General features: G+C 45.6%; 2 protein-coding genes across 7 annotated transcripts; both read right to left on the minus strand.

The window, feature by feature from the left end:
- Positions 1 to 14,811: 14,811 nt before the first annotated feature.
- ZAP70 (zeta chain of T cell receptor associated protein kinase 70) lies at positions 14,812 to 35,098 on the minus strand. Of its 6 annotated transcripts, XM_017651009.3 has the most exons (15): positions 34,951 to 35,081; positions 34,634 to 34,714; positions 26,460 to 26,521; positions 25,698 to 26,148; positions 24,993 to 25,153; positions 21,400 to 21,538; positions 21,212 to 21,299; positions 21,088 to 21,134; positions 20,828 to 20,879; positions 19,715 to 19,907; positions 18,948 to 19,154; positions 16,932 to 17,124; positions 16,699 to 16,839; positions 16,482 to 16,594; positions 14,812 to 15,290 (listed from the first exon to the last, which is right to left on the minus strand). In XM_017651009.3, exons 4-15 carry the CDS (start codon positions 26,097 to 26,099, stop codon positions 15,167 to 15,169), a joined length of 1,860 nt encoding a protein of 619 aa, XP_017506498.1. In that variant the 5' UTR covers positions 26,100 to 26,148; positions 26,460 to 26,521; positions 34,634 to 34,714; positions 34,951 to 35,081; the 3' UTR covers positions 14,812 to 15,166. The 6 variants fall into 6 exon arrangements, with proteins under 6 accessions (XP_017506498.1, XP_017506497.1, XP_017506499.1 ...); XM_017651008.3 differs by lacking the exon at positions 26,460 to 26,521; XM_017651010.3 differs by lacking the exon at positions 34,634 to 34,714 and having other exon boundaries at positions 34,951 to 35,075.
- A 7,597-nt stretch (positions 35,099 to 42,695) lies between these two features.
- C1H2orf92 (chromosome 1 C2orf92 homolog) lies at positions 42,696 to 50,457 on the minus strand. Its single transcript, XM_036994650.1, has 4 exons — positions 50,454 to 50,457; positions 45,191 to 45,301; positions 43,663 to 43,813; positions 42,696 to 42,768 (listed from the first exon to the last, which is right to left on the minus strand). The coding sequence occupies exons 1-4, from the start codon at positions 50,455 to 50,457 to the stop codon at positions 42,696 to 42,698; spliced, it is 339 nt and encodes a 112-aa protein (XP_036850545.1).
- Positions 50,458 to 72,089: the final 21,632 nt, after the last annotated feature.

A 72,089-nucleotide genomic window follows, 5' to 3' on the forward strand; every position in this document is an offset into this window, starting at 1 on the left:
TACAATTCAGTGCCCTTAATTGCATTTACAATGTTGTGCAACTATCACCATTATCTATTTTGAAAAGTTTTTCATTACCCCAAACAGAAACTCTGTGCACATTAACCAAAAATTGCTCATTCCCCACTCCCCTTAGCCCCTGGTAACCTCTAATCTACTTTCTAGCTCTATGAATTTACCCATTCTAGATATTTCATATAAATGGAGTCATACAATATTTTTTCTATTTTGTCTGGCTTATTTCACTTAGCATAATATTTTCAAGGTTCATCCATGTTGTAGCATGTATCAGGGCTACATTGTTTTTATGGTTGAGAAATACTCCATTATATGTGTATACCACATATTGTTTATCCATTCATCTGTTGATAAACATTTTGGTTGTTTCACCTTTTGGCTATTGTGAATACTGCAATGAACATTGGTATACAAATATCTGTTTGAATTCCTGCTTTCAATTATTTTGGATATATATCCAGAAGTAGAATTGCTGGGTCATATGATAATTCTCTGTTCAACTTTGTAAGTACCCACCAAATTGTTTTGGTACAGTACTGCACCGTTTTACATTCCCACCAGCATTATGTGAGGGTTCCAACTTTCCCACATCTTCACCAACTGTTGTTATTTTCTGTTTTGTTTTATTTTTTTTTATTTTAGCCATCTCAGTGGGTATGAAGTAATATCTCATTGTGGTTTTGATCTGCATTTCCCTACAGACTATGTTGAGGATCTTTTCATGTGCTTGCTGGCCATTTTTATATCTTTTCTGGAGAAATGTCTATTCAAGTCCTATGCCCAGTTTTTAACTGGGTTGATGGTCTTTTTGTTGTCAACTTGTAGGTGTTCTTTATATATTCTGCTCAATGTGAAATCTTTGTCAGATATATGGTTTACAAATAATTGTTCCCATTCTGTGAGTTGTCTTTTCACTTTCATGACAATGTCTTTTGATGCATAAAAGTTTTTAATTCTGATGAAGGCCAATTTATCTACTTTTCTTTTGTTGCTCATGGTTTTAGTGTTATATCTAAGACTTCATTACCAAATCTAAGGTCATGAAAACTTACCTCTATGTTTTCTAAGAATCGTTTGGTTTTAGCTCTTATATTTAGCTCTCTGACCCATTTTCAGTTAATTTTTGCATATGGTATGAGGCAAGGGTCTGACTTCATTCTCTTGCATGTGGATACCTGGTTCTCCCAGCACTACTTATTGTAGAGTATTCCTTCCCCAGGAAATGGACTGAGCACCCTTGTCAAAAATCAATTGACCAGATACTAGAAAAAAGATGGCGGCGTGAGAGGAGAAACAGGCTTCCTCCTAAAACTGGATACAATTAGAAAATTTAATTGGCGCAACTAATCCTGAGAGAGCACAGGAAAGAGTACGGCGTCAGACTGCACACACCTGGAGAAAAGAGCAGACCTTACCAAACAGGGTAACGTACCAGAGCTGTGGCTCTGCGGGACCCGAGCCCCTCCCCCACCCCAGCTCACCGCAGGAGGAAGAGAAACAGAGCAGAGAGGGAGTGGAAGACTTGGGACTGCTGAATACCTAGCTCCAGAGATCTGTGCTGGGAGCACAAACCTACATTTCATGGTGCTTTCATGAGACTCGCATGACTACCGGGTTGGAAAGTCAATACAGGCAGAGTTCCTGGGGAGACTGGGATTCCGGCTGCTTGTGGAAAGCAGGAATCCATATCTGGCTGCTCTGGGACAAAAACATACCTGTGTGACTGGCTCAGGCAGTGGAGACAGGCACAGCAGCCAGGAGGCAGGGAACAGCTCTTTCCTCCCCCAAGGCACCAGTACCGCTCCCCTGCAACCACCGACATTGCTTCAGGGCCTGAGCAGCTCCAGAGATTACAGTTTCTGGACACTAGAGGACGCCATATACAAACATGAAACACAGAATGAACCTTGTCCACAGTAAAATTGTTACTACAACTCCCGAGAAAGATTTAAATGATATGGACCTCGTGACTCTTTCTGAAGGGGAGCTCAAAATAAAAATCATCAACATCCTAATGGAGGTACGGAAAGACATCCAAGCACTCAGGAATGAATTCAGGTCGGAGATCCAATTGTTGAAGAGCACGATGGAGGGTATTAAAAGCAGGTTGGATACAGTGGAGGAGACAATAAATGAAATAGAAACTAGAGAAGAGGAATACAAAGAAGCTGAGGCACAGAGAGAAAAAAGGATCACTAAGAATGAAAGAATATTGAGAGAACTGTGTGACCAATCCAAGCGGAACAATAATCGCATCATAGGGATACCAGAAGAAGAAGAGAGAGAGAAAGGGATAGAAAGTGTCTTTGAGGAGGTAGTTGCTGAAAACTTCCCCAATCTGGGGAAGGACATAGTCTCTCAGGCCATGGAGATGCACAGATCTCCCAACACAAGGGACCCAAGGAAGACAACACCAAGACACATAGTAATTAAAATGGGAAAGATCAAGGATAAGGACAGACTGTTAAAAGCAGCCAGAGGCAGAAATAAGATCACATACAAAGGAAAGCCCATCAGGCTAACATCAGACTTCTCAGCAGAAACCTTACAGGCCAGAAGGGAGTGGCATGATATATTTAATGCCATGAAGCAGAAGGGCCTGGAACCAAGTTGACTTTATCTGGCAAGATTATCATTTAAATTTGAAGGAGGGATTAAACAATTTCCAGATAAGCAAAAGCTGAGAGACTTTACCTCCCACAAACCATCTCTGCAGTCTATTTTAGAGGGACTGCTATAGATGGAAGTGTTCCTAGGGTTGGATAGCTGTCACCAGAGGTAGTAAAATCACAGTAGGGAGGGTGGAGCAGCTGATTGTGGGGCAAATGCAAAATTAAATTGACTATCCCCAAAGTCAATCAAGGAATAGACAAAAAGCACATAATTTGATACCTAATATATAAAGAATGAAGAAGGAAGAAAAAGGAGAAGAAATAGAAAAGAACCTTTAGATTGTGTTTATAACAGCATACTAAGTGAGTTAAGTTAGACTCTTAGAGAGAGTAAGGAAAGTAACCTGGAACCTTTGGAAACCATAAATCTAAAGCCTGAAATGGCAATAAGTACATACCTATCAATAATCACCCTAAATGTAAATGGACTGAATGCACCAATCAAAAGACATAGAGTCACTGAATGGATAAAAAAACAAGACCCATCTATATGCTGCTTACAAGAGACTCACCTCAAACCCAAAGACATGCACAGACTAAAAATTAAGGGATGGAAAAAGATATTTCATGCAAACAATAGGGAGAAAAAAGCAGGAGTTGCAGTACTAGTATCAGACAAAATAGACTTCAAAACAAAGAAAGTAACAAGAGATAAAGAAGGACATTACATAATGATAAAGGGCTCAGTCCAACAAGAGGATATAACCATTCTAAATATATATGCACCCAACACAGGAGCACCAGCATATGTGAAACAAATACTAACAGAACTAAAGGAGGAAATAGACTGCAATGCATTCATTTTAGGAGACTTCAACACACCATTCACTCCAAAGGACAGATCCACCAGACAGAAAATAAGTAAGGACACAGAGGCACTGAACAACACACTAGAAGAGATGGACCTAATAGACATCTATAGAACTCTACACCCAAAAGCAACAGGATACACATTCTTCTCAAGTGCACATGGAACATTCTCCAGAATAGACCACATACTAGGCCACAAAAAGAGCCTCAGTAAATTCAAAAAGATTGAAATCCTACCAACCAACTTTTCAGACCACAAAGGTATAAAACCAGAAATAAATTGTACCAAGAAAGCAAAAAGGCTCACAAACACATGGAGGCTTAACAACATGCTTTTAAATAGTCAATGGATCAACAACCAAATTAAAATGGAGATCCAGCAATATATGGAAATAAATGACAGCAACAACACAAAGCCCCAATTTCTGTGGGACTAAGTGAAAGCAGTCTTAAGAGGAAAGTATATAGCAATTCAGGCATATTTAAAGAAGGAAGAACAAACCCAAATGAATAGTCTAACGTCACAATTATCAAAATTGGAAAAAGAAGAACAAATGAGGCCTAAAGTCACAGAAGGAGGGACATAATAAAGATCAGAGAAGAAATAAAATTGAGAAGAATAAAACAATAGAAAAAATCAATGAAACCAAGAGCTGATTCTTCGAGAAAATAAACAAAATAGATAAGCCTCTAGCCAGACTTACTAAGAGAAAAAGAGAATCAATACACATCAACATAATCAGAAATGAGAAAGGAAACATCACGACGGACCCAACAGAAATACAAAGAATTATTAGAGAATACTATGAAAACCTATATGCTAAGAAGCTGGAAAACCTAGAAGAAATGGACAACTTCCTTGAAAAATACAACCTTCTAAGACTGACCAAGGAAGAAACACAAAATCTAAACAAACCAACTACCAGCAAAGAAATTGAATAGGCAATCAAAAAACTACCCAAGAACAAAACCCCTGGGCCAGATGGATTTACCTTGGAATTTTATCAGACATACAGAGAAGATATAATACCCATTCTTCTTAAAGTTTTCCAAAAAATAGAAGAGGAGGGAATACTCCCAAACTCATTCTATGAAGCCAACATCGCCCTGATACCAAAACCAGGCAAAGACCCCATCAAAAAAGAAAATTACAGACCAATATCCCTGATGAACGTAGATGCAAAAATACTCAATAAAATATTAGCTAACTGAATTCAAAAATATATCAAAAGGATCATACACCACGACCAAGTGGGATTCATCCCAGGGATGCAAGGATGGTACATCATTTGAAAATTCATCAACATCATCCACCACATCAACAAAAAGAAGGACAAAAACCACCTGATCATCTCCATAGATGCTGAAAAAGCATTCGACAAAATTCAACATCCATTCATGATTAAAACTCTCAGCAAAATGGGTATAGAGGGCAAGTACCTCAACATAATAAAGGCCATATATGATAAACCCACAGCCAACATTATACTGAACAGTGAGAGGCTGAAAGCTTTTCTTCTGAGATCAGGAACAAGACAGGGATGCCCACTCTCCCCACTGTTATTTCACATAGTACTGGAAGTCCTAGCCATGGCAATCAGACAAAACAAAGAAATACAAGGAATCCAGATTGGTAAAGAAGAAGTTAAACTGTCACTATTTGCAGATGACATGATATTGTACATAAAAAACCCTAAAGACTCCACTCCAAAACTACTAGAACTGATATCGGAATACCGCAAAGTTGCAGGATACAAAATTAACACACAGAAATCTGTAGCTTTCCTATACAGTAACAATGAACCAATAGAAAGAGAAATCAGGAAAACAATTCCATTCACAATTGCATCAAAAAGAATAAAATACCTAGGAATAAACCTAACCAAAGAAGTGAAAGACCTATGCCCTGAAAACTATAAGACACTCTTAAGAAAAATTAAAGAGGTCACTAACAAATGGAAACTCATCCCATGCTCTTGGCTAGGAAGAATTAATATCGTCAAAATGGCCATCCTGCCCAAAGCAATATACAGATTTGATGCAATCCCTATCAAATTACCAGCAACATTCTTCAATGAATTGGAACAAATAGTTCAAAAATTCATATGGAAACACAAAAGACCCCAAATAGCCAAAGCAATCCTGAGAAGGAAGAATAAAGTGAGGGGGATCTCGCTCCCCAACTTCAAGTTCTACTACAAAGCCATAGTAATCAAGACAATTTGGTACTGGCACAAGAACAGAGCCACAGACCAGTGGGACAGATTAGAGATTCCAGACATTAACCCAAACATATATGGTCAATTAATATTCGATAAAGGAGCCATGGACATACAATAGGGAAATGACAGTCTCTCCAACAGATAGTGCTGGCAAAACTGGACAGCTACATGTAAGAGAATGAAACTGGATCACTGTCTAACCCCATACACAAAAGTAAATTCAAAATGGATCAAAGACCTGAATGTAAGTCATGAAAACACAAAACTCTTAAAAAAAAAACATAGGCAAAAATCTCATGGACATAAACATTAGTGACTTCTTCATGAACATATCTCCCCAGGCAAGAAAAATAAAAGCAAAAAGGAACAAGTGGGACTATATCAAGCTGAAAAGCTTCTGTACAGCAAAGGACACCATCAGTAGAACAAAAAGGAACCCTACAGTATGGGAGAATATATTTGTAAATGACAGATCCGATAAAGGCTTGACATCCAAAATATATAAAGAGCTCATGCACCTCAACAAACAAAAAGCAAAGAATCCAATTAAAAAATGGGCAGAGGAGCTGAACAGACAGTTCTCTAAAGAAGAAATTCAGATTGTCAACAGGCACATGAAAAGATGCTCCACATAGCTAGTCATCAGACAAATGCAAATTAAAACCACAATGAGATATCACCTCACACCACTAAGGATGGCTACCACCCAAAAGACAAACAACAACAAATGTTGGCGAGGTTGTGGAGAAAGAGAAACCCTCCTACACTGCTGGTGGGAATGTAAATTAGTTGAACTATTGTGGAAAGCAATATGGAGGTACCTCAAAATGCTCAAAATAGACTTACCATTTGACCCAGGAATTCCACTCCTAGGAATTTACCCTAAGGATGCAGCACTCCAGTTTGAAAAAGACAGATGCACCCCTATGTTTATCACAGCACTATTTACAATAGCCAAGAAATGGAAGCAACCTAAGTGTCCATCAGTAGATGAATGGATACAGAAGATGTGGTACATATACACAATGGAATATTATTCAGCCATAAGAAGAAAACAAATCCTACCATTTGCAACAACATGGATGGAGCTGGAGGGTATTATGCTCAGTGAAATAAGCCAAGTGGAGAAAGACAAATACCAAATGATTTCACTCATCTGTGGAGTATAAGAACAAAAGAAAAACTGAAGGAACAAAACAGCAGCAGAATCACAGAACCCAAGAATGGACTAACAATTACCAAAGGGAAAGAGGTTGGGGAGAATGGGAAGGTAGGGAGGGATAAGGGAGGGGAAGAAGAAAGGGGGTATTATGATTAGCATGTATAATGTCGGGGATGGGGGAAAGGGGAGGGCTGTGCAACACAGAGAAGACAAGTAGTGATTCTACAACATCTTACTATGCTGATGGACAGTGACTGTAATGGGGTTTGTTGGGGGGACTTGGGGTAGGGGAGAGCCTAGTAAACATAATGTTCTTCATGTAATTGTAGATTAATGATAACAAAAAAATTTAAACAAACAAACAAATAAATAAATTGACCATAGATGTATGAGTTTATTTCTAAATTCTGTTTAATCCCCTTGTGTGACAGAGAACTCACTCCTTCTTAAGTCAACTCCTTCCAGATTGGATAAGCTTACATAGCTTTCCTAAAATGGAACTGAAATCTGCCTTCCCTGGATCCTTCCCTATTATTTTCTGTTCTCTCTGTGGTTCCATGGAGAACCTCTCCTCCCTCTGGCTCCCAAAACTCTGAGGGATTTGGTGGATCAGATGTCACATTCCTCTACTCCCAAACAACCCCAGTCTGCTTTCCCCCATGGAAAGAAGTAATATTTATTAAGCACCTGCTATGTGCCAAGCTCACTCATTTTCTCATTTCACACTCATCAGCACCCACAGAAGTAAGTACAAATATTATCCCTGTTTTACATATGAGAAAACTGAGGCTCCAAGAGGCTAAGTGACCTGACTGAGGTCAGACGCCAGACTCCAGAGCCCACACCTTTCTAATACACCAGATTAAACCTTGCCAGCTTTTCTCACTTCTTCTACCAAGAACAGTTTTGAGTTTGTTTAGCATGTCTGAAGGTTAGAGTTCTCTGTAGCTCACAGAGGAAAAACCTGTCCAGAGAACACATGGCTGGCAATGAGGCAGAGCTGAGATCAGCACCCCAGTTGCCAGATGCAAAGAAGGAGAGCAGTTTAGCCAGATTATAATGCCCCTTGCTAGCTGTCTCTGCTTGTGCAAGGCAGGCTGCTTCTCTGAGCTTATGTTTCCTCATAACTGATATGTTTACAGATGATAAAATTGGACTTTCATTCAAGATGGCAAACCAGGTACACACTTGAACCAACCACCCCACTCCAAACACTTAGAAATGACAAGAAAACACTAACACAAGCAAAAGACCAGGGAAGAGGTACCCAGTGGCAAGGGCTGAAGCCCCCACACCTTCATAGGAGGCTAGGGCACCCTAAATGCATGAGATCAAGAGCACTCGCTTTCATAAAGCCCTGACCAGGTGCACATGCAAGAAATACCCTCAAGTGATGATTGATTCACAACCTCTTCATGCAGTTCCCCAAAACTTCCCAGTTGAAAGAACTCACATCTGAGGAAAGAGAGAATAGGAGCAATCTAAAAAGGGTTTCACAACATATATGTTAAATGAACCAAAGAGATAATGGAAGGAATAACTACCATAAGCAAGAATAGGAGACTATGAAACAAAAACAGGCCAGTATGAAAGAACTCAGAGCTCAGATATAAATGTATAGTTGCTAGAATAAAAACATGAGAGATACAGAAATGAAGACCCAGAGCTGGGAAGGAATTTAACAAGGTCATATCAGATTTTAGTGGCAGACATGGAACTAGAATCAAGGCTGAACTCACTAATTAGGCTCTCCAAGGAGAGTGGATGTTCAGGTTGTCTTTCCCTCTTTCTTCTCTTTTCTCTCCCTGAAGTGTAAAACCGGCTCTGAAATGAATTGCACAGCCCCTTCCTGGATGAGAGACAGGGTTTCTATTCCTTGTGAGGAAAGGATGAGAGTAAGTTTCTTTTCGAAATGGAGAGCTGGCAAGCCCTCTCCTCTGGAACTTGAATCAAATTTAACAGAATCTTAATATCCAAAGAGAGGTTGGTTAAGTGAAGCCCAGAAAAGCAGCCAATAGAATTGCCTCTTACATATTGGTCATTGGATGTTGGTTTTTGTCTTAACTTCTCTGAGCCTCAGTTTCCTCATCTGTGAAATCAGTTTAAGAGTCCCCATCATGGGCAGATATTTTGAGAACTAAGTGGAAATTGTGTGTATAAGACATTCAGCACATGATAAATGTAGGACACATGAAATATTTGGTGAAAGAGGTTACTGGGACCATGGACAGAGGCACAGAGGTCCAGGTCGGGGTCAGGATTTGAAAGAACACTCTAAAAATTCTAGCTCACTCACCATCAGCAGAACAAAAAGGCATCCTACAGTATGGGAGAATATATTCATAAATGATTTATCCAATAAGGGGTTAACATCCAAAATAAATAAAGAACTCACATGTCTCAACACCCAAAATACAAATAGCCCAATTAAAAAATGGGCAGAGAATATGAACAGACACTTCTCCAAAGAAGAAATTCAGATAGCCAACAGGCACATTAAAAGATGCTCCACATCGCTAATCATCAGGGAAATGCAAATTAAAACCACAATGACCTATCACCTCACACCAGTTAAGATGGCCAATATTGAAAAGACAAGGAACAACAAATGCTGGCAAGGATGTGGAGAAAGGGGAACCCTCCTACACTGCTGGTGGTAATATAAATTAGTTCAACCAAGTGGAGAGCAATTTGGAGGTTCCTCAAAACACTAAAAATAGAAATACCATTTGACCCAGGAATTCCACTCCTAGGAATTTACCAAAAGAAAACAAGATCTCTGATTCAAAAAGACATATGCACCCCTATGTTTATTGCAGCACTACTTACAATAGCCAAGAAATGGAAGCAAGCTATGTGTCCATCAGTAGATGAATGGATAAAGAAGATGTGGTACATATACACAATGGAATATTATTCAGCCACAAAAAGAAAATAAATCCTACCATTTCCAACAACATGGTTGGAGCTGGAGGTGAAATAAGCCAGGTGGAGAAAGACAAGTACCAAATGACTTTCTTCATGTGCGGAGTATAACAACGAAGCAAAACTGAAGGAACAAAACAGCAGCAGACTCACAGAACCCAAGAAGGGACTAGCGGTTACCAAAGGAGAGGGGTGGGGGAGGACAGGTGGGGAGGTAGGGAGAAGGGGATTGAGGGGCATTATAATTAGCACTAACAATGTAGGTAGGTTCTGCGGCAGTACAGCACAGAGAAGACAAGTCATGACTACGGCATCTCACTACACTGATGAACAGTGACTGCAATGTGGGGGGAGGACCTGGTAATATGGGTGGATGTCGAAAAACCACACTGTTGTTCATGTGAAACCTTCATAAGATTGTATATCAATGATACTTTAATAAAAAAATTAATTTAGGTTTGAAAAACAAAGAATTCTAGCTCACCCACCATCCTGGACTGCCTTGGTGGGTAATGAGCTCAGGCAAGCCTTCCCTCCAGGCATTCGTCCAGTGCCCTCTGCCCCAAGCTGCGCACGTGCCTTGTGCCCCTCTTCTCTCTCAGAAGGCTGCCTGGGGGGATCTGGGGTAGGGGAGATCACAGGGGCTGTTTCCACAGCTTTGGGCAGCCCAGCCCACTCCTCAGAAGGCCTCAGGGCCCTGGCTCTCGCTCTGCTGGCACATGAAAGCCTCAGAATGGGTCCCACCTGGGCTCAGCCAACATTCTATGACAGCAGGTACCACGCTGGGGCCATGTGTGCAGCGTGAACTAGTACGTGCCCAGCCCTGTGGTTCCCATCGTCCTTAGAGTAAAAACCCAAACCCTGAGCCCTGGGCTGCACCTCTCCCACCTGTCCCCACCACTCTGTTCTGCCTCACTCCCCTCCCTCCTCACTGGATCTCAACACCCTGGGCACATTCCTGCCCCAGGGCCTTTGCATGAGCTTTCCCTCTGCCTGGAACACTCTCCCCCAGCTATCATCAAGGATAGTCCCTCTCCTGGTGCCCACAACCCAGTCTCTCTCCCTGAGGAGAGTCCCTGCACTCACCCAGGGTCTACAGCCAGCACCCAAGTCAATGGCCCTGGAGCCGCACACCAGCCAGGGCCTCCCTGGTCTCCCCCGTCTTCCTGGCACTGTCTTCCTGGGCCTCAAGCACCACCCAGCCTACCGGTCACACCCCATGCTCTCCTCCCCACCAAGGGGTGATGAAGGACTGATGGTAACGGAGCATTTCTGGGGGTGTGTGCAGCCTAGGACCCTTTCAGTTAGCTTTGAGCAGCCGTGGCTGGAGGACAGGCAGTGGGGTGACAGCCGCAGAAACAGCAAGGAGACAGAAAGGAGGTCAGAGCCGGTGATGAGAAAGGGCGAGGAGAGAGGGAAGAGGTGGCCGCAGGAGCAGGATGACCTTGGGGCCAGGTGACCCCGGTGGGCAGGGGAGGCCTTTCTCTCTTTACATCTCAGAACACTCCTTTGCTCAAACACCCTCTGTGACTCCCCATTGCCTTCCAGATTTTCTAACTCCTTGTCCTGCATTCCACCTTCTCTTTCTAGTCAATCCATCCAAAGAAACTGAGGCACACCAGGAATAAGTAATTTTCCTCCAGGGGAAATTAGGGCTAAATCTTTAAGTGAAGTATGAGCTTTTCTTGTGGACATGAGTAAAATGGGGATAAAAATAATTCCAGGCAAAACACCCAATTGGAGAAGGATAGTCTCTGCAACAAATGGTGCTGGGAAAACTGGAGAAACACGGAGAACAATAAAACTGGACCCCCTACCTTATACCACTCACAAAAATTAAATGTAAGACCTGATACCCTAAAACTTCTAGAAGAAAAAAACATAGGTCAACTCAAGATTGGTCTCAGCAAGATTTTTTTTACAGAATGCCAAAAGCACAAACAACAAAAGCAAAAATTGACAAATGGGACATCAAACCCAGAAGCTTCTGCACATCACAAGAAACAGTCAACAAAATGAAACGGCAGCTGATACAATAGGAGAAAATGTTTGCAAACTATATGTTGGATAAGGGATTAATATTCCAAATATGGAAAATACACAATGTAGTAACAAAAATAACCAATCTGATTTAAAAATGGGAAGAATAGACATTTTTCCAAAGAGAACATCAAAATAGCCAACAGGCACACGAAAAGATTCTCAACAACAGGGAAATGCAAATCTAAACCACAAGGAGAAACCACCTGACACCTGTTAGAATGGCCATTATCAAGAACGCAAGAGACAAGTGCTGGTGAGGACATGGTGAAAAGGGAACCTTCATACACTGTTGGTGGGAACGTAAATTAGTCCAACCACTATGGAAAGCAATAGAGAGGTTCCTCAAAAAATTGAAAATAGATCTACGATATGGTCTAGTAATTCCACTTCTAGGTATGTACCTGAAAGAAATGAAAACAGGATTTCAATGAGGTATCTACACTCACATTTATCACAGCATTATTCACAATAGCCAAGATACATAAACAGCCCAAATGCCCATCAAGGGATGAATGGATAAAAAAAATGTACATACACACAGTAGAATAATATTACACAGCCATGAGATAGGATGATATCCTTTCATCTGTGACAACATAGATGGACCTAGAGGGCATTATGCTAAGTGAGACAAGTCAGAGAAAGACAAGTATTATACAATGTCACTCATATGTGGAATTTTTTTTTAAGTCAAACCTGTTAAAAAAAATAAGTAAAATGGTGGATACCAGGGGAGGGGAGTGGAAAACTGATATTTAAGGGTACAAACAATTAGCAGAAAAGCCATAGAGATCTCAATCTTGAGTGTATTGAATATAGTTGATAATATTGCACTATCATGTTGTAATTGGTCAATATTGCTTCAGTGGCAATCGTATTACAACATAAATATATCAAAGTAACACTGTACTGTACACCTTAAACTTACAAATTGTAACATGTCAAATTTGGCAAATAAGCAACAAATATTGAAAAACAAAATTGCAGGCAGAGGGAACAGTAAAAGCAAAAGTCCAGAGGAAAGAGTCAGCATGAATATTTGCAGAACCCTGGAAGAGGGTAGAGAGACTTGCTCAGGAGTGCTGGTAGGAAAGATTCTGAAAGTGGTTCTGGGGTGAACACATTGCAGGGTAGAGAAATGGGGATCTGGAGACTAGGAAAGAGCCTAGATTATTAAGGAAGGAAGGTGGCCAGAACCAGTTTTGAGAACCAGAGTGACTTTAGCCTGGGGAACAGCGGCACCTCGTGGTGTATGTGTATGGAACTGCACCCTTTGTTATTGTTTCATTTAACATTTACTGGGAGCACATTTAGCGTTCCTAAGGATTCGACAGGAAAAGGGGATCATTTTTAACCCCTCCTTCCTATAAAGTTAATTGCTTTCTGCAATAATCATACAATTAAGCAAATATGATGACCAGAAAAGACATGCGGACAGTAAAAATGTATTCCCTTCTGTAATATAATAATGTAACTAATTGTCCAGTAACAAGTGAATTTCAATAAAACTGAAATATCTGCAAACAGTGCAATCTGGAAAGCCACGGAATCATATCGTTGCAGTTTTTTTGACTCATTTGTTTGAAAACAATTAAAAAACAAAGCTCGCATTTAATGGTGTTACTCCAATTCAGTAATATAAGTTCATGTATGAGCTAATACGTGCATTTACTGACTATATTTCATGGTTTGCAAAGCTTCACTGTCTTAATTTTAAATGCAAAATCTCCAAGTGGTCACACAGAATAACAAAATGGAAATAATTCAAGTTTCTGTCTTTATCTTTATAATCACTGTGCTCTCCTTGTCTATTTTGAATATCTGTCTGGCAGAGCTTGGAGACCCTCAGACAATCCCAAGCCATTACAAATTTACTCTTTAAAACCACTCTCCAAAGCTGAGTCTTGGTGTGTCAGAGTTGACTGTATAACTGAGGGTCCTCTGAATTAACTTCCATGCGGAATACAAAGTTCATTAAATATTATGATAATAAGAAGCTTACAAATAGACTACCATAATTCAACAGTAAATGGTGACATCAGAGTTAAGATCCTTACCTTAACACCAGTGCCAACTTGCAGTTTCAGCAATACACTCTCGGGTCCCCAAGGCGCGGTCTCCTCCTGCGTCCCCAGGCACCACCCACCCGGGACTCACGCTCCTACACAACGCTCAGCTCAAGCCCCAGCGCCGCCCCCACAGTTCCCCAAGTCACCACAGGTACCCTACAACCCCACACACGAAAAGGAAGAAAATTGGCTTTCCTGGAAACCGCAGAAGACCTGCCTTTCCCTGGCTCTCAGTGGGTTTTATGGCCGCTCCTGATGTCGCCCTTGAGCCACTCCCCACGCCCACAAGACAGTGAGGCATAGGCTGCTAGCCAGGCAGGGGATCGTGGAGAGCAAGGGGAATTGAGTTCAGGAAAGAAATGCAGGGCCTGGCTCCATTTCACCCGACCTGTTGGGTTCTGCGCTCCAACACCCAATTTTCTATGTAGGGAAACTGAGGCAACAAGAGCTTGGGGTCAGGTCTGTTGAGCGGGACTGGGCCAGCACTTGGGGCACCAGCTGCTGAAGATCCCAGCTGGGCCCAGGGAGAAAGATGGGGCAGTTGAGGGGGTGCTGCTGATAGGCTCACCTAAAGAGACAAAAATGCATCAGTTTGGGGCACAGAGTGGGGGAGGGATCGGCATCTGTTAAAAATCTCTCCAGGTGGCTACACGAGCATGTAGCCAGCAGAGAGCGCCCATCGCGTGCAATGCTCACAGGGAGGCCTCTGTGTGCACAGCCCACCCTCTATGAAGATCCTCCCTGAGTACCCCACCCCGCTCCCCGTACCCTGGGAGTTACATGCAGGCCTGTGAAGGGGAAGTTTAGAGGGACTTCCTACCGACCCCTTCCAACAGCACAGACCCTTTCCTGGTGCCACCCTCACCCCACAAAACATAAGGAGTTTCAGACAAGAGAAGCTGAGTTTATTACAATGACCGCGGCCTTCCACCTAGGACCCCCCCAAGTCTTCCCCTTCAGGGCCCAGAGGAAGGAGCGTCCTTGCTGTAAGGCCTCCTTGGTTCAGGCCCCCCCACCCCCAGCAGGCACCACAGCCCGGACCACGCTCCCACCCTCCGGGGGCCTTCCCTCCACTCCCAGACGGAGGACAGGTAACCAGGCGGGGAATGTAGACCAGCAGGAACCTGAGGCCTCGCTGCCCACCGGACGGCAGCCCCACCAGTAGGGGAGAGGATCTGAGCCCCGGCAGGCTAGGGCTGGGGCCAAGGGCACATGGGGGCCTGCAAGCCCTGAGCAGACTGGCACTCAGGCACAGGCAGCATCAGCCCCCTTTCCGCCCGCTGAGGCGCCCTCGGCCTTGCCCGCCAAGCTGTAGTGGTAGGCCCGCATGCGCTGCTCCACCGCCAGGAAGTCTGGGCGATCCTCCCACCTGTGGGGACAGGCTAGATCTAGGCCACTGACCACACCCCAGAACCCAACTTCCTCTGGAGGGCGGACCTGCACCGGGCTCCAAAAATCAGTGGGGCTGGCAGCGAGGTGGAGCACTAGGGGTCAGGTGTTGCCGGAGCGTGTTACAGACAAGCTGCTGACATACATGATGATGAGGCCCATCTATGAAGGCTAGCCGATGAAGACTGAGGGTCGGGGAACAACTACAAACCCAGGAGACAGGATGTTGAATGCTAAGTACTGAGCATGTGCTGAGAGCGAGGGGCGAGGATGCTGCCTGTAATGGAGCAGAACGTTGCGTACTGAGGGTAGGGCCCCCTAGTGGAAAGTTAGGGTATTAACGGTGCTGTGTGGGGAATATCCACGGCTGGGTTTTAGGGGCTGGCTGGCCTCTTTGGGTACTAGGGTGGTGGTGTCCTGAGTGTTCCCTCATGGAAGTCAGGTTAATACATGTTGGAGGAGGGATGGATGACCATTAATTATTTGTCATAAACAGGGTGTCTATTTATTGAATTGTTCAGTTGTTTGGATGTCAGGGTCCTAAGTGTTGGCCAGTGGAATAATGGACGTTGGGGACAGAGATGTATCAAATGTTGGAATGTTTACGCGTTGCATGATCAGTGTAGGATAATCGCTTGTTTGGGTGTATTTTGCCTATTGCCTGATGGGAAGTTCAGATACTGATGGTGTTAGGAGTGGGGTGTTCACGTTCAATCAGATAAGAGGTGGGGGGTTGAGTACATTGAGTATTTGGACGCTTCAGTGTTGACCTGTCTGGATAATTAGGTGTTGGATGGCGGGGGCTAAGGATTAGGCACTAGAGTATTACCCTAAGCCCTGAGTATTGGCATCGTATTTTGGGTAACAGTACTGACTTGTTCTGAGTTGCATGGATCTGAGTTGCAGGATCAACGTGTTGCATGTTGGCTGGTGGGGAGCTGAGGGTTCAGGTGCTGGGGCACTGGGTATCCACAGGTAGTGTGTAGGGCTCAGCACACTGGAGCCCAAGGGGTCAGAGTGTTGAAGGGTTGAGCACAGACGCAGAGACCAAAGGTACTGAGTGTTGGAAAGGCCACGGGGGATGAGTTAGCTTGGGCTACTGGGAACCACCCCTGCCTGCCCCAGGCCCAGGTGCCGGTTCAGGGACACCCTCCCACCCGCGGGCACTCACTTGTAGGTCCAGCAGTCGCTCATGAGGGTATACATTTCAGCCGGACACTCTGGCGGGCACTCCATCCGCTTACCCTGCTCGATGAAGCTTATGACCTCGGGGCCCTTCATCTTCTGCTCAAGCCAGAAGCACGTGGCCGCGTGAGTAAGCGGAGGCCCTCACCCCGCCCCCTTCCATGGCAGCTCCCTCGCCCACCCCCGCCTCTGCCCACGCCTGCCTTGTAGGGCTTCTGGCCATAGGAGAAGGCCTCCCACATGGTGACCCCATAGCTCCAAACATCACTGCGGCTGGAGAACTTGCGGAAGTTGATGCACTCAGGCGCGTACCACTTAAGCGGCCACTTCCCAGCAGAGCGGGCCTGGGGAGGAAGAGATGCTGCCGGAGCAGGGCTCGGGGGACCCTCCACCCACCCACTTCGTCCACCTGGGCACCGCAGGGCAGGGAGCTCACGGTGTAGTAGCTGTCGTCGGCTCCCAGGGCCTTGGAGAGGCCAAAGTCACTGATCTTGGCATAGTGCCGGTTGACCAGCAGCACGTTGCGTGCCGCCAGGTCGCGGTGCACGAAGTTCTTCTCCTCCAGGTACTTCATCCCCATGGACACCTGGTGCAGCAGCTCTGCCACATTGCTGACGGGGATCTCCTCCCTGGGGTGCAGGGGAAGGCAGGGTCAGCTGAGAGGGGACAGCCCGGCTTCCCAAGCCCACTTCTGAGCCCACAGGAGCATGTGTTCAACAGAAGTTACCGAGCACCTGCTGTGCGCCAGGCACTGGACTGAGGATGCAGGGGTGAATGGAGCAGCCAAAAACCTCGGCCCTCATCCAGGTTCCAGACTTTAAACTTCACCCTTACACTCCCGGAACTTACACATTTGCCTGCATCCTCCAAGTGCCCTCTGGCCATCTCAAAAATAAAGTATAAGCCGAGCTCCTGATCGCCCCTCCCCTCCTCTCCCCCTCCCTCTCCCCGTCCCCCTCTCTCCCTCCCCTCGCGCACGCGCACACACAGACGACCGCCCCACTTTTTTCCTCCAGCATTCCCTTTTCCTCCGCTCCTCTTTCTCACACTCAGCACCCAATCTTTCACCAAGTACTGGGAGCTCTTCCCCCAGAATCCCTCCAGAATCCTCCTACTTCTTTCCACCTCTGCTTCTGCCCCCGAGTCCAGCCCCATCACCGCCAGCCTGGACCGGAACAGTCAGCCCCACCCGTGCTCCCCCCAGTCTGTCGGCCCTACACCGGAGTGAGGTCCTGCCCCTCTCTGCGCTCAGCCACCCAGGCCGCCCACCTCACTCTGGGTGAAAGTCCGAAGCTCCCCCACAGCGCACAGTCCCTGCACCCTGTGCCCCGTCACCGACCTCTCCACCGCAGCTCCCCTCCCTCTCCGCCCAGTCTGCCGCAGCCCAGGGCGCTCGCCTGTCCTCCACCCACCAGGCACTGCCTTTGCCCTGGCCCCGGGCCCTCTGCCTGGGCACCTTTCCCCCCAAGCTGCACCTGGCTGCCTCCCTCAGTTTGCACAGCCTCACCTCACCTCCGACCCGGACACTTTCATCCCCTTTTTCCAACATATGCTATACTTTATCATATTATAATTATTACTTAAAACCTCTCTTCCCCAACCAGAATACTGGGCAGAGATCTTTGTTCCCTGTTCGCTGATGAATCCCAGGTGCTGGTAACAGTTCCTGTCCCAGAGAAGCTGCTCAGCAACCACGTGTGGAATGATGGAATGCATGAGCCAGGGCACCAGCAAGTGTGGGTTGCCATCACATGCCTCAGTGTGAGTAAAAGGTGTCTGTGAGGGTAAGGGTTTGAGGTACAAGGGAATACAATTTTGATCAGAGGTCAGAGCACTTTTTCTGTGAAAAGTCTGATAGTAAATATCTCAGCCTTTGTACACATGGTCTCTGCCATGCAATCTTCTTTGATTTTTCTTCTTTTATAGTCTTTTAAAAATGCAAAGCCACGCAGTACAAAAACAAGCCATGGGCTGCAGTTTGCTGAACCCTGCTTCGGGTCAATGACAATCAACTATCGGCAACTTCACTCAGGTTGTAATTTTGCCCAAGAGTTGGGGTAGCAACCATGTTAGAGCTTTACTTTCAAAGCTCTTAAAAACAGTGCCAGACTGTTCTGAGACCTGAGCAGTAGCCACTCACTTGATCCTCATTTATCCTCATTTGATCCTGCCCCTTGAGGTAAACACTATAACCACCACTGTGGTACAAAGAAACTGGCCCAGATGAATTCAGAGACCTGCCTGGGTCACACTATGTAGTGGCAGAGCTGAAATTCACACCTGGATGTCAGGCTTTGTCACCAGAACCGTTAACAGTTCTGCCTTGTGGGCGTGGGTGTCAGGGTGTGCAAGGGGGCAGGTGTGAGGGTCTGTGAATGTGTGAAAATGAACATCCCTTGAATGGAGGGGGTGAGGCCCCCAGCCCCCAAAGCCCAGCCCATCCGGGACTCACTTCTTGCCAAGCAGGAACTTGTGCAGGGGCCCACCGCCCGCCATCTCCATGACGAGCATGAGGGCCTCGGCCTGGCAGACGCCGATGAGCCGCACAATGTAGGGGTTGTCCAGCTGGTGCATGATCTGTGCCTCACGCATCATTTCATCCTTGTCTGCCTTCTCTGTGCTGTGTTTCAACACCTTGATGGCCACATCGATCTGCTTCCTGCCACAATGCATGCCCACAGAGGTGAACACGTGAGCTGGCACATGTCCCACTTGGCCCCATATTCCCATTACAACTTGTGTAGTGGCTGCTGCTGGCCACCCAGAACACCCTTCAGGGCCAAGGCACACACTCCCTCAGCTGCCAGGAGAGTAGGCTGGGGACAGCTCACAGCCAAGTCCCTCACCGGGAACTGCCCCTCAATGAAAAGAACCTCCTCAAAGTTACACTCTCCCTGAGAAGGGGGGACTGGGGTGGGGGGCGCCTATATCTGAAGACCACCAATGCATGGGTAAAGGGGTGCCCTTTGCAGCTCCCCTGGGATTGGATGAAGCCTGTTACAAGGGCAGCTCAGCCCCACCTCTCCCCTTCCAGGCCTGCCTCTCTCACTGCCACAGGGGCTGCCCCCGATTCTCCCAGGTAATCGCCTAGCACATCCCAGGCTCTGCTTCCCAGTCAAGCTGACGACACACCCTGGCTCCAGCCCCTGAGGCCTGGTGAAGCCTCTCCCCTGCGCCCCACACACCGCAATACCCCAAACCACAGCAGGGCAGCCATACTTGCGCATGCGGTAGACACCCTGGCGCACTGAGCCGAAGTTCCCGCAGCCAAGTTCTATGTCAGCTATGAGGAGGTTCTCACGCTTCAGGAAGAGCTTCCTGTCCTTGAGCTCCTCGGGGTCACTGTAGGGGCTCTCATACACGCTTGTGTCCATGGGCATCGGCCGCAGTTTCTCTGGGGATGCTAGACGTGCTGGGCACACACACACAGGTATACGCTCCCAAGTCAGGAGAGGGGAGAGGGACAGGGGATGAAGACAGCAGGGCAGCCTTGGTGCCCACAAGGCACATGCCCCAGATTGGGGCGCTCCACCCAGAGCACGCACAGGCACGTGGACTCGAAAGGTGTGTGCATCGATGTATCGATGTGCACATGTACACTCTCACTCATATCTCTGTGATGAGGATCCAAAGTGCATCTGCGCACATCACCACTATTGTACCAGCTAGAGCACGCACACCGGCACTGTGTACAAGCCATGTGCACCCATGCCCGTGCCTGGCCACGTCTGTGTGTGCAGCACACAGCCATATTTACAAGAGCTCCCTGCATGAGCCTCTGTGGGCACATGCACCCATGTGGACAGGCTTGCATCCACACATCAAACACGTGAGCATCAGCTGCAGGGAATTTTAGGAATGTGGGCCCTGCAGCGTCGGCCTGGGATCAAATCCCAGCTCCACTACTGCCTGACTGCTGGACCTTAGAAAGTTACTTGCCTTCCTTTCTCATCTGTAAAGTGAGAACAGTTACCCTGACTACCTCAGAAGCACGTCAGGAGGATTCAACAAGCTCATATGCAGTGAGCTGGGAGCGTGACTGGTACACAGCAGGTGCTTAACAAATGTGTTTGCCCCAGGTAGCTTAGGCACAGCCAGGTGTACTCCCCTGCGTGTTGGCAAGCACTCCATGCACACGCACACAGGTAGGCATGGGCAGTGGGAACCCACATGTACATCTGCAGGCAGAGCGTGAGCACCCGGCAAACTGCGCCAGCTGCTTCAAGTCAGGCAGGGCCGCATCCTCCCCTGCCACAACTCGGACCCCAGCAGGAACCTTGGTCACAGCCTGGTGCACACCCTACACACACACCTCCACCTCTGCCAGCTCACCTGGTTCAGGGGTGTATCCATCTGAGTTGAGGGTGTCGATCCGTCTCTGAGGCTAAAGGTCATAGGGTCAACAAGGGTCATCAGGGCCAAGCTGGGGGCACCCAGCGCCTCTCATGAGACCCCTATCCTCTGAGGACTCCCAGGGACAGTGTGGGGGGCCCTCTTCTGTTCCACAGTAGTCCCCTCTCCATCCCAGCCTCACCCTGGGAACAGGACCCATTGCCTGCCCACCCAGCTCCATCCCTGAGGCCCCAACTCACTTGGGTGAAGGTGGATGGGTGGGCTGGGAGTGTGGGAGCAGCAGCCCCTGGGGGAGCAGAAAGGACAGTGAGGGGGTGGGGGCAGGGCCTCCGCTCCCTCTGCCGCCCCCACCGCCGCAGTCACCTGAGCTGGTGCTGGCACTGGTGTTGGGACAGGGCTCCTTCAGGCAGTAGATGAGCCCGTCAGCCTTTAGCTTCAGGTACTCTACCAGCTGCAGGGGGGTGGTGTCAGGGCAGGGCCTCCTCTCCTGCCAAGGAGCTGAGCACCCTGCCACAGAGCCCCACCCACAGCAGGGTGGGCGGGCAGCTGACCTGCCAGAGCGTGTCAAACTTGGTCCCCTCAGGAATGCAGTATTTGCCCGCCTTGTCCTGGCTGATGAGGTAGTGGTACACGGTTTTCCCGTAGATCAGGGACAGTGCATACGTGCCGTGCTCCTTCCGGGGCCTCAGCCTGGCGGGGGCAAGGAGAGATGTCACCCTAAACCACCAGACTTCTCCTGTGGCTCCCCCTGCTGGGCTACAGTTCCTGCACCACCCCCATCCTGGGCTCTGCACCCTGGCACCTCATGGAGGAGCAGCAGGGATTGCAGGAACCAAGATCAGACCCACTCAACCACCAGACCTCCTGGTAACAGGCCAGTCACAGAAAGGGTGGGGGGGGATGAAGCGAAAAGGGGGATGGCAGGATTCACAGGGAAACACGGTTGTCCAAGGCCTGGCATGTGACCATCCACAGGGAAATGGGCCTCTCACAGCAGATACTCAGCCCTGATGGCCTGATACTCAGCTACCCACAGCTGGACCCTGGCCATCCAGGAAGAACATGTGACCCTCCATGGCTAAATGTTTGGCTACCCATGGCTGGGCACCTGGCCTTCCACAGAGGACACTCAGCTACCCAGGAGGTGAAGGACACTTGGCCATCTACAGGGGTCACTTGTCCACCCATGAGGGGTATTTGGCCATCTATGGTGGACACCCAGCCACTCACAGTGGACACACAGGTCAGGTAGCCTTAAGACCATTCTCTTGGGGAAAGAAAGTCATTTCTACATGAAAAACAACAAAGGTAAGCACAGCTCCGTGGCTAGCTCAGGAGCACTTTTGTACAAACCAGAAAGGGTCACCCTATCATCACAGTAGACCTGCTGGTTACTGTAACAGACTGACCTTTGACAAATGAGACCCTTGACTGTCCTCTGCTGGAGATTTGCCAAAGTAAATAAACAAATCCTCCATGTCTATTAATGGGAACTGAACCCCTCAAAGATGGTGCCTTTGTGCAGTAAGAACCTGTCTACCCGCACACAGACTGATCTGACCATGTGTCACACACACACACACACACACACATGGGCCAATTTAGAGCCAGACACCTGCAACCCTCACATCCTGCAGTGGAACCAACCAACGTATCCCATACAGCAGCTCTTTCTTGAGTCACTGGCACAGGGCCCTATGCCACAGGTAAGTGCAGGTTCCCGATGGAGGAGGGAGATCAGCTGGTCCTGGGGGGCTCGGGCCTTGTGGAAGCTGTCGGCAGCTAACCAGTGCCCGAGGAATGGCACTGAGTTACAGCTGTCAGCAGGAAACAGCTCAGCCACAGATTATCTGAGCACATCGCCTTGGCCTTTGCATGCCTCAGTTTCCTTACAGGCACAGTGAACAAAATCAGAGCTGCTTAACATGAAAGGGGCTCCAAATCTCAGGTTCAACCATAATCTCAAGTAACTGTAGGCAAAATCCTTGGAGTAAATATGTTTCAGGGGTTGCAAGAAGGGTTCAGCTTTGGTAAGAGTCCCAAAGGAGTCTGTGATTCAGAGGAGGTTAAAAAACACTTAACAATATATGCCTGCACACTCTTTCCAGAGCTCAAGTTTCTTTTCAGTAAAATGAACCAGCACCTCACACACCACAGTCTGCAGAAATAAAGCACGCTTTGGTAGCAAACAGCATTAGGTATGATTCCATCCATTCTTCAGCAGCTCTGAACTGTGCTCAGTGGTGAGGGTGGCCCTGGTCTTAACTCCAGGCCTGAGTGGCATGCATCCTTCTATCGCACCCTGCACCCATATCTAAGAACTGGACCACCACCTACCAGGGATGCTGTCTCAGCCATGCCTCATGCGAGGTTCTGTGCCTACAGCTCTGACCTTTGGCCCCTGGCCACACACTGAGAAAGCAGTCACTGACAACAGAAACTTCAAGAAGAATCTACAGCAGTTTCTGTCCAAAGCCTGCCTTGCCAAATTTCCCAGGAGTCTGGCTCAGTGTAGCTGTTTCTGGTTTCTTGACACTTCTGGCATGAGTCACTGTCCCTCATACATCACCAACTGCTTCTGACCCTCAGCCAGCCTCAGCCTCTACACTGTACCAGCTCCTCACTCCTCCAGCCTCACCCTCCCACGGCCAGTGCTGCCCTACCTGCCTTGGAGACGCAAGCCAGCTCAACATCCAAAGCACCTTCACCTGCTCCAAGCCATTGGCCCTGGCTCACCAGAGAGTCCTCTTATCTTAACAGAATGGGTACCTCTAAGTCTGTCATAAACTCTGCAAGAAGTCTGAAAACTTCTCCTCTGGGCAGCAAATTATTTGTCAAATAACATCTTGTATGGAAGCTTAAGAAATGTAACAGGTCAGAGCTGAGCTGGGCTGGGGGCTCGGAATCCCATTTTCTCTGCCCACCACTCACTTCACCCCCTCCCCAGAATCCTTTGATACCTTCAGGGGCCTTTGGGGACCTGGAGGAAATTGGGGGCACAATTGGAATGGTGAAATCCTTATCTGTGTGTGTGTGTGACAGTGAGGTAGAAAGGAGGAACAGAGGGAGGGAAGGGAAGAGAGAAGAAAAACAAGACAGAAGAGAGGCAAAGAACATGTGAGACTGTGTGATGAAAAGCTGAATTGAGCTGGAGAGGAAACCAGAGAAGGAGACCTAGACTGTAAAACAGAGAAAGATGAAAATACATCTGTAAAGGAGAGTGCAGAGACCAGGAGAATGAGTGGGCTACACCAGCAGGCCAGCAGCAGCCCCTCCCTTCATGGTGCCTGGCTTGGAGACAGTCCCTGGACACCTAGAGAGACATGTAAGAGCACATGAGATATGAATGTGCATAACACGTGTGACCAAATGTCAGCAAGGTCTGAGTGAGCATCACACTTGAGGGGGGAGTGTGCAGCCTCTGGACACAGGTGGGTAACATCTGGAGTACCAGCCATCACTAGTACTAGAAGATAGAGCCCTCTAGAAGTACCAGATGCCGGCTCTGCCCTCAAGTTTACAGACCAAGAGGAAAGAAACATAGCCCCAAATGCCCATAGTAGAGATGCCACTCACGTTGTTCCAATCCTATAAACCCTGTGGAGGGACCTGCCTCTTGCAGGAGACCCACAGGCAATCTAGCACACATGCATAGACCTCACATGGGTGCAGGAAATCATGGAAATGGGTCAGTTTCACCATGTGGGATGGCCTGAGCAGACAAATAGCATCCAGCATCTGACATAACTATACTTTACTGATTCAACATTTTCTTGTCCACCTGCTCCACAAGGACAGAGGTTTGTGAGTTTTGTTCACTGCCTTGTCCTCATGCCTGGAACAGTGCCTGGCAAACAGCAGGTATTCAGTAAATAGCTGTTTAATGAAGGAGAGGGTCCCCCAGCTGGTAAGTAGCAGACACTTGATTCCAACCCAGGCAGTCCAACTACTGAGTCCTTACCAGTGCTGCCCCTTTCCCATATGGTGCCCCTTTGCACTCAAAAATGCACTACCCACTTGCACACATGAGCACTGACACAACTCCCCAGCCCACGTACACACTGAGGTCTGCCCCTGTCTCCAGGATTCCAGCCACAGGCCCAAGCCTCTCCACCCAAAGCCACAGGCCCCAAGCCCCACATACAGGAACTTGCCGTCGGTCTGCGAGCCTGAATACAGTTTGCGCTCGGCCTCCTCGCGCGTCAGGCTGCTGTGGTACCAGGGCATCCGTTCGTGAGCCGTAGTGGCAATGAGCTTCTCCACCTGGGGGGCTTGGCTGATGATGGCCTGCTCCAGGGCCTCGCCCTAGGGAAGTGGGGGTCAAGGAGACTTGTGTTGCAAAAGGCGTGACTACAGGAACCCTCTTCCATCTTCTGGACCTCCCCAATTGCCTCTGACCCTGAGAACCCCCAACCCCAGGTGCTGTTGAGGACAGCCCACCAAACGATCTCCTTGGTCCCTCCCCAACTCTCCACCCGCCCGGGGCCCCACCCCAGGCCTCGCCTTCCAGCCAACCCAAAGTTCATTTAAAGCTTAACATCTGAATGTGGTAGTTGCGCACCGGTTGTTGTGCAGGCTGTGGAAAACCACAGCCCACCGATCCTCTGGACACTCTACCGCAGGGCGCGGCCCCCTCCTGGCCCAGCGCAACCTCCACGTTCCCACCAGGCACAGACGTGAACCGGACGAAGCTCAGGCCTCAGAGGCCTCCTCCCAGGTCCCTCCCTAGCCAGGGCCCCACCCCTCCAGCATGCAAATCAGACGCAGCACAGCAAAGCGAGGGTTGGCGAAGAGAGCCCTTCTCGCAAAGTTCCCACTGCTCCTTTGGCGCCAGGCCCCGCCCTCTCACCTCCAGTTTCCACGTCTGGCGCACGTAGTCACGCACCATGGCGTCGCGCAGACTGTCGAAGACCCCGGGCTGCGGCTCGAACCCAGACGGCCGGTTGCATGGCTTGCGCAGGTTGCAGGGCAGCCCGTCGGGGTCGCGCGAGTAGAACTCGCAGAGCTCTGCAGGGCCGCAGTGCGCCTTACCGCCCGCGATGGCGTAGGTGCCATTGAGCTGGCGCTCTATGGGGAAGTGGTGGAAGCGCACATCGTGCACGAGCGAGAGCACGTAGCCGCCCAGGGAGCGCAGGCACTGGCGCAGCAGGAAGAGCCCATCTGCCATGCCCGCCAGCTTCAGGTGCTCCTCGGCCTCGGCGCGCGAGATGTTGCCGTAGAAGAAGGGCAGGTGCGCCGCGGGGTCCGGCATCACCGCCGCCGCCCCGCGCAGGTTGCGCACCCCTGAGCCTCGCCAGACCCTGCGGGTTCAGAGCGGGATTGGAGGCGCGTGAGGGCCTCGACTTTCTCTTCTGAGCTCCGTCCATTGGGCCCGAGTGAGTGGGAGAGAGGCCTCATTGAGAGGCATCTGTGCTGATAGCGCAGAGCCTGCTTTGTGTGAGAGTCGACCTGGAGAGGAGCGCCGGCCTGCTGGGCTCATCTCATGTCAGGGAGTCCCAAACCCAGCTCTGACTTTTCGGAGATCTTGCGGGGTGCCCAAACACCTCCATGGTACCCCACACCAGCCCCTGGAACCGTTCATTCACTTCCCAAACACATGTTGAATTCTTACTGTGTTTCAGGAGATCTGGGTGAGTAAGACAGAGATGGTTCTTCCCTTCTTAGTACAACAGTCTTGGAAAGGAGGAGGGGGTTACAATAAACAAGAAAATAGACAAAAATAATAATTACACATTGAGGGAGACCAGTGTTATAAAGGAAAGAGAATGGTTTGACAGAGAAAAGGCCACTAAAGCTGGGATGGTCACCTTCTCTGAGGAGATAGCATTTGAGCTCAGATCTCAAGGTTGAGGAGGAGCCAACTATTCAAAAAGTGTGGAGGAGAATGTCAGGCAGAGGGAACAGCAAGTGCAAAGGGCCCGAAGCTGAAACAAGCATTGATCATCAGAGGAAACTTTCTGCACTAGCCTTCCCCTCTCCCTTTCCACTGACTCTTTCCTCTTGGTCTTAGACATTCCTCTTTGCACTGACCCCTCTGCCTTCCTGGACATGTTTCTAGAAAACATAAACTAATCTGAGTATCCATCAATAAGGGATTGGTTAATTACATTAGGGCATAACACCAATGTGAACTTCGACACAGCAATTAAGAAAAATAAGGTGTCTACTTGGAAAGTATGATCCTAGGTGTGGAGCAGGAATTAAGGATATCTCGATAAATATGTACTGGTGAGGTAGAAAAACTAAAATTATCTACCTTCGATTTTCAGGGGTGATAGTGGGGTCTGAAATCTTGATAGTGGGGTCTGAAACACTTGATTGGGTTGCACAAGTGTTTGAATCTCTCAAAACTCAGAGAATGTTCACTTAGGATTTGTTCATTACATTTTATTTGGACCCCTCATTTTAAAAGAACCATAAAGTATTAACCCCCTAGCTCTATGATCTGTGTGTAAAAATATTTAGCTTTGGTAAGCACTTATGATTGTAATTTACTTTGAAAGGCATCCAAAAAAATAACATCAATTGATGGGTGAATAGGGAGGTAGATAGGCACAGTCAAGTCTTATTATTTGCAGTCATTCCATAAAGTTACCGCAAACACTGCAAAAAATCTGTGAATGCTAAAAACCATTGCTCCTAGAGGAAATCCAGGGCTGGGTTCCTTCAAGCCTTTGATTCCATTGTCATCATGTACTTCTTATGTGTACTTCTGTTTAAAGACACCTTAATACATACTATCAATTCATTAACAAATTTACAGCCAAGAGCACTCTAACTAGGCTTATCTAACATTCTTTCTCTGTAAGGCGCATCACAGCCTTGCATATAAGAGCTCTAGACAGCACTTCCACATTGCACCTGGAGGCCATTTAAACAGTGAAATCATCAATGAAAAGCACACAGATGTGAGATCAAATAGACTGTGAGTACACTTGTTTACAGTGTGTAAGAACTAAAACAAGGCCAGTGTCACCTTGTTTGACCTTGGTGGGAACCTGTACATCAGTTGGCTCAAAGATCTTGTTGCTCTGCATGTGTCCTCAAACAACAGTGAATATGTGAATATTAGTTTTGGAGTGCCAGATTTTAGCATGTAGGCTAATTTATAAATACGGAATCCGCTGACAATGAAAACTGACTATATGTGATAAAGTGAATATAACATGTTCATTGTAGAACCTAAGGGGTGGTTAATGAATGTACACCTAATTTTCTATTTTACTGTATATTTGTAAGAGTTTATTTAATATTGAAACAAATTATCTCCCCATAGCAGTTTCCTACTTCATTTCTCTACTAACATGGGCCCAGCAAGGTCACCCAGGCATCGGTTGCATTCAAGCAACGGTCCTTGGAGGCCTTTCTCAATTAAGCAAATGTGAGCAGGGGGCACAAAGAAAGCTTTGGTGGGTTGAGAAAGGCTGCCTCTCCCCTGGGTGACCAGAGGCATGCACGGATGGGCACTAGAGCTGAGAGGAAGAAACTGGATGGGAATCAGGTGAGGTGTTGGTCAGAGCAGCTGGAGGAAGGGGCAGGATTTGCATTCTGACCTGATCTCCTCTAACACTGCTGTTGGGAGGTCTACCTTGGGTGGGTTCCTGGATGTGCAGCTGTTACAGGCTGGCATTAATCCGGGACTGCGTTTATGTCCCTACATGGAGATGTAGGTCACCATTCCATAAAAGTGTTTTATTTTTAAAGTCAAGAGGGCTGCTAGGTATTCACTCTAGAGGAATGGAAACTTGCTTTCACACAAAAACCAGCACAGGAAATGTTTATAGCAGCTCTCTTCATAATTGCTAGATTTTTGGAAACAACTCAAATGTTTCTCAGCAGATGGATAGATAACCTGTGGTACTTCCCTCCCTACAAGGGGATCCTGTTCAGCAGTAAAATGGAATGATATGCTAATACATACAACCACACGCTGGTACCTCAGAGGCATCATGCTCAGTGAAAGCAGCCAGCCCCCAACAGCCACAAGCCATGTACTTCCATTCAGAGCCGTAGCGATGGGGAACACGTCGTCAGTGGTTGCCAGAGGCTGGGGGCCAGGCAAGAACTGACCATAGGGGAGCATGAGAGAATTGGGGGGAGTAATCTACATCTTGATTGAGATGATAGTTTCTTGGGTCTGTGCATTTGTCAAATCCCACGGAATTTTTCACTAGAATGGCTGAATTCTATTACTTATAAATTATACCTTAATTCTTTTAATTAAAGGGACTGGAGAGTATAAACAAACGAGACTCTCAAAATAGTAACTGAAATAGGAGAATAACGGGCACTGTCTATATTCCTGTGTAGTCTACACTCCTGCCCCACCTCCTTGACTCCCACCCTCTCCTCCAGCCTCATGGTGCACCCCCATCCCCCGCCAGGCTGCCTTCCATGCTAGCGGGGACACCTGGCAAGCACTCAGTGCCCTCCTCATGCTGGGTCCCCTGAGTGATGGACACGGGTGACCCTCCTTCCGGCCAGAGTCTCTTGGATATCCCGGCTCCTTACAGACTCCCTGACATGCCTTCCTCTCTGACAATTCCTGCTCTTTCCTCTCTCCCAGTCTGGGCCCCCTTACTGGGCCATCCTGACTGGCTCTCTGCGCTGCCACACGCACATGTCTCATCCAGATCGCTCCCCTGAGGCCGGTTTGTGCTGGCATCACTTTGATCTCCACCCACTGTTTCTATTAATAAAACCTAAGATCAGATCTAACTCACACTGTGCTTGTGGTTGGCTGAACCCCACAGTCTTGTTTCCCACAGGAGCTGAGCTTCAGGTCTGCAAGTTGCTTCTAGGCAATTCGTAAAGGCTCCCTTGCTCAAGAACATACTGTGGCTCCCTCCAGCCCATTTCACTGAATCTAACAAAACTCCTCAGTCTGTCTCTGCTCCTGCTGGGCTGCACTATCAGCCTCCCTTCAAACTCACTTCTGTACTTTAAACCCCGCAGCACCCTCCCCACTCCCCTTCATCTTCCCAGATCCAGCTAGCCCTGCTCACACACTTGTATAGCTGCTCCTACAGAGCATCAGCAGCTGTTATGAGTGGGGGACAAGGCAGCAAAGTGGGGGCTTGTCCAGGCACTGTGAGAGGGGTGGGGGGTATCAAAGCTGGTCTCTGGGGCAGGAAACTGTGGCAGGAAACTGTCGGCAACACAGTTTGAGAAGCTCCTCCCTGCCATGGCCACAGGTGCAACCTGGGTAGCCAGAGGTGGGTTGTTAGAGAAGCGTGGGTTGGGGAGGCTGCCCTGGGAGCCCCGTCCAGGGCTGTAAGCCATGACTGGCCACCTTGAACCCGAGGCCAAGGTGTCCCAGAGGCAGAAGCATTCCCCGGGCACCCTCAGTTTTATTCCACCTTCCCAGTCTTGCTGCCAATAATGACGATGGCAGTAACTACCACACAGCAGGGCAGGTGGGTCCGGGGCTCAGCCAACCCTGCATCTGCTCCGGCCTCCCTGCACCTTTCTGGGCTGATCTCACTAATAAACCATGGGGGTGAATGCTGGGTGACCAACCTCCCAGGGACCCAGAGGCCAGAGATGCTGGGGAGACCAGAGGAGGTGGGCAGCAGGAGACAGAAGGTGAGGGCCCAGGGGACAAGAAGCTGGAGCACATGTCCATGCGGTACCCCCACACAGGCCGGGCCAGCATGAAGTGTTTGCTTCCAGACAAACTGGGCCCATCTGCGGCCTCCTAGACTCAGGCAGGAGGATCCGCTGCTTCTATCCTGAGCTGTGCCTCTGCACTTTCCCAGGGGACATGCCCACCATGAGCCCCCACCACCCCACCTCAGTCCTGCTGGGCTGACCCCAGCCAGCCTCCCCTTGAGCTTGTGAGCTCCTTGTGAGTTCAAAGATCCTAACTTAGTCTTCACAGAGTTTGCGGCTCCACTGAGAGATCATGGCACACCAGCCTTGTTCTTATAGCCCAGGTCCAGAAGGAGGAAATCTATGATCTTTGGCCAGATGTATCTGCCTGGAATTCCACCATTTAACATCCTCCTTGGGTAAGGCAGGGTTAAATTACATTTGTTCCAGACAGACCTGATGCCCCAAACATCCTTCAAAGGAAAAAAGGCTCACGTGGTCAAACACATTTTCAAAAGCTGTGGAAGGTATATTAGCATATTAAAGGTTCTGACAATACCTGCATGGAAGGACCCTTTCTAGCTTTGTTTGATCCCTACACCTATGTAGTAGGACTTTAAAGTTCTGCTCTTCCACAGAACACACCTGAGCATGAAAAACCCTGATTCAGTGTCCATCACAAGAGCCAAGAGGAGAGACTGAGGCAGTCAGGGTGCAGAGGGAGTGAACCAATCCAACTGGACTTGGTGGGAGGGGGCGGGATTGGCATCAACCAGGCCTGGAGGTTCCATGTACCACCCTCAGCCAGACACCAGAAGTGTCCCCACCCAAGGTGCTCCTGGAATTGAAGCCCAGCCCCTCACTGCCCATGCCTCCTTCACTGACCCCCAGCCCTCTGCCAGATACACAGAGTCCCCCTGAAGCCATTCCCTGCTCCTTAGTCGGCAGGCCACAGTGCAGTTCCCTGTGCCCACTAACAGAGGTGGCACAGGCACTTGCCAGCCAATAAAATGCCACCTTGGTTACATTCTAGGTCACAACAGCCATTGGCACTGTTCCATGGATGGCAATAGGCTCCTTCATATCTTTTTCTTGACACCAGGGGGTCAGATTGAAATCATGGAATCATGGATCTACTGTGTAGTAATGGTGCATTCTGGGCAGTGAGTTAAGTTCGCAGACCCCCATCTGGAAAATGGGCCCACCGAAGGTGCCCAGCCCTGGGGCACTGTGGGCATCCCATGAGCTAAGTTACGCTGTGCACCACGCACAGGCTGACCTGTCATTGTGTCTCATGTCCTCTGCTCACAGCCCTCCAGGATGCCCCCATCACTCAGCGTCAGAGCCCAAGTCCTCATGGTGGCCACCAAGGCCTTGCACCCTCTGCCCCATGTCCTCCTTGCCCGCCTCACTCGCTCCCGACCAGGCACACCAGTCTCCTTCTGCTACCTGAACAAATCAGGAGTGGTGCAACCTCAGGACCTTGCACTGTCTGTTCCCTCTTCCTAGACACTCTTACCCCAAAATCCCTCACTTCACTGGGAGCTGTGCCTAAATATTTGCCTCCTCCTCCAAGAGGCCTTTCCTGACTTTCCTCTCTAAAATCACATCCCCTTCTTTCTCTATCCCTGACCCAGCTTTACTGTTCCTCATTCCCGAAAATGTGTTGACATAGGACCTTCATTCCCTGCTAGAATGCAATCAGTTTAAGGTGGAGACTCTGTCTTGTTCCCTGCCTATATCAGCAAGGCACATAGTAGGTGCCCAATAAGTGTTCATAGTGTATAGAGGCCACTGATACTGGCATACCTAAAAAGTATGTAGCCCACTGTGATGGATCTTTGGAACCTGGCAGCCTGGCAGGGGTAGAGAGGGTCCGTGGAGACTACCTTGGGGGAGAGAAGTAAATGCTGGACCCAGGGGCCTCCTCCACTAACCAGTGGTGGGAGGAGGAGGCGACCTGGAGAAGCCTTGCACAGGCTGTCCCCTGTGCTCAGGACAGTGCCCACACCCTTCTGGCCGTGTGCTTCAGTCCTCTGCCACTGTCACTCCTCCCAGAAATGTTCCATGATTCCCAGCCTCCCTCCTCATCTCCCCTGTTGACCCACATCACAACGAGGGCATGTATGATCTCTGTCTGTTTACTCTCCAGTCTCTGACCAGGCTGAGCCCCCAAGGCAGCGCCTACAGCTGGCTTGTTTTCCACGATAGCCCCCACTTCATCCCAATAAATATTTGTCAAACAGTAACAACAACAGCTTGTGTGTCTGGATTTTACTATACCTCCCCTGAGCATTACCCACTTAATTTACACCTCACTTCAACTCCATTAAACGGGAACAGTCATCCCCATTCCTCAGCTAAAGAGGCTGAGGCCCATAGAGGTGGAGGTTATACTCAGAATCACACTGTCAGCGAGTATCACGCAGGATCTGAGTGAGGGTCTCTCTGACCAGCAACCAGCACTGATGGCTCTCAGGAGCGTCCATGGGGAGAGAGGAATCCACAGCTCTGTGCTGGGTCCCCAGGCTGGCCCTGGTGTCATTGCACTTAGAACCTCTTTTGATTGTCAGGACCCAGAGTGCTGGGCTTATGGGGTCTGGGGACAGGGCCTCGCATCTAGCAGACTCCTAGTGTCTGCTGATTGCTGGACGATGCCATGAGACCAGTCCTGCCACCCCAGCCTCTGCTGCCTGGGTTTTGGGTGTCAGGCTCTGTGACTGTAAAAGGGAGACTGGCAAGGCTTAGGGGACGGACAAGGTTGGGTGGTGAACAGGAGGCTGGAGGCTGATGGAGACGCGGGCACAGCATAGTACTGTCCTGTGTATGTAGGGCGTTTGGTGGCGTTCCTGGCCTGTACCTACTAGATGCCAGTAACACCCCAAGTCATGATCAAAAAATGTCTCTGGACATTAGCAAATGTCCCCAGGGAACAGGGGGAAGGCAAAAGTGGCTCCAGATGAGAACCGCTGCCATAACACTATGCTTTGGGGTGGGGCAAGGAGTGGTCAGAATGGAGAGGTCTGGCTGCTACAGCACCCAGAAGTGTCTCCAGGAGCTATGAAGTCCAGAGCCTGAGACAGGTCAGAGCTGGTGATGATAATTAGAATTATACGTGCTTATATAGCACCAACTACGTGCCAGACACTCTAGGTATGTTCTCACCTAGCCTTGCAAGAATACTGTGAGTGAAGCATTTCTAGATTCGGGATCTAAGCACACAGAGGTGGGTGACTTGCCCAAGGTCACACAGCACACACAGTAGGTGGCAGAGCCAGGACATGAATCTAGGCTACCAGGCTCCAAAGTGTACGCTTAGACACCATCCAGGCTGCCTGCCTACCCAGCATCCCTGCCAGGCTGTGTGTATGAGGCTGAAGGATGGGTAAGAAAAGGAAAAAGAAGCTCTGGGTTGGCAGGGGAAGATCCTTGGCAGGCGGCACACAGGAGTCCCTGACCCTAATCTCTCAGCAAAGCCTTATAAACACCTACCAGGTTCTCAATGCCCTGGCTGAGATGAGAGTAACAAAGTTCACCTTCAACTGTTCACACGAAACCCCACACCTTCCTGTCAAGACTCCCTGCCGCCTGGGATCACCTTTCCCAACCTCTCACCCCAAAGTCATAGACACCAATTTTGTATCTGCATTTAGCAGATGCGTAAACCGAGGCTCCGAGGCCCAGTGACGCACCAAGGACACACAACAGTTGAACAGCTTTGGAGCAGTTTGCTCCTTCCCCACTCCTGGTGCCCCTTGGATGGGAGCAACCCTACACCTGACTCAAGCCTGCCCCAGGCCCCTCGTAGGATTCACTGGCATTTTGTTGCTCAAATTCACAGCCCTGTTGAGTGCCCTCATATTCATGGGGCCAAGGGGCCAGAGCTTTCTTTGGAGATTTCTCTGCTTCCTGGAGCCAAGGATGCCACCCCAGTGGGGCCCAGCAAGAGGCCAGGGACTGAGCAGGCATCTCTGTGTCCCCTGGACACTGCCACTCAGCTGACCTTCTGGAGAGGGAGCGGTTTCCTCGGGGTGGCCACAGCCATACCTGCTTCCTTCTTCAGCTGCCCACCACCATGCCAATCCTACAGCTTCCCTGTCCTTCCCAGAAGCCTTCTGACTCTGTCTGCCTCCACCAGCCCCAGGCCACCCCTAGAGACTACTACCCAGTGCTGCTCCATCTGGGATGACTTACCTGGGGATGTGCAGATGGGTATCAAGACAAAACAGGCCACCTACGAGGTATCTGATCCCCAATGCTGATAGGCAGCTGGTTCTAGATGAAGAATTGGGGCCCAAGAAACCAAGTTGGGTGTCTCTGCAGCCTAAGCCCACAGCCTGAGGCCCCTGCTGGCCAGCCACTCCCTCACATGCCCAGGCAAAGGTGTAAGGAGGCCACGTCCCACCAGGGCTTCTCTCTGGGTGGGAATTTTATTCACCCTCTGCTCACTGCTGCAAGAGTTCCCCGGATGACTGTAGTGGCAGAATGGGGCAAAAGGCTGGAGGACTCACCTGGATGCCCCAGTGGCAGCAGAGAGGCTGAAGCTGGCAGAGAACTGGGCCGGAAGGCCTAGTGTGCTCTTAGCGGGTTTCTCTGAAACTTAACCTATTTCCTTGATGCAAAGACAGGAAAGGGGCTGCGTCTGAAGTTTACATCACAGTCACAAAGTGCTGTGTTCAAGGAAAATTGCAGGTCATGTGCTCCTGGGAGGGCAGAGGGCATTTCCGGGGCCAGGCGGTGCCTACCCCAGGAGCAGGGGAAATGAGGCAAGCTGCAGGAAGGGGCTGTGCTAGAATGACGATGCGGATTCCAGCAGCATCCCAGACCTGGGGGGAGTGAGAACGGAGCTGTGTGTGCGGGCCGGGTGGGCGAGCGGGGGGCTGCGGGCAGTGGCAGAGGAGCTGGCTCCCAGGACGCACTGGAAACTGGAATGCCCCCACTTTCCCCTCTCGTGGGGCCCCTGGGGGAATCGCTCATAGGGTGATTTATTTATTCCACAGACAGGTTAAAACCAGAGAGGAGAAATTTGCTGAGCAGGTCCATACCTCAAAGGTTCAGAGCACCAACTGTGTGCCAGGCATGGGGACACCGATGACAGCACTGTCCTTTTCCTTAAATGGGTCACAGGCTAGAGGAGGAGGCAGCTGAGTCAACAGGGAGGCCAGGGCTGGGAAGGTGGACCTGGGCACTATGCAGACCCAGAAGATCTTGACACAGCGTGGGGGCATCAGAGAAGGATTCTGAGTGGGATCGGTCATATTGTTGAGACTCGGAGACGGCGTGTCCCCCAGGGCCCACCCAGTCCAAGGCCGGCCGCACCTCGTTCCATCCCCACATGCTGCCGCTGGCTGCTTTGGCCACAGCCTCTTCCTCACCCTTCTTCCTCTCTTCCCTCACATTGTCCACCCCCACGGTGACCAGCGGCCACACCTCACAGCCACTCGCCCGGCAGCCTGCAGGCCCACTCCTGCGCCTGGTGCCCACCTCACCCCAGCTCTCCCCCAGGCCCCCAAGGCCTCTGGGGGCGCTCTCACCGGCCAGGTCCTTGCCGTCTGGGGCACGTGGGCATCTCTCCACTGGCCTGCCCACCCACGTGGCTTCGGGGACCTATGTGGTGCTGTCCAGAGACCCCAAGAACCTTTCTTCTCTGGGTCCTCTCACCCTGGGCTCATTTCCCACCCTACCTGGTGCTTCCTCCATGCTCCAGCCCAGGTCTCCTTTCCTGGGACCCTTTCCCTAGTCTCATCTGTCCTCTAGTTCCCTAAATCTCCCTCTTGCCACTCAGGAAATATTTTTTCTGGGCTCCAGGCTGGGGTATTTTTCTCTACATAGATTTCCCCAAGACTATTTGCCAGAAACCTTCCTTCCCTTTCCCCACAGGTACCATGAAACTCAGGATGCAGGAAAGCAATCTCTGTTTCCACACTGCGTACTCCTCTCTCGGGGTAATGCAAGAAGAATGACCTTGCAGACTGAAGACAGGAGAAATTGCAGCGTCAGCACCACACAGTCCCTGACGACAACAGCAGCGCTTAACTGAGCCCTACTATGTGCCAGACAATGTCCTCAGCAGTTTATACTTTAATCCATAAAACCCATTTAATCCATTTTCCAGATAAGGCAAGTCAAGCCCAGAGAGGTTTAATAACAGATGCCAGGTGACCAGGTGGGACTGCAGCCAGGGCAGCCCATCCCCATAGCAGATGGCCCTGCTGGATGTAGAAGGAAACCTTGGTTGCAAAATAGCCCCCTGCAGGGCCAACCTTTAGAGATCTGTGTTAGAGGCAGCAGCATTTGGGGTTTCCAGTCTTAGGGTCTTCAGGGCTGAGAAGGGGACTCCCAGCCTCTGCAGAGCACTGGCTCAGCAGCCCTCAAACTCCCTTCCAGTCCCCAAGGTTGCATCCTGAAACTAGAGGCCCCTAGCTGGTTGCTCACCTACAGACGAATCTGAGACTGGCTTGCAGATAAGGCCCAAGTGAAAGGAGGTGGATGCTTCTTTTGAAAGTTCAGTGAAGAGAGCAAGTGGGAAAGAAACGGGTGGAACGTGGGCTGGGAAAGTTGCTGTGCATCAGTCCCAGTTGAATTTGGGTAACTAGTCACTCCAGACATGCAAAAAGCTTCCGAAGAAATTGATGGCTCCCACCCACACTTTCAGGCCTTTACCCACACTGTGTCCCAGCCTGAATTTTCTTCCCCCACCTCTTCAACTACCTGATTCCTACTCCTCCTCCAGCTCAATGATTAAATGTGGCTTCCTCCAGGAAGCCTTCCCATCCTACTGAGCAGGGAGGGCTTCGTGTCAGTTTCACCTGACCTTGGAGCAGGCTAGATTTGGCTCCAAAGTTGCAGACATTGGACCACTGCTAAGGAGACGTCAGGGAGGAGGGCTGGCGGGTGGAGACTCCAACCTGCCAGAGAGGGGACACACCTCAGCACAAGATCCTCAAAAAGAGGACAGCTCCCTCCCCCGAGGGCCCCTCCTGAATTCCCTCCCACCGGGCATCCAGCCATGTGACTCCTCTGAGCAGCAACTCCTCCTCCTCCAACCTACCTTTCCTCTGAGTAGTCAGACAACAGTGACTTTTATCTACTCGTTCTTTTCTGGTTCTGGCCTTTATGGCAGAGAGACCTTGAGCAACATATACTTGACCTCTCTATGCCTTAGTTTCCTCATTTAAGAAATGAGAATAATATCGATACCTCCCTCATAGGGCTATTGTGAAGAATAAAACAAGCCTCAAAGCAAATGCGCCATTATTGCTATCTCTATCCCCATGTATGATTTTCCTAATCTCAATTGGGGTTTGAAGTATGCTAGTGATTGTGCGTCCAAGTGCAGCAACGGGGCTCCCTTGCGCCCTCCAGGGGCGGCTCTCAAATACTGCATACTTCCCAGTGCAACTCAGAATCCTAGATTGAAAATGACACCCCCTCAAATAGAATTAATCCAACAAGGTTTAAATCAAAAGTGAACTGATTTGCTACAATAGCCACATGCTGTGCCCTCCCTGGGGGTCATCAAATGTCTGGCTCCTTCTTAAACATTCAAACAACAATGACACCTCTTTTCCCTCCTGGGGCTTCCTATTTATTCAACACTGAACACCTACTTTTGTGCCAGACTCTGTTCTAGGCACTATGAATGTGCCGTGAACAACACAGAGGAAAATCCATTCCTTTGTGGAGCTGCCATTCTAATGGAGGGATAAAGATGTGACAAAATAAGTACCCTATAAAGGTGTATCAGGTGATTTTAAGTGCTAAGGAGTAACAAATCAGGAAAGGGTAGAAGAGATGCATGGGCATGTAATTTTGAACAGAGGGGTCAAGGCAGGCCTCACTGAGGGGATAACCTGTGAGTCAAGACTTGAAGGAGGTGCAAGACAGAGCCATGGAGGTATTAGGGAAAAATCATTCTAGGCAGATGCAAAGGCCCTGGGGTAGGACCGTGACCTTTGTGAGATGAGGATTGTCTTGTTACTGGCTGCATCCCCAGCAACCAGTGGCACTTGGCACTTAATAGTATTCAATAAATATGCCATAAATGGATAAAATGCCCAGCTGTGGGCTTTAGGAAAAGCTTGCTCAGGGCTTGAATGATGACCCCAGTGCTGTCACCTGCTCCACCTGTTGGCTTTGTTCTCAGACAACTTTTCTCCTGTGGTCCTAGACAGTGCTCAGCTTCAAATCCCACTAAGCAGTAAGTATTAATCTCTCATATTCCCAGCAAAAGCCCCAACACAGCACTGGCTGGGTGGGTGGATCGCATGTCCCTCCTCCATCCAGTCCCTGAAGCCATGGATGGGGTGTAATGGTGGCTCAGAACGAGGTCACATGCCCCACCCATAGCACACTGAGATGGGAGAAGAACCCAAGGACGTCAGAGGTTAATGGTTATGACTGGAAGGAGGGAGAAAGGATGCTGGGAAGGGAGAAAGAACTAATGTTTTGCAGCTTAATCATAACAACTGGGATTTATTTATTCATTTATATTGAGCACTCCTGTGCTAGCCCCAGATAAGGTGCATTTAATGCTCACAACAATCCCATGAAGTAGGTTAGCTGCATTTCACAGATACATAGCTGAGGCCAAGAGGAAGCTGAGGCGTGAAATTTCACAGCTAGTAAGTGGCAGTTGCTGGCGTCTCCCAGCTCACAGGGAGCCCAGAGCCTGTGCAGGGCTCCACCCTGAAGTCCCTGTGCTGTCTGGTGGCTGCCCTCACCCAGCCAGGGACAGGTTGGCAGGACCAACCACTGAGCTGAAGGCAGAAGCCCTTAGCATGAGAGCACAAAGAGAGATAATTCTTGATAGAGAAAGAGAGAAATGAAAGACAGCTCAGGGCCAGCTCCCACTGGGCCTGCAGGCAATGAGAAGATGCTGGCAGAGGCTGGAGGCAGCTGAGCCAAGCTTGCTCTTCCAGTGGAAGTCTGAGGTGGCAGGGAGGCCCACAGGAGGGTGGCTGCCTCTCAGGTCTAGGGCCCCAAAGGGCCAGGAGGAGGATGGGATGAGTCAGGGAACTCAAGGAGGCGTCTGGTATTTATGGTACGCCTGATGTATACCCAAGCCCTGACAGCTGCATCTCCTTCCAAACTCAGAAGACACCAGCAACCTGCTATTAGGAAGACTGCTCTACCTGCTGTCCATGGTGTCCCTGGCATCCAGCCCTGCACAGTTTCAGGTACACAGCAGGTGTTCAATAAATGTTTGCTGCTACATGAGTCACCCAAGAGCCCTGTAAAGAGGTAAATTCCTAACCCATTACCAATATGAGGAAACCAAGACTCAGAGAAAACCAAGGCACCACCAGTATTGGAGTCCAGCTGGGCCCAGCTTCCCACGGAGCCATGCCTGGAGTTGTAAGATCTGGGGCAGGCAGATCTCAGGTGCAACTGGCCACATCCCACAAGAACTGGCCAGGCACCTGGAGACCTTGGGGCAGCTGGCTACCCACAGTAACAGGGCTCAGTTTTCATAGAATGTTTGCTTCTTCTCTCTCTTGCCTCAGTTTCCTAATCAGTGAAATGGAAATGGTCGTGTCCACCTCACAGGGGATTAGATCACAGAGGCCAAGGGTAGGCCCACGCAGGTCAACTTCCAGCAGAGAGTTCCAGAAGGGCAGGTAAGTTGGGATGTGTTTGCTGCCAGCACACTGTGCCTGGCACAGGGAGGTGTCCAATAAATGCCTGAGGAGGCCAGGCGCTCAACAGGTAACACTGCTGACGCTGCACAGGGATAGGCATCCCCACCCCCATGGCATCTGCCCAGTACCCCAGTTCTCACACAGGGTCCCTTCCTACCGCTGTTGATCCAAGTCCAAGTTCCCAGAGCTTGGAAGGATCGGTTCAAAGAGAGGATTACACGTGTCTTTTGTTTTTGTTTTTAAAGAGGGCAGAGGATTCCCATTTCTCAAAGGGAAGTCCCTTGGAAGTGGAGTGGAATGTAGGCTAGAGCATCCAAAGAATCTGCCAGAGCTGAAGCCAGTGGGACTTGTCCAGGGATATCAACCCTGACCTAGAGGGGCACAGTGATTCCCTGGGGCTGTTCCATTCTCCAGGCCGGGCCTGGGTCAGTCCCAGTAGGACTCAGACAAGAAGAAAATGGGCTGATTTTTTTCACTGGTGAAGAGAGGGTGCAGAAAAATGTCCTACTCAGACCCAGACAGGCCTTGACTTAAAGCTTTGAAGCCTTTCCTCAGTTTGGGAAGACAAACAAGGAGAACCACACAGCTGGGAAAATGAGAGACAGAACCCTTAATGTGAGCCATCCACCAGGCCTGATTTTTCAGTACCAACTCTATCCCCCTGGGGCTGCTTCACCCCTCCTTCTAGAATCCTTTCTGCTCAAGCCTCCTCAGCAGGTCCCAGCATCACTCTGGAGACTCAGAAGGTGACAGGAGCTGGGTTACTCAATAGTTAGAGCAGGGATGCTGGATCTGAGAGTCCAGGTTGGCCCCTAGCTATGTGATCTCTAGCAAGTGACCTCACCTGTCTGAGCCTTCCTTCTTTTGAAATAAAATGAGGATGATCATGCCTAAAGGAGCTAAAGCATACAGTAGTTTCTCAAGCTTCTCAAGCTGAAGATGCGAGGCGATTCTCCATACAAATGAAGAGGCAACTGAGTTTCTGGCTGTCAGGTGTGCTGTACAAAATGTTTACCTTCTTGTCTCAGTCTTGAATGGACCAAGAAACAATATTTTATGGTCCCAGGTTGAAGCCTGTAAGGTAACCCGAAATTGGTTGAGGCTCTGGAAAGGGGCGTGGAGCAGACAGCGAGTGGGAGACCTGGGTCCTCTCCAGCGAGCGGGAGGATGAGCCCCGGGCGAGGTGGTGGTGGGGACGCCTCGGCCTGCACCTGGGGCCACTGTGAGTGTCTGAGCGGGAGCCCGTGCCTCCCCAGGGGCATCCCCGGGGCCGAGGGCGCCCTCCACCCACCGGGCCAGGCCTCCAGCCTTCGGTCGGAACCCACCCTGCCGCGGGTTGTCGGCTGGCTGTGGTCTGCCCTTTTTCCGAAGGTCCGGCCCGGTGCGCCCCGCGCGCTCCTGAGAGAGCCTGGTTCCCTCCCCAGGTAACACACCCAACCCCCCGGCCCCTGCCAGCCGCGCCCCGGGCTTGGGCCCGCAGGCCTCGCCCCTCACGGGTGTCTGGGGCCCCTTCCTTTGTTCTGAGACCCGTCGCTTCGGCCCTTCCTTCAACGCTAATTCGCTCCTCCGACCTCAGGTCTCCTGTCCCTGCCGCTGCGTCCCGAGGGGCAGAGGCCTCCGCTGGGCCCGGGGATGGGGCCCAAGCCGGCGACCGGGCCTGTGGCTGCCCTCAGCTGCATCCCCCACTGGTGCCACGAGGCTGCGCGTCGCCTCCGGATGGGACCTGGAGCGCGTGGACCAGCAGGTGTGCAGCGGCGAGTCCTCCACCAGCCGGGACTGCGGCAGCCCCAGGGCAGACCTCGGGACGGCCTCCTGGGAGAAAGGAGGGGCAAGTACAGGTTTCCTCCTTACCCCAAAGTAGAGAGTTCCTAAGCCAAGAAATGGTCTGGAACTTTCGGCCACTTTGCCTTATGGAAGGCCTATGTTGACACGGTTACTTTTTTCATAAAAGTGAAAATCCTCTTAGGATTTTCTTTTGGTTAGCGAAAACAGGTACTAACGTAGGTCTTTCATCAAAGCGAAGTGGCACTCAGAAAGTGGCACTTTTCTGGAAAGTAGTGCATGCTTCCGACTCTTGTTTTCCCCTCTGCACCCCAAGCCTCCTGCCCTCGGCTCCTTTAGCACTGGGAACATAGAAGCGTAGCTTATCCCATCACTGCAAAGCTTCAGCCAGCTGTCTGCCCTCTCAGACACCTGGGAGGGCCATGCCTGACTCCATTATCTTTGGTTGCCTCATGTATTTTGAAACTGTCTCCATATTAAGTGTTCAATTAATATCTGAATATCCAGCTAAATAAGTGAATCAATTTAATAAATAAATCCACTGTCAGGTGTGTTTGGGGGCAAATGTGCTAAGCCTTCTTCATTCATCCCTATTGCCATACCATGCAAGCATCAAGTCATAAAATATTGTTTCTTGGTCCATTCAAGACTGAGACAAGAAGGTAAACATTTTGTACAGTACACCTGACAGCCAGAAACTCATTTACCTCCTCATTTGGATGGAGAATTGCCTCGCATCTTCATCTTGAAGTCTTGCTCTAGCTGGCCTGGGCTTCGACACAGCAGTGTGTGTTCAACTGTTTCTGTTTCTCCTCCTGTTCTCTGGAGTTGTTTTATTGAGAGTTTTGCCACCAGGTCTTGCCATCTATTATGAACATATTGTATGTAATGTTTTCCAAAGGAAATCTAAAAACACATAGAAGCCATACTGCACAACTACATGTATAGGAATACCTCCTGTCTACCTGCTGGGTGGCAAAATGAGCTGATGTTTCTGAGGGGTGAGGATTCTGCTTCTCACCAGGAAGGTCTGCCGTGTGTGACATGCGGGATGATTTCAAGGTGCAATTACTACGAATGCACAAATTTGGAAACTGTCCGCTTTCTCATGCCTACCTGATGTCAGAGCCACTGTGCCTGAGCTCTCATCAAGGGAATAATCAAAATATTTAGCAACTGGTACAGACAGGCCCTGCTGAGTCAAAATGGCCACTGTTGGAACAGAGCACTAGAGGGTCTCTGCTGTGCCATAGATTAACTCTGCATTTGCAGGATCCTAGGGAAGACAGGGAAATCTGGGGGAGGCTTTGGGAAGGGGCTGTTTACCCACCAGCAGAGGCATCTTTCTATATTCTAACTAGTGCCACTGTGCCAGCCAATGTCAGCCCTGCTCTCTCCTCCACAACCTTATCCCTCCCGGCCCTTTTAGAGCTGTACTTGTCCTTTCTCTTCTACATCCGATGCCTATTTCCTACTTTTAGCCAGAGGCTGTACCATCTCCTCTTTCAGTGGTCCTCTCAGTATGGGAATATCTGTATCTGCAGTGGCATTTACAGGCAAGCATGGCCCAAGCCAGAAAACCCAAAACCCAGCTGTGCATCAGAATCACCAAGGCAGTGCCTCAAAACTGACAGTCCGAGTCATCTGTACATCTATGGAGCCAGCCAGGTGACACTGATGTACAGCCAGTCTTAGAGGTCGCTGCCAGCCTCCTAAATCCAGGATCAGTAGGAAGCTCTGGGGCAACACTGGTACAAACACCCGAAAGTTCTTGGAAGGTGGGAGCTAAGAGCCACTCACAACAGCTTTTTCTTCCTGATGCATGTGGTCAACACCAGCAGAAAGAGCACTGTGGCCACGAGGATTCCTGCCACTGAGACAGCAGACATGATGATGTTCCTCTGTAGGAAGTGCAGAAGCTGTGCACACAGCCAATCTCTCTTTTGAACATCTAAATGAGAAGACAGTAAACAGAGAGAGACTACCATGCAGATCTGCAGCATACCTGTTAGTTCTGCTTGTAGCAGAAATAAAAACCTTAGCATCTTAGCCACAGCTCCAGATGGTCCTCTGCAAGAAACTGGCTCTGTTCAGGAAAATATGCTCATAAGCCTTTAGGTGGTGGAGGTGAGGTGCAGAGGGTATGAGCAGGCAAACAGCAAAGCCACGACTAAGGGTCAACAAACCAGTGTGTAGGCAGTAAGGAGAAGAATGGATGGGAGTTCAGATGGAGGCAGGAGGCAGGAGCACTGGAGGAGGTGAAGAGTCCTATTGCCATGGCTTTTAAGACTATTCGGTTTTCAAGAGCAGTGATACCATCTCTTCTCTGCTGCCCCCCACCAGCTTCAGGAAATTCTGCCATATATATATACAGGCTCCCTTGTGTGTGCAGGTATGGGGGAACTCCATGCATAAGGTAGATGGGATGCTAGAGAAGATCCTGAGCTCTTACAGCCCCCTAGGGATCTGCAGAGCTCTTGAAGGTAGGTTTGGGGCACAGCCACCAACCAGGGGCCTGGAAGAACAGGTGATCTTAGCTAGATGTCAACAGAAGGAGACCCCAGCCAACATCGGGGACTCCTAGAATCCACCCAATTTGTAATGTGACCAAAAGAGGGATCAGGAAAATGGGGCACAGAGGTACAGTGACAGGAATCGGATGGCTTCATGTAGAGAGCTACTGATGGAGCCTAGTGATGCCGGCCAGGGAACCCGGCCTTCCTCGGTTCTGGGGAGAAAGCTGGGCATGTCGCCCTCCTCCTTCCATCTACACTATGTCAAGAGGGAGCAGCATTAAGCCACTCTCAGGGCTCTATAGGAAGAGTTCAGCACTGAATTTCTTAGAGTTAGGAAGTGACACCAGTTATAATCTTGATAGCAGATGGCTACACAGAGGGAGTATACTAGGCTTGGTACAGGCACACTGCCATGATGGGCAAGTTTCTACCCACTCTGAATGAGCCCAGGCTCAGATAACCCAAGGCTAAAGATCAGAGACTAGGTTAACATTTGGCATTTAACCACTCCTGGTTGTCAGAAAGCCTCAGTGCACAGTAATGGATGGTGCCCATGTTATGAATGATGGTGGCTACATAAAAGAAAAAACATAAAAGTGGCATCTTTTTTGAAATGGTGGTCAAATCCCTAGAGTGGTCAAATTCCTAGAGTTAATTTAAGTCATAATTTTAACCGCAGGTGGTATACTTTCTCAGGTAAATTAAACATATGCTAACATCTATTCTGTTAAAATACCATGAAAGGCAAACAGATGCATTCTGAGGTCATCTGTACTTGTGTTTCTTATTATCTCACTCTACTAGATTATCACCTGACAAAATCGCTCCTGTAAGTATTTCTTTATCGACAGTAGTTAACTGCTTACCCACATCCCTGTCGAATAGAGAGGGTTCTTTATCCCTCTTCTCCTCTGAAATGTGACCTACAAACAACAAAAGACAAAATGTGTTAGTTGAAAAATGACTATTGGCCTGTGGTTAATTCTGCTTTTATGATAAAAGTCACTTCCTCTAGAATCAAAGTGAGGAGTTAGGGAGGATTCTGGAGGAGTTCAAATGTACGTTAGTGTTTCGGTCTTGTTTATTTTTCTAATCTAACAAATTCCTGGGTGACCCACCCTTAGACTGATGCTGTGGTTCTCACACTTGAGTGGAAGTCAGAGTCATACCAGGAGGCCTTGTTAAAAAACACGTCGCTGGGCCCCACCCCAGCCTTTCTGATTCACTAGGTCTGGGGGACCTGGGAATGTGCATTTCTCACAGACCTGAGCAACACAGCTGCTGCTGGTCAGTGACCCTGCCAGAGCACCCCAAAAGAACCTTTCAGCCAGCTGCTGAGCTTCTCTAACCCCAGTCTCCATTAGTATAAAATAGAGATAATAAGACCCATCTTACAGGTAGCATAATGTGCATGAAAACAATCTAAAATCACAAAGTACTACAAGAAGTGTTTCAGGGCAAGGCAGGAAAATAAACGACACTGAAATATTCTCTTATTGGTAGACAGACTGCAGAATGGTTTAGTCAAAAAAGATAGGCTTGAAAATGAGAAACGTTAGCATCCTAATTCTGCATTGGCTATCTTGACTGATGGGCATACGAGACCTTGTCAAAGGGGCTGAGTGGTTTAGTTTGGAGAAAATTGGGAAGCCAGGAGAGATGTTTTTGCCCCATACAGCAATGGCCCTCGGAAAGTCCTGGGAGATGTTCTGAGAAGTTCCAGGGCACAAACCAGGATGAGTGGGTAGGAGCTCCAGAGACATGTGTTTGGACTAACCATTCAGTAGTTAGAAAGTCAGTCTATCGAAAGGGAATGAGAGTGAGAAGTAATGAATCTGCACCCCCAGGAGACTTCCAGGTGGGAGCTGCACTGAGGGCTCACAGGCAGCCTTGGGGTGAGTCTGGTGTGGAAATGACACCATGGTTAAGACATGTGTGTTACCATGTAACAGCCTCATGAGGTCTTAATTATTCCTAGGCAAAGACAGAAATGTTCCTTATTTAGTTTGGCTTAGGAAAGAGAGAAAACCCCCAACTTAATGTGATTCACCATCACTTGACTTTGGAAATTCCAGCTTGTCAGACCAGTTGAGAGATGAACAATCCCAGACAGAAAACTCTGGGCAACACAGTTAGCCCACCAAGTGGCGGCATTTGCTTTACTCTTCCAGAGCCGTTAAAAGCGCCTGTCCCCAAACACAGATCTTTACTTTCCTTGTTTCTGATAATGAACAACAAGCAGATTCCCCACTCCCACCATGCATGCAGACTCCATGTAAGCTGCCAGTGACCTGCTGTGCCCAAAACTGTCTTAAATGAGCTCAACACCAAGAAATGTTCACACTGGGCTCAAGGAAGAGTTGAAGTCTTACATCTCATACTTTCTCTGATTTTTGTTTTGATTTGTTTTTACTCTTAGGAGACTCTAGTATTGAAATGAGCCTTTGATTATATGTTAATGGAACCTATTGCTGCTACACTGTTGTTAACCAAGGATGAGATTCCCTCCGGGTCATCCAAGATCATTAATAACTGAATTCTCTGAAGACCTGGGCACACCTTTTATAAGACACTTCACTCTTAAAAGGATAATTTTCTCAGCTCTCTTCCTACCCAGACCTTTTTACCATTAATTTTTGTTGTGATTGTTGAATGGTCACTGCTGCTAAAGAAGAGGTGCAGACAGTGTGATCTGGGACTCCCTGGTCCCATCAGACTAGCCTCAGAGCAGCTCCTGGCCTCTGAAGAGGGCCCCGTGGCCTCCTTTTCTCGTGAGGCATGATCTTGGTACCGTTTGCAGACTTTCTCAGGCCTCCTTTCTTTTCACTCTCCCTGCTCCCAAACCATTAGTAAGCAGACCCATTTCTCTTTTGCTCGCTCAATGCTCCATGCATTTTCTACCACCTAAAGCACTTTTTAAATACCTTCAATTTCAGCATATTTATCTCTAATAATGATTGATGAGATTTAGCAGTGAGCTCTTGGAGGATGCTCATTTAGCCCTCTTGCTAAATGATAGCACCGGGCAGGAGAGCAATATTTAGGCCCTAGTGAGAGAAGGAATCGTGACTCTTGACTGCAACCTCATGAGAGATTCTGAGCCAGAACCACCAGCTAAGCCTGTACTGGTGGCCAAGAGGGATCATAGGCAGGACAATTGGTACAGGAGGGTCCGCTTCCACTCATACAGCTGTTGGCAGAAGGCATCTCCTCACTAACTGGAGGCCGGAGGGCTCACGTCCTCATCACAAGGGCCTGTCCTCAGGGCTGCTGGAGCATCCTCACAGCAGCTGACCCTCCCTAGAATGTGCAGTCTAGAGACAGCCAGGCAGAAACCACAAAGTCTTTTAAGACCTAATCACTGAAGTAACATGCTGTCACTTCTGCCATGTTCTGTTCACTAGAAGCAAGTCACCAAGTCCAGCCCATACTCAGGGGAAGGGGGATTAAGCTCTGCCTTTGGAAGGGAGGGGTATCAAAGAATTTGCAGGCATATTTTAAAACCACAGTAAGAGTTAAATTCCATGGAAGACAATTGAACAAAGGAATACTTGTGTCCACATGAATATAAAGATTTTAATCAGCTACCTCTGGTTTTGTGCAGGAATCGTGGATGGAAAGAAGTGATACCATTCCAGAGGCATCTCACTCTGCAGGGAGCCTGGACTGGGGTATGTGACCTGTGCCATTAAGCAGAGACCCTGAATGATCTCCAGGATATTAGGTTGAGCCATATGAAATCAGAGAGATTTGACCATTTTTGACCTACAAAAACAGTAAGCTCAAATGATTCAGCCTCACATTATAGTCCTAAGGGAAGTTACTAATCTACATATATCTTCTAATTTTGAGGCTTCTAGAAACCAAATATCATGGATTATCAAGATGAATGTGATGATCAATTTGTAATGGGATCTTTTGTTTACAAATATGTATATATGGAATTGAAACCTAGTTCAGATTGATCACTGCACACCTTGGGGAAGATTAGAGGAGAATGAGACTATTTAGTGTTTAGAAAGTAGTCAAGCACTGAATCAAGCTCCTATAAGGGAGAAAAATCAATAAAGCTGACTACCAAAGGACAGTTTTAGAGACAGTGATGTCATTTTTGGTAACATGCAGAAGCTGTAGAGAAATCTCAACATGATAAGTTGGGGCACGCCACAAAGGTCCAAGAGAGGATGCCACACTTTTCCCAGAGGACCCAAGCTCAGTGAGGCACCAGGGACTCCTGGACCCGTCCAGTGTCATAATGGGGACAGAAGTGCTCATAGTCAGCTTCTGCATTTGAAAATTATTCCATCTAGTGACTCCTTGAAAGGAAAACATTACCTGCATTGCTCGCCAGTGTCAACACTTTGAGCACATCAGCAGCACATGTGCAGCCCACTTAGCAGACAGCAGAAGTCTTACCTTGAGCAAGTGGGTGTGTGGTCCAGTTAGGGAATCTAATGACTAATCATAAGCCATTGCAAGTTGCTCTTAAAACTCTGCCTAAAAATTCTTTCAGGTGCCCCTGACGTGGACACAAATAATGCACATATAACTGAGTATCCCTTGCAGGCGTCTGGAGTTCAAACACCAGCAATGTCTCCTACTGGGGACCAGCTGGACCTGTGGCCAGTTACATAACTTCAGTACCCATGTATGTAATAATAATAATAATAATGTGACATACATGGAACTGTCAGGAACAGTAAACACCATCTGCGATTTTGGTTTCTTCCTCTGAACAACCTCCACAAAGCAAGAACCTACCTGACACATGAGCTTGAGGGGTCATCCCAAAATAAAGGGATAGTCACACTTTAGACCACAGACTTGGAGCTTACAGACAGGATTTCAGATAGTTCTTTCACATCTCAATTTGTCTTTGCCACACAAATAGCTGTTTTAGAGAATGATAAGATGGTAGCATAGTGTATATGACAATGCATAAGCCTAAGAAATATGTGCACTTACAGCTTTAAAAACATGTACTTGCTTTCTTTCATGTCTGCCTTTGTATTGCTTCGTCTGCTGCTTTCTTCCATCAAAGGGTGTGTCATGCAGAACTTTGGAAAATGCTTGCTGTAGAATTTCATCTCAAGCAAAGTAAATAAAAACATATTTAATGCCAGCAGGGGAGGACTGACATATTTTTCTCTGTAAGTACCTGGTCTTGGGAAGGGAAATCCCTACTCTCTAACCATTCCTGAAATACTGTGATCACACTGGATGTCCTGAGCAGTAAACATTGCCCACTAAAGAGAGGCGGCTAGAAACTTCACTCCAAATCTTGTGATATTTAATCATAATTTTTCTTCTTGCTCCTATCGTCATTCTAACTTCTGAGACTTTCCCCAAGATGGCCCATAAAAATGGGTGAAGTCTGTGCGTGTAAAATGAACAGATTTCCGAAAGTCAGAAAGCTCTTCATCTATAAACTGTTCTTAACTATTCATGGTTACATTTTTTAAAATACACTAATTTCTCCTCCTTTTTTAAGGTTTTCAGGCTTCCACTTTTTCTTGGGGGCAGCAGTTTATTTTGCCTTCTAGGTTTTCTTTGCAAAGCCACAGAAAATAATCATCACAAATTTCATGTACTTTGAATATATTCTGAGTCCTTTCTCAGGGGTTGTTGGTATATTGGTGGGTGGATGAATAGATGCTTAGAATAAGGACAAAAAATTAACTATCACATTCAATCATTCCAAATAATGAGTTCTCATCAACTGGCCCCCTTCCCTGATGAATGTGTTAACCTACAAGTTCCTGAATTGTTGCTCAGAGAGAACCCAGCAAGTTTACTCGTGGTCCACCAATGCCAAGGCCAATCCTAGATAGCATGTGGTAGGTCAGCAAGCCTTTGTGGGGCAAAGGGACCCACCCAAACCTGAAACCATACACCCATCTTCAAATGCGCTCACTCCCCTTCCACACATGTGGGGCTGGATTCAGAGACACAGGGCACCTGCAGGGAGAAGAAAGTCTTCTCATCCCTAAATGAGAATTCCTGAAAGCAGAGACAATGGGACTACCAGCAATCTGCACCCACCTACCCATCCATTCATCAGTCATGGTAACCTACCCATCGTTCCATCGTTCACTCAGCCTGAAAGTCAGTGCAGACTTACTGAAGCCTCTTTAATGGCACACTTGGAAGAAGGGCAAACCCAGAATTCCAGGCATGGAACCATGTCTGGAAAAAAGGTCCCCATCTCATGCAGAGAGATGTCCACTTCCAAGTAGGATCAACAGACCTGGCTCTGTGATAGGAACGTCTTAACAGCTCCTCACCCAGAGGGAAGCATCTGTGCTCACACTCATGGGCACTCCTCAGACCAGAGGTGACCATCGGTATTCACTTCTGACCTAATTCCACTGTATGTCTGCACCACATATTGTTTATCTATTCATCTGTGATGGACACTTGGGTTTCTTCTATCCTCTATCTATTGTGAATAATGCTACTATGAATACTGGTGTACAAGCATCTGTTTGAGCTCCTGTTTCAATTCTACTGGGTATATATCTAGAAGTAGAATTATTGAATCATATGGTAATTCTGTTTAACATTTGGAAAGACTACCAAACTGTTTTCCACAGATACTTCTCTATTTTACATTCCTACCTACAATGCACAAGGGTTCTAATTTCCCTTTTTTCTTTTATAACAGGCATTCTGATAGGTGTGAAGTGGTATCTCATTGTGGTTTTGATTTGTGGACTAGTAATATGGAGTAACTTACATGTGCTTATTGGCCATTTTGTGTATATTCTTTGGAAAATGTCTATTCAAGTCCTTTGCTCATTTTTAAATTGGGTTGTTTGGTTGGTTTTTGTTGTTCTGATTGTAGGCATACTCTATATATTGTAGATATTAATCCCTTATCAGATATATGATTTGCAAATATTTTCTTCTATTCTGTAGTTTGTCTTTTTTACTCTTGATTGATAGTATCCCTTGATGTACAAGTTTTAATTTTGATGAAGTCTAACTTACCTATTTTTTCTTTTGATGCTTATACTTTTGGTACCAAAATTAAGATACCACTGACAAATCCAGAGACCTGAAGATTTTTTCATGTTTTTTCCCAGTAGTTTAAAAGTTTAGCTCATAAATTTAGGTCTGTCTTTAATTCAGAATTACACTGTTTGATTGCTGTAGTTTTGTAATACATTTTGAAATCAGGAAATATGAGGCCTCTGGCTGTGTTTTTGTCTCCTGGGAATCCATCTGAATATTAGGATATTCTATTTCTACAAAAAAAAATGTCTTTGCAATTTTTGACAGGGATTGTACTGAATCTGTAGATCACTTTGGGTGTTACTGACATCTTAAAAATATTAAGGCTTCTAATCCATGAACATGGGATGTCTTTCCATTTTGTGTCATCTTTAATTTCTTTTGCAATGTTTTGTAGTTTTCATTGTACAATCTTTTGCTTTCTTGAGTTTATTCCCAACTATTTGTTCTTTTTGATACTACTGTAAATGGAATTATTTTCTTGATTTCCTGTTTGGATTATTATTAATGTGTATAAATGCAACTGATTTTGTGTGTTGACTTTGTATCCTGAAACGTTGTTAAATTCTTTTATTAGTTCTAACAGCTTTTTGCGTGTGTCTGGAGTCTATAGAATTTTCTACATATACAATCATATCATCTGTGAACACAGATCATTTTACTTCTTCCTTTCCAATTTGAATGCCTCTTTTTTTCTTGCCTAATTGCTCTGCTATAAGTTCCAGTACTATGTTGAATAGAAGTGATGAGAGTGAGCATCCTTGTCTCATTTCTGATCTTAGAGGAAAAACAAGTATGATGTTAGCTGTGGGCTTTCCATATGTGACTTTTATTATGTTGAAGTAGTTTCTCTGTACTCCTAATTTGTTGAGTGCTTTTATCATGAAAGAATGTTGAATTTTGTGAAATACTTTTCATGCATCAATTGAGCTGATCATATAATGTTGTACTTCATACTCTTAATATGGTATATTAACTGATTTTCATACATTGAGCCATACTTGCATTGGTAGTGGAATAACTACCACTTGATCTGGTGTATAATCCTTTTACTATGATGTTGGGTTCAATTTGTAATATTTTGTTGAGGAATTTTGCATTTATATTTATAAGTAATATTACTCTGTATTTTTCTAATAGTGTTTTTGTCTGGCTTTGATTACCAGGGTGATACTGGCCTCTTAGAATGTGTTAGGTAGTATCTCTTCCTCTTCAATTTTTTGGAAGAGTTAGAGAAACAGTAGTATTAGCTCTTATTTATATGTTTGGTAGAATCACTGTGAAGCCACCTGACCCTGGGCTCTTCTTTGTTGGGAAGTTTTGATTACTGATTCAATCTCTTTTCTCATTATAAGTCTATTCTGATTTTCTATTTCTTCATTAATCAGTTTTGGTCTTTTGTAGGTTTTTAGGAATGTGTTCATTTCTTCTGAGTTATCCAATTTGTTGGCATAAAATTGTTCATAATTTCTCTTATAGTCCTTTCTTTTTCTGTAATAAGTACTAATGTCCCCACTCTCATTTCTGAGTTCATTTCTGAGTCTTCTCTTTTTTTTTGTTTACTCTAAAGATTTATAAGTTTTGTTATCTTTTTAAGGAATCAATCTTTTGTTTCATTGAATTTTCTCTGTTTTTCTATTATCTATTTCAGTTATTTCCACTCTACTCTTTATTATTTCCTTCCTTCTACCTTTTAATTTAGTTTGCCATTCTTTTTCTAGTTCCTCAAAGTGTATAGTTAGGTTATTTATTTGAGGGCATTCTTGTTTTGTTAATGTTTGCATTTTTAGTTATGAATTTCCCTCTTAGCATTGCTTTTGCTGCATAAGTTTTAGTGCGTTTTGTTTGATTTTCATTCATCTCAATGTAATTTCTAATTTCCTTTTGGCTATTTAACAATGTGTTGCTTAATTTCCACACATTTGTGAATTTTCCTGTTTTCCTTCTGTTGTGGATTTTTAACTTCATTCCACCATGATCAGTAAAGATACCTTGTATGATTTCAATCTTTTTCAATTTATTGAGACTTGTTTTCTGGCCAGTATATGCTCTATCCTGGAGAATGTCCTATGTGCATTTGATAAGAATGTACATTCTGCTGTTGTTGGGTGTTCTGTATGTTTGTTAGGTCTAATTGGTTTATGGTATTGTCCAACTCTAGCCCTATCTATTATTGAAAACGCAGGATTGAAGTCTCCAACTATTATTGTAGAACTATTTCTCCCTTCTATTCTTTCAATTATTGGTTCATGTATTTCAGTTCATTTGCTCTGTTGTTATGTGCAAATATATCTTTATTGTCATGTCTTTCTGTATTGAACCTCTTATCAATATATAATACTCTATAAATCTCATAAACTTTAAAAATTTGATATCTATTTTGTTGGAAAACAATGTAGTCACTCTGGCTCTCTTTTGATTACTATTTGCATGGAATGCCTTTTTCCATCCTTTTCCTTTCAACCTCCTTGTATTTTTTTTTAAGCTTAAGTGATTTTCTTGTAGACAGCATATAGGTGGATCTTGTTTTTTTCTATCCAATCTGCTAGCCTCTGCCCTTTAATAACAGTTTAATCCACAGAAGGAACAAAATAGCAGTAGACTTACAGGCACCAAGAAGGGATCAGTGGTTACCACAGGGGAGGGGTTAGGGAGGGTGGGGGGAAGAGAGAAGGGGCTTAAGGGGCACAATCATTTGCAACCACAGTATAGGTTGGTCATAGGGATGGTAGTACAGCACAAAGAATACATTAATGATTCTGTATCATCCTACTGCACTGATGGACAGTGACCTCACTGGAGGGGGTGAGGACTTGATAATATGCGTAAATGTTGAACCACTATTGTTGTGTATTGGAACCAACATAAGATTGTAAATCGATGATACTTTAAAATAAATAAATAATAACAGCTTAATCAATCAACATTTTGTTTTTTAATTAAGGTATCATTGATATACAATCTTATGAAGGTTTCAAATATACAACAATAGTGAGCAACATTGTGGTTTCAACATTCACCCATAATATCAAGTTCCCCTCCACCCCATTGTAATCACTGTCCATCAGCATAGTAAGATGCTATAGAGTTATTATTTGTCTTCTCTGTGCTGCACAACCGTCCCCGTGACCTAACTATATTGTGAGTGCTAATTATAGTGCCCCTTAATCCCCTTCTCCCTCCCTTCCCACCCACCCTCCCCAACCCCTTCCCTTTGGTAACTGCTAGTCCCTTATCGGACTCTGTGAGTCTGCTGCTGTTTTGTTCCCTCAGTTTTGCTTTGTTGTTGTACTCCATAAATGAGTGAAATCATTTGGTACTTGTCTTTCTCCGCCTCACTTATTTCACTGAGCATAATACCCTCTAGCTCCATCCATGTTGTTGCAAATGGTAGGATTTGTTTTCTTTTTGTGGCTGAATAATATTCCATTGTGTACATGTACCACATCTTCTTTATTCATTCATCTCCTGATGGACCCTTAGGTTGCTTCTGTATCTTGGCTATTGTAAATAGTGCTGCAATAAACATAGGGGTACATATGTCTTTTTGAATCTGAGATATTGTTTTCTTTGCGTAAATTCCTAGGAGTGGAATTCCTGGGTCAAATGGTATTTCTATTTTTAGTGTTTTGAGGAACCTCCATATTGCTTTCCACAGTTGAACTAATTTACATTCCCACCAGCAGTGTAGGAGGGTTCTCCTTTCTCCGCATCCTCATCAGCATTTGTTGTTCCTTGTCTTTTCAGTGTTGGCCATCCTAACAGGTGTGAGGTGATATCTCATTGTGGTTTTAATTTGCATTTCCCTGATTATTAGCAATGTGGAGCATCTTTTCATGTGCCTGTTGGCCATCTGAATTTCTTCTTTGGGGAAGTGTCTATTCATATCCTCTGCCCATTTTCTAATAGGATTATTTGCTTTTGGGTGTTGAGGCCTGTGAGTCCTTGATATATTTTGGATGTTAACCCCTTGTTGGATATGTCCTTTACAAATATATTCTCCCATACTGTAGAATGCCTTTTTGTTCTGCTGATGTTATCCTTTGCTGTACAGAGGCTTTTTAGCTTGATGTAGTCCAATTTGTTCATTTTTTATTTTGTTTCCCTTGCCTGAGGAGACATGTTCAGGAAAAAGTTGCTCTTGTTTATATTCAGGAGACTTTTGCCTATGTTTTCTTCTCTGAGTTTTATGGTTTCAATCTATCAACATTTAATTTAATGTGATTACTATTAAGGAAGGATTTACTTCTGCCATTAAGCTATATGCTTTCTATGTCTCCTAAATTTTTTGTTCTTTAATTCCTCCATTACTGCTTTTCTTTGGGAATTAGTTGGTTTTTGTAATGTTACATTTTATTGTCTTCTTCATTCTTTTTCTGCATATTTTTAGTTATTTCTTTGTGGCTACATTGAGGGGTATAATCAACATCTTAAACTTATAACAACCTAGTTAAATGGTACCAACTTAGTTTCAATAGCATACAAACACTCTGCTTGTATATATCTTTGTTACTCCCCTTTTATATCGTTATTATCACAGATTACATCTTTACACATTGTGTGCCCATTAACATAGATTTACAATTATTGTTTTTGCATTTTCCCTTTAAATCATATTGGAAATGTAGATAAGTTACAAACAGAAATTACCGTTATGTTGGCTTTTATATTTATCCATGTAATCACCTTTACCAGTGTTCCTTATTCTTGGACTTAGAGTTACTATATAGCATCCTTTCATTTCAGCCTGAAGGACTCTCTTTAGCATTTCTTGCAGGACAGATCTCTTAGCTTTTGTTTATCTGGAAATGTCTTAATTTCTTCTTTATGCTCAAAGAATAGTTTTGTCAAATAGAATTCTTGGTTGATAGTACTTCTTTTTCCAGACTTTAAATATATCATACCACTGCTTCTGGCCTACATGATTATTGAGAAAGCATCTTTTAATTTTACTGAGGCTGCTGTGTACACGATGAATAGCTTTTTCTTGCTCTCTCAAGATTCTCTCTTTGTCTTTGGGTTTCAGCAATCGCACTGGAATGTGTTGCAGTGTGATCTCTTGCTTTTATCCTGCCTGGAGTCCATAGAGCTTCTTGGGTGTGTACAGTTATCAAATTTGAGAAACTTTTGTCCATTATGTCCTCAAATATTTTCTCTCTCTCTCCTCCTTCTGAGGATTCTATAATGTATATGTTGGTACACTTGATGGTATCATACAGGGCCCTCAGGCTCTGTTCATTTTTTTCTTTCTGCTCCTCAGAATGGATAATTTCAATTGCCCAAGTTCAAATTTACTGATTCTTAACTCTGCCTGCTTAAATCTGCTGCTGAATCCCTCTAGTGAGTTTTTCATTTCAGTTACTGTACTTTACAATCCAGAACTTCTCTTTGGCTCCTTTTTATAATTCCTATTTCTTTGATATTCTCATATTGTTCAAACATTATTCTCCTGACTTCCTTAAGCCCTTTGTCCATCATTTTCTGAACTCACTAAAGAGAGTTAACATATTGAAGACCATTGATTTAATATCTGTGACTAATAATTCCAATTTCCAGGTTTCCTCAAGGATAGGTTCTCTCAAATTTTTTTTATTTCCTGGGAATGGGCCACACTCTCCTGCTCCTGTAATTTTTTGTTGTTGAGAGCTGAACGTTCTGAGTATTATATTTTGGTAACTTAGGAAATCTAAATCTCCCACTCCTCAGGATTGCTGATTTCTGCTCGTTGAGGGCTACAGCCATCTACTTAGGACTTCTCCAAACTATTTAGGCAAAGTGTGTATTCCTTGGGTGTGGGTGCTGAATTTCCAGTTCACTGTCTCTGCAGTTCCTCAGTGACCTGACAAAAGTTTCCTTCAGTGTCTCTATCATGAAAGGAGAAAAGTAAAAATACTGTCTCTTTAATACCCTTGACAGAGTTGCTTGAAAGCCTTTTCAGCATGTGGGGATTGAAACAATGGTCAGCCTCAGTGCCAGCCCTGTGTCAAAAGCAGTGATCAACACACAACCAAATTTCTGGAGGACAAGGTCCCTAGTTGTCTCTGGCACCAGCAAGCCACACCAAGAATGTGGACTGCCGACCCCTTGGCTACCTGCTATGGGGCTGGAGGTTGGAGAATGGCTGGGTCCCCATGAAACACTGAAGTTCACCAAAATTTACTAGTCTCTTCATCAAGCTTTCCCCTGGATGAAACAAGTATTCAACTAGAATTCAATATAGTCCAAAATAGTTTCTTAAGACAGTTCTTATCAGCTCAATTGCAGCTTTGGGGAAGGGATGTATTCCTGGAGCTCCCTACTCCACCATCTCCCTTGTAGACCTTGATTTTTCTCAAATGTTACAGGAGAGGCTTGAAGTAGACCAGTGAGTCCCAATGTAGAGTCACCTGGAGGTATTTTAAAACTCATACAAAGGTCTCATCCCCTGCCAGGGAATCTGGTCAGGTGTCTCTTTTTCACAATCTCCCCAGGGAATTCTCATGTTCAATTAGGATGGATCCATCTCAGCCCCAGGACCTCACTGTCTCGAACACATGCAGAAAACTGGGCGCCTCCTCAAGGCAGATGACCGTGCAGCTGGTCTGAGCTGGGGTCTGATCCTGCCCTTCCAATAGCTCCCAGTTGGTGGCCCTTCTGCTCCTACATGGATCCTCCTTCAGAAGCAGAATCCTTTCCCAGTGTTTGTCTTCTGTTTTGCTTAGTTTCTTAAGACCTGACACTTTGGGGAACTGCTTCAGCCTCAGGGAAAACACTGTCCTTCCCATCAAAGCAGCAGGAACAGGTTATCTGGGGCACAACCACAGACAAGCACAAGACTTCAAACACAGCCTGCCGGTTTCACATGAGGGAGTTACTTACCAGCTAGTTTAGCCAAATGTTCTTCTTCTTATTTGTACTTGATGCAAATGCAGTGCTTTTCAAGCTCTTCTCCTGAGGATTACCTGTGGGAAAATACACGTCAGCTGTGATTAATCTTTCATTGGATCTGCATGTGTTCCAATCAATACTCCCTTGCACAGTCTTGGAGAAGAGCATTGGGCAATCTGCTCGCTGCAGGAGAAAGGCCACTGCACTTGGATTCTGCTCCATCCTCTGAGCGCCTTGTGAGCTTGGACATCAAGGTTCTGTGGGGCTTGGTTTTCTCATCTGAGATGGTGGAGAAGGCATCCACCATGGGAGGCACACTTCATGTGCTGCTGTGATCTGCAGGCTAAAAGGCGCTCTGCCTTGTCACGTCTCAGTGTTATTATCCATCGTGAGCTGCAGTGAGTGGCGCTGGTTCTGAGCATGGTTATGCTCAGTGCTCAGGGGTGGAGGAACAAGAACAGATGGACACACATCTCGGTGTCTTTTCAATAAACACTTCCTCCTGCATGGGACATGATGCCAGCAAGCGGTGGCTTTGACCATCTCAGAAATGTGATGCTTTCTTGTTTAGGAGTTGGGGGAACAATACTACTGCAGACTCCGCACGACTCCACACTGTGCATCTGTATTTGGGAGCACATCAGAGGACCTGAAGTTCTCTGTTTGACCTGTTTGATAAGCACGAGGGATTCCTGCTGTTGCCCTTGACAAATGAAAAAATGAAGCTGACTGGGTCCACAATCTCTCCTAGAGTGTCAGAGACTGATTTCAAGGCTGCTGCTGACATGCTGCGGGCCACATCAGGGATCTGGAGTAACTGTGCTAAAAGACTAGCAACTTGTGGAGATTTTGAAATATATTTTCAGGTTTTCATTACGGATGCTGTGATGTCTCAGTGGTATGCTGTGATGTCTCAGTGGTGAACACCTTTTCCTGATTCAAGGCCAACCCTTTTTTCTGGCACTCAGGGAGTGGGCAAACCACCCAAGAGGAGAAATCTCTCCTCTAATGAAGGTATTGTCAGGGCCACAGTGCCCACCAATTCTGACTGCCACAAAGCATTCATGAATTATCTGTGAGAATCTGAACTTTTAACATAAGCCAGCAACCACACGATTCCTCACAGATAATCTGCATAACCAGGTAGTAATTAGTGCACATGGCAGCTTTCAACTCTACAGGAAAATTGGTACTCAGGTCATTAATGCTGCAAATAACTATTGCTCCCAGGTCTGATGGCTTTTTGAATAAATGCAAGAAATAGAAAGTTCTCTCATGCTGAGATGTTAGTAAATCATTAACAATCAATGGAAGCAAAGTTAGCGCATGCAGTAAAACATTTGATCATAAAATCCTTTGGTTTTTTAAGTGCACTGGCAAGAGTAGTGGCTGTCTCCCTTTTTCTGATGTCACCCGCCTGGCCTGTCTGATCACTGCTTTGTGATCTCAGTCTACCTGATTTTTGGAGAACAATACTGTAGCTGTCTCTATCACAAGGATTGTGTCTATTGCTTTTGCTTTTCTCTACAGACCAAATATCTTTACACTGAGAGAATTTCCCAGAATGTGGTCAATTAGTGTAGTAAATTACAATAGTGGTTCCAAAAGCTGTAAGACCCTAAAAATAGAGTATGGAAACCTAATGCTCATTTTTAAAAAGCTATGTTCAGAAAACGTCCATAACAGTGTTATCCAGGTAGCTAAAGGGTGGAAACAACCCAAATGTCCCTCAACTGACAAATGGATTAACAAAATATAGCCTATCTGTATAACAGAATATTATTCAGCCATAAAAAGGAGTGAAGTATTGATGCCAATGTGAATGAACCTTGAGAACATGTTAAATGAAAGAAACCAGACACCAAAGACCACATGTTGTACACTTATAAAATAACCGGAATAGACGAATCTATAGAGCAGATAATAGATTAGTGGTCGCCAGAGGCTGTGGGAAAGGGGCAATGGCAGGTGTCCACTAGCAAGTGTGACATTATCTTGTGGGGAGATGAAAATGTTCCAAAATGAAAGTTTGCTGATTCACAACTCTAGGAATACTAAAAAGCACTGAATTACTCACTTTTAAAGGGTGAATTTTGTTATGTGAATTTTATCTCAATAAAGCTGTTATTTAAAATATAGTGTGTGTGTACATGAGAGGAGAGATCATACAAGATTGGCCTGATTAGCACATGGAGGTTCATTATACTAATCTCTCTCCTTGTGTGTACATTTGAAATTTTTATAATGTGCATGTGTGCTGTTCTCCCATGGCACTCTGGATTTTGAGAAAGCTTCCAAGTAAGGAAAAATGTTATAGTTCCTCCCTTCTGAACAAGAAATCCTTATGGCAGATTCAGGAGGTAAAGAAGGCAGATGTGGAGAAAGCCTGTGTTCTTCACTCTGGAACCCACAGAGAATAGCACATCCTGCCTGATTTAGGCTCACAGTGCACCTCACACCTTCTCTATCTGCTGTAACAACAGCCTGGTGACAGTACCTTTGACCAGGTAGGAAGGGTGGAGCTCTGCACCTTGCCAACAGTCCAGGAAGAGAACAAGGAAAAGGGTCTCAGCTCCTCTCTTCTTTACCATAGTCTGTATGCAATCAGGGAGAAGCAAATCTCCAGAAACCCTTCCGACATAACAGCCTTGGACTCCAGAACACTGCAGAACCTGGCAGTCTATGAAGTCACTCTCAGAAACCAGGTGGGGGCAGTTCTACAGCTTGAAAGGGGAGGACCTGGTGTTTGTAGACGAGGACAGGAGGGGGACAATGGTTGCACTGTGGTAATAGCCTCCCTGCTCACTGCGGTGTCTTCCTCCATCCTGCCCGTACTGTAGCCTGAAAGCAGTAGGATATGAACCAGGACTCTGAAGGTACATGTGACAAAAAATTAACTCAGTTTAAGTGAATTGGAAGTAGCTGAGGTAGCCAGAAAAATCTTATGCTAAATCAAGATATCACGTGAAGAAGGTATTTACAACACCAAAAATATTACAAACAAAAGTATAAGGTGATGCTGTCACTCATGTTATCACTATTTCCCCATTATGTTTTTGTAAGTATAACTATTTTCAAAGGAAAATTCTATACTTTAGCATCTTTAACTATTTTTTTCCTGCATATTCATATTACACTGGGTCTCACCAATTGCGCAGCCAACCTGCCTTAGTCCTCGAGTTCATGCAATGTATGCAGTGTTGGGATGGAAAAGGTCTTCGGGGAATAAAAAGTTACACAGTAGAATTCTGAGTAGTTTAGGCAAATTAGTTTGCTGGCGCTGCCATAACAAAGTTACCACAAAATGGGTGACTTAAACAACAGAAATGTATCTGCTCAGAGTTTTGGAAGCTGGAAGTCTGAGATGAAGGTGTCAGTAGGGTTGGTTCTTCCAAGGCCTCTCTCCTTGCTGTATGGATGGCCACCTTCTCCCTATGTCTACATCATCTTCACTCCATATGAACCTGGGTCCAAATTTCCTCTTCTTAGAAGGACACCAGTCATATTGACTGGGGCCCACCCTAATGACCTCATTTTAACTTGATTACCTTCATTAAGAAATACCAAATAAAGCCATATTCTGAGATACTGGGGGTTAGGGCATCAACATATAAATTTAGAGAGAAGGATACCATTCAACCCACAACACTAAGTAATGGCAGCAACATAAATCATCTCTCTAAAATATCTTCAAAAAACTAAAAACAAAAAAGCACATATAGAACAACACAAACTCCTACCCTCAACAGAACCAGAAGGCAAAAAATATCCAAATTCAAATTACCAGTAACTAGAAAAATAAACACTAAGCCCAGGCACTGATTCACTGTTCTGCAGCTTGCCTTTGCAGCAAGGAAATGCAGCAGCCCACGACAGTCCAAAATCTCTTCTAGAAACAGAAAACCCACCCTACATGTGGAAATGCTGACAGTATGTCCTGGTAGATCAGAACAAATACCAATCGATGGAAAAGACCTGGGAAAAGAGGACGGTGTGGCTTCAATAAAGTGAAATCCTGGAAGAGGCTGAGTGTGGGCTGGGCATGGGGTGGAGATGGAGTCCTTTGGGGACCTTTTACCAGGGAGATTTCACACAATGCTGATGGTTAGTAGAAACTGAGGCAATGGGAAATAGGCTAACTTCAAAGTCAAAATGTGCAACCACTTAACTGTTGACCTACTCCTACTCTGCCCATTTAACTTAACTGTTGGCCTACTCCTGTTACTCTGCCCATTTCAGTGACAAATCAGTCCTTCCACTTACTCAGGCCAAAATCCAGGGTCATCCTAGACTCCTCTCTTTCTCTCTCACCACACATGCAATCCATAAGCAAATCCACTCAGTTTGATTCTGACACACATTCCTAAATCTGGCCACCTTTCCCACCTCCACTTCCCCAGTGGAATCCAGACCACCATCATCTTCTCTTTACTGTCCATGAAATAAGAGGCCAACCAAATCCCCTTATCATTCTTCAGACCACTTTTGAACCCCAACAAATCCCATTACCAAAATCTTCACCCCCTTCTCCTCAACATTCCCCTCCCTTCTATCTGTCCACATCACCAGAGGAAGAGAATTTTGGCTGCTTGGCATCCTAAGTGACCCTATGGTGCACTTACCTTAAGTGATCGGCAGACTTCTTCTGCCTGATTTCTTATTTCCAGGCATTTTACTATCATTATTATTTTATTACTTTATTATTTCCTAATGTTGACCATTAGGCATGAGAGAAAAACATCTGTATTTATGCAGCATCCAGGTCTAGAGGAGGAGTCAATCAACTTTTTCTATAAAAATAAAATAGAAATATTTTAGGCTTTACAGGCCATATATGTCTAGTTGTACATTCTTTATTTGTTGTTGCTCTTACAACCTTTAAAAATGTAGAGCACTGGGGGAAAAACATCAATGAAACCAAAAGCTGGTTTTTTAAGAAAAATCAATAAAATATATAAACCTCTAGCCAGACTAATGAGGGAAAAAGACAGAGGACAAACATAACGAATATCAGGACTGCAATAGTAGACATCACTACAGATACTCAAGATGAAAGGAAAGTAAGGATTATGAACAACTTTTTGCCAATAGATTTAACAAGCTGGATAAAAATGAACAAATCCCTTCAAAGATACAAACAGAGCTTACTCAAGAAAAAGTAAAGAATCTGAATAGCTCTATAGAAAATAAATTGCTTTTCTTTATAAAAAATTTAAAAAGCTCTATACAAAAGAAATGGAATTTGTGGGTACAAACCTTCCCACAAGAAAACTCAAAGCCCAGATGGCTTTACTGGTTAACTCTATTAATATTTAAGGAATAAACATCACCAACTGTATACAAAGTGTTCTGAATAGTTGAAACTGATAAAATACTTCCCAACTCACTCTGTGAGCCCAGCATTATCCTGATACCAAACCAGAGAAAAGATACTAGAAGAAAAGAGAACCATGGTTAGTAGTATCTTTCACAAACATAGATGCAAGAATGCTTAACAAAATTGTAGCAACTTGAGTCCAATAATATTTGTTAAAGGATAACATATCATAACTAGTGGGGTTCATTCAAAGAATGCAAGGCTGGATGAACATTCAAAAATTAACATAATTTGTCATATCAATAGAAAAATCATATGATCATCATTACAGATGCAGAAAAAACACTTGACAAAATTTAACATTCATTCAGGGAAAAACTATTGACTAGAAAATAAAGGAGATATAGATTAAATATGGCAGCATGAAAGGAAAGACAGAGGCTTCCTCCTAAAACTGGATACAATTAGAAAATACAGTTGGCGCAACTAATCCTGAGAGAGCAAAAGGAAAGAGGACTGAGCCAGAGTGTATACACCTGGAGAAAAGAGCAGACCTCACCGAACAGGGTAACATACCAGAGCTGTGGCTCAGCAAGACCCCAGCCCTTCCCCCATTCCAGCTCACCGGAGGGAGGAAGAGAAATGGAGCAGGAAGGGAGCGTAAGGCTTGGGACTGCTGAATACCTAGCTCCAGAGATCTGCTCTGGGAGCACAAACCTACATTTCATGGTGCTTGCATGATACTTGCATGACGACTGGGTTGGAAAGTTAATACAGGCAGAATTTCTGGAGAGACTGAGATTCCAGCCACTTGTGGAAAGCAGGGATCCATATCTGGCTGTTCTAGGACAAAAGCTTATACATGTGTGCTCTGCCCACTGGTTCAGGCAGTAGAGACAGGCACAGCAGCCGGGAAGCAGGCAACAGCTCTTTCCTACCCCCCAGGCACTAATACTGCTCCCCTGCAATCCCTGACATTGCTTCAGGGGCTAAGCAGCTCCAGAGTAGAGCTTCTGGACACTAGAGGGTGCCATATACAAATATGAAATGCCAAAAGAACCTGGTCCAGAGTAAAATTAATATAACTCCAGAGAAATATTTAAATGACATGGACCTTACAGCTCTTCCTGAAAGGGAGTGCAAAATAAAAATCATCAACATGCTAATGGAGGTACGGAAAGATATCCAAGAACTCAGGAATGAATTCAGGTTGGAGATCCAATCGCTGAAGAGCACAATGGAGGGTATTAAAAGCAGGTTGGATACAGTGGAGGAGACGATAAATGAAATAGAAACTAGAGAAGAGGAATACAAAGAAGCTGAGGCACAGAGAGATAAAAGGATCTCTAAGAATGAAAGAATATTGAGAGAACTGTGTGACCAATCCAAATAGAATAATATTCGCATTATAGGGAAACCAGAAGAAGAAGAGAGAGAAAAAGGGATACAAAGTGCCTTTGAGGAGGTAACTGCTGAAAACATCCCCAATCTGGGGAAGGAGATAGTCTCTCAGACCATGGAGATGCACAGATCTCCCAACGCAAGGGACCCAAGAAGACAACACCAAGATATATAGTAATTAAAATGGTGAAGATCAAGGATAACGACAGACTATTAAAAGCAGCCAGAGATAGAAATAAGATCACATACAAAGGAAACCCCATCAGGCTAACATCAGACTTCTCAGCAGAAACCTTACAGGCCAGAAGGGAGTGCCATGATGTATTTAATGCAATGAAGGAGAAGGGCCTGGAACCAAGATTACTTTATCTGGCAAGATTATCATTTAAATTTGAAGGCGGGATTAAACAATTTCCAGATAAGCAAGATCTGAGAGAATTTACCTCCCACAAACCATCTCTACAGTCTATTTTGGAGGGACTGCTGTAGATATAAGTGTTCCTAAGGTTTAATAGCTGTCATGAAATAAAACCACAGTAAAGAAAGTAGAACAGCTAATTACAAAGCAAATGCAAAATTTAATTAACTATCCCCAAAGTCAATCAAGGGATAGACAAAGAATACAGAATATGATACCTAATATATAAAGAATGGAGGAGGAAGAAAAAGGAGGAGAAAATGAAAACAACCTTTAGATTGTGTTTGTAACAGCATATTAAGTGAGTTAAGTTAGACTCTTAGATAGTAAGGAAATTAATCTTGAGCCTTTGGTAACCACGAATCTAAAGTCTGCAATGGCAGTAAGTACATATGTATCAATAATCACCCTAAATGTAAATGGACTGATGTACCAATCAAAAGACATAGAGTCACTGAAAGGATAAAAAAAACAAGACCCATCTATATGCTCACTGTAAGAGACTCACTTTAAACCCAAAGACATACACAGATGAAAAGTGAAGGGAAGGAAAAAGGTATTTCATGCAACTAACAGAGAGAAAAAAGCAGAAGTTGCAATACTTGTATCAGACAAAATAGACTTTAAAACAAAGAAAGTAACAAGAGACAAAGAAGGACATTACCTAATTATAAAGGGGTCAATCCAACAAGAAGATATAACCATTATAAATATCTATGTCCCAACACAGGAGCACCCACATATGTGAAACAAATACTAACAGAATTAAAAGGGGAAATAGAATACAATGCATTCATTCTCAGAAACCTCAACACTCCACTTGGACAGATCAACCAGACAGAAGATAAGTAAGGAGACAGAGGCACTGAACAACACAATAGAACAGATGGACCTAACAGACATCTACAGACCTCTACACTCAAAAGCAACAGAATACACATTCTTCTCAAGTACACATGGAACATTTTCAAGAATAGATCATATACTAGGCCACAAAAGGAGCTTCAGTAAATTCAAAAATATTGAAATTGTACCAACAAGTTTCTCAGATCACAAAGCTATGAAACTGGAAATAAATTACACAAAGAAAATGAAAAATCCCACAAACACATGGAGGCTTCACAACATGCTTCTAAATAACCAATGGATCAATGACCAAATAAAAACACAGATCAAGCAATATATGGAAACAAATGACAACAATAATTCAACATCGCAAAATCTGTGGGACGCAGCCAAGGCTGTGCTAAGAGCAAAGTATATTGTAATACAGGCCTACCTCAGGAAAGAAGAACAATCCCATAGAGGCAGTCTAAACTCACAATTAATGAAACTAGAAAAAGAACAACAAATGAGGCCCAAAGTCAGTAGAGGAAGGGACATAATAAAGATTAGAGAAGAAATAAATAACATTGAGAAGAATAAAACAATAGAAAGAATCAATGAAAGCAAGAGCTGGTTCTTTGAGAAAATAAACAAAATAGATAAACCCCTAGCCAGATTTATCAAGAAAAAAAGAGAGTCTACACATATAAACAGAATCAGAAATGAGAAAGGAAAAATCACTATGGACACCACAGAAACACAAAGAATTATTAGAGAATACTATGAAAAATTATATGCTAATAAACTGGGTAACCTAGAAGATATGGACAACTTTCTAGAAAAATACAACCTTCCAAGACTGACCAAGGAAGAAACAGAAAATATAAACAGACAAATTACCAGCAATGAAATTGAACTGGTAATCAAAAACCTACCTAAGAACAAAACCCCTGGACCAGATGGTTTCACCACTGAATTTTATCAAACATTTAGTGAAGACCTAATACCCATTCTCCTTAAAGTTTTCCAAAAAATAGAAGAGGAGGGAATACTTCCAAACTCATTCTGTGAGGCCAACATCACTCTAATACCAAAACCAGGCAAAGACACCACTATAAAAGAAAATTACAGACCAATATCCCTGATGAACATAGATGTAAAAATACTCAACAAAATATTAGCAAACCAAATTCAAAAATACATCAGAAAGATCATCCATCATGATCAAGTTGGATTTATTCCAAGGATGCATGGATGGTACAACATTCGAAAATCCACCAACATCATCCACTACATCAACAAAAAGAAGGACAAAAACCACATAATCATCTCCACAGATGCTGAAAAAGCATTTGCCAAAATTCAACATCCATTCATGATAAAAACTCTCAATAAAATGGGTATGGAGGGCAAGTACCTCAACATAATAAAGGCCATATATGACAAACCCACAGCCAACATTATACTTAACAGCGAGAAGCTGAAAGCTTTTCCTTTAAGATCGGGAACAAGACAAGGATGCCCACTCTCCCCACTTCTATTCAACATAGTACTGGAGGTCCTAGCCATGGCAATCAGACAACACAAAGAAATAAAAGGCATCCAGATTGATAAGGAAGAAGTTAAACTGTCCCTGTTTGCAGATGACATGATATTGTACATAAAAAACCCTAAAGAATCTACTCCAAAACTACTAGAACTAACATATGAATTCAGCAAAGTTTCAGGATACAAAATTAATACACAGAAATCAATGGCATTCCTATACACTAACAATGAACTAACAGAGAGAGAAATCAGGAAAACAATTCCAATCACAATTGCATCAAAAAGAATAAAATACCTAGGAATAAAGCTAACCAAGGAAGTGAAAGACCTATACTCTGAGAACTACAAGACACTCATGAGAGAAATTAAAGAAGATACCAATAAATGGAAACACATCCCATGCTCATGGATAGGAAGAATTAATATTGTCAGAATGGCTCTCCTGCCTAAAGCAATCTATAGATTCAATGCAATTCCTATCAAAATAACAACAGCATTATTCAACGAACTAGAGAAAATCATCCTAAAATTCATATGGAACCACAAAAGACCTCGAATAGCCAAAGCAATCCTGAGAAGGAAGAATAAAGCAGGGGGAATTATGCTCCTCAACTTTAAGCTCTACTACAAAGCCACAGTAATCAAGACAATTTGGTACTGGCACAAGAACAGACCTATAGACCAATGGAACAGACTAGAGAGCCCTGATATAAACCCAACCATACATGGTCAATTAATATATGATAAAGGAGCCATGGATATACAATGTGGAAGTGCCAGCCTCTTCAATAATTGGTATTGGCAAAACTGGACAGCCACATGTAAGAAAATGAAACTGGATTATTGTCTAACCCCATACACAAAAGTAAACTCGAAATGGATCAAAGACTTGAATGCAAGTCATGAAACCAAAAACTCTTAGAAGAAAACATAGGCAAAAATCTCTTGAATATAAACATGAGCAACTTTTTCTTGAATGCATCTCCTTGGGCAAGGGAAACAAAAGCAAAAATGAACAAATGGGACTACATCAAACTAAAAAGCTTCTGTACAGCAAAGGACTACATCAGTAGAACAAAAAGGTATCCTACAGTATGGGAGAATATATTCATAAACGACATATCTGACAAGGGGTTAACATCCAAAATATATAAAGAACTCACATACCTCAACACCCAAAAACTAAATAATCCTATTTAAAAATGGGTGGAGACACTTCTCCAGAGAAGAAATTCAGATGGCCAACAGGCTCATGAAAAGATGCTCCACATCGCTAATCATCAGGGAAATGCAAATTAAAACCACAATGAGATATCACCTCACACCTGTTAGGATGGCCAACATCCAAAAGAAAAGAAACAACAAATGCTGGTGAGGATGCGGACAAAGGGGAACCCTCCTACACTGCTGGTGGGAATGTAAACTAGTTCAACTATTGTGGAAATCAGTAAGGAGGTTCCTCAAAATCTTAAAGTAGAAATACCATTTGACCTGGGAATTTCACTCCTAGGAATTTACCCCAAGAAAATAAGATCTCAGATTCAAAAAGACATATGCACTCCTATGTTTATCACAGCACTATCTACAATAGCCAAGATATGGAAGCAACCTAAGTGTCCATCAGTAGATAAATGGATAAAGGAGATGTAGTATATATACACAATGGAATATTATTCAGCCATAAGAAGAAAACAAATCCTTCAATTTGCAACAATTTGGCTGGAGCTAGAGGGTATTATGCACAGTGAAATAATCCAGGCGGTGAAAGACAGCACCAGATGATTTCTCTCATTTGTGGAGTATAACAATGAAGCAAAAATTTAGAAACAAAACAGCAGCAGACTCACAGAACCCAAGAAGGGACTAGCAATTATCAAAGGGGAGGGGTGGGGGAGGGTGGGTGGGAAGGGAGGGAGGAGGGGATTGAGGGGTATTATGATTGGTACACATGGTGTGTGTGGGGTCACGGGGAACAGTGTAGCTCAGAGAAAACAAGTAGTGACTCTGTGGCATCTTACTACACTGATGGACAGTGACTTCAATGGGGTATGGGGGGGACTTAATAATATGGGTGAATGTAGTAACCACAATGTTCAATGTTTTTCATGTGAAACCTTCATAAGTGTGTATATCAGTGCTACCTTAATAAAAAAAAAAAAGGAAGTCAACCAGCTAAACATACATGCTTCCCCCTCGGTTTAGAGAGAACAAACAAACTCAGAAGACACACCCATCCATAGGGATTTCCTGAGCTCATAGTAAACCAGAACATTTATCATAAATTTATCCCCTAGTGGATGACATCCTGCAGTTATTTAGAGAAGATAACCAGCTTCAATCACAGGTCCCAGAAGCTCAGGAATCCATTGCGGCCCATGTGAAGTTGGGAGAACTCTCTGCTAAGTGGCTCCACCTCAATTCTCATGCAAGGAGAAAGTCTCACTTTTCTTTCTCTTCTTTTTTTATTATTCACTCTTCTAACCATCTTTCTCACATGTGTTTTGAACACCTCCCTGTATACACTGCAGAATGGCTTTCCCACACATTTCCTGAAATAACACTGTTCTTTTAAGTAGCATGCATGTAGCGCCTTTACAGCCATCATTATCACATTCAACCTCTTTGTCACATTCATTCCGTTGAATTAACACTATTCTCTATGCATGAAGCCAATAGCACTGTTTATTTAAATTAAGATAAACTTGACATAACAACATTGTGCAAGTTTAAGGTGTTCATTGTGTTGACTTGATACATTTATATATGGCAATATGTTGGCCACCACAGGGTAAGCCAACGATTCTTTTTGTACAATTACTTTTTCCTTTTTGTGGTGAAAGCAGTTAAGATATCTAGTATCTTAGCAACTTTCAAGATTATTCTACAGTATCATTGACTATAATCACTACTTTGTGCATTAGCTCCAGGACTTATTTTTCTACTAGTTGCAAGTTTGTACCTGTGACCATGAGTAAAGAAAACCTCATTGGACCTAGAGGGTATCATGCTAAGTGAAATATGGCAGGCAGAGAAAGACAAATACCATATGATTTCACTTACATGGGGAACCTAGAAAACAAAACAATCAGAAAGGGAATAGACCCATAAGTATTGACAATAGACTGTTGGTTACCAAAGGGAAGTGGGGGAGGAGTGAGTAAGACAGGTGAAGCAGATTAAAAGGTACAAACTGCAAATTGCAAATTAGTCATAGGAATGGAAGTACCACATAGACAATAGAACCAGTAGCACTGTACTATCTTGGTATGGTAACGTGGTAACTACACTTACAGTAGCAAGTATCTAGTAATGTATATAATTATCTAGAAACTATGTTGTACATCTGAAACCAGTATAATATTGTACATCAACTTTATTCAGATCAATGAGTAAATAAAATGGAGTCCAGAAGTCCTGAAGGGGGCGCTGTTATGCACAAACTGCTCTCCTTGCAGCCTGCATAACCAGCAGGAAGAAAGTAATTCTTACCTTGAAACATTTTTCACATAGGAATTTTATCTCCTGCTTTTAAGAAAAAGAAGCCCTTCCTGCCCCAGCTGCTTGCAGCCAGTGAGAAACTGTCACAATCTCAAACACAATCACAAACTCTTGTTCTTCCCCACTGAACTTTTGTTCAAAACCACGCTGTCCATTTCCTCCTAAAAGCCGAGAAAAGCTGACCTTCTCCTTGTCTCCTTGGACTTGCCTACGGTTTGCCATACTTTGCTTGTCTTGAATTGCAATTTCTCTGCTATTCCCGGATAGGCTCATTTTGCTGGTAAAATAACTATATATTTTATTTTTAAGGTTGACATACCCCTAAACAACATCTCCCCAGTTTCCTCACCCCTGGCCCCTGATAACCACCATACTACTGTCTGTTTTTATGAGTTCGGCTCTTTTAGATTCCACATATAGCACACAATATGTGTCTTTCCCTGTCTGACTTATCCCATTGGGCATAATGACCTCAAAGTCCATCCATGTTGTCACAAATGTCAGAATGCCCTTTGTTCTCTACATAATATTCCATTGTATATATGTACCACCACCTCTTTATCTGTTCATCCATTAATGAAAACTGAGATTGCTTCCATATCTTAGCTTTTCTGAATAATGTTGCAATAAACCTGAGAGTGTGGATCCCTGATGACCTGTTTTCATTTCCTTGGAAATACACTCAGAAATGGAATTGCTGGATCATATGGTAGCTCCATTTCAATTTTTTTAGTAACCTCCATATTCTTTTCCATAGTGGTTGCACCAATTTACATTCCCGCCAACAGTGTACAAGGGTTCCCTTTTCTGCACATCCTTGCCA

This window comes from Manis javanica, chromosome 1 (assembly GCF_040802235.1).
Source record: "Manis javanica isolate MJ-LG chromosome 1, MJ_LKY, whole genome shotgun sequence".
NCBI classification, from domain to species: domain Eukaryota; kingdom Metazoa; phylum Chordata; class Mammalia; order Pholidota; family Manidae; genus Manis; species Manis javanica.

Bases quoted from the DNA above. Each gene is read 5' to 3' on its own strand.
- ZAP70 (XM_017651007.3), bottom strand. From the start codon at position 26,099: ATGCCGGACCCCGCGGCGCACCTGCCCTTCTTCTACGGCAACATCTCG. The intron at 17,125-18,947 runs GTGAGTCCCGGA...CCTGCACCCCAG, and splicing joins AAGTTCCTGCTTGGCAAGAA to GGAGGAGATCCCCGTCAGCA. The intron at 16,595-16,698 runs GCAGGCGTGGGC...TGGCTTGAGCAG, and splicing joins ATGGCCAGAAGCCCTACAAG to AAGATGAAGGGCCCCGAGGT.
- C1H2orf92 (XM_036994650.1), bottom strand. The intron at 43,814-45,190 runs GTGATAATCTAG...CTTCTCATTTAG, and splicing joins TACAGGAGCGATTTTGTCAG to ATGTTCAAAAGAGAGATTGG. The intron at 42,769-43,662 runs GTGAGTGGCTCT...ATGTGTTTTTAG, and splicing joins ATCAGGAAGAAAAAGCTGTT to ATTTCCTTTGGAAAACATTA.